At 44.6% G+C, this 72,089-nt stretch overlaps 1 protein-coding gene and 1 pseudogene across 1 annotated transcript; both read left to right on the top strand.

Moving 5' to 3' along the window:
• Nucleotides 1-37,114: 37,114 nt before the first annotated feature.
• Nucleotides 37,115-38,825, top strand: LOC147982909 (tyrosine N-monooxygenase-like). The gene is made up of 2 exons (XM_087539394.1): nt 37,115-38,083; nt 38,205-38,825. The coding sequence occupies exons 1-2, from the start codon at nt 37,115-37,117 to the stop codon at nt 38,823-38,825; spliced, it is 1,590 nt and encodes a 529-aa protein (XP_087395520.1).
• Nucleotides 38,826-48,419: 9,594 nt separating this feature from the next.
• On the top strand, nt 48,420-49,247 carry LOC147982908 (uncharacterized; annotated as a pseudogene).
• The last annotated feature ends 22,842 nt before the right edge of the window (nt 49,248-72,089 follow it).

Here is a 72,089-nt window from a genome sequence, read left to right as displayed (position 1 = left end):
TGTCAATGACAGGCTCTCCGTGTGAGTCTATGTCATCCTTGTACACGAATTCCTTCTTTTCATATGGACCGTTCTCGAACGAATCCACTTCTTGATCCACATCATTGTCCACGGATGGCACGGCAGCAGCCGGCGTGTACATGACACCTGATTTGTTCATCTTCTCCAACAACCTCTGCAATAGATATATAAAGTTAAGAATGCTTGCATGGTTTAAAACAGGGAACAAACTGTAAACTATTATGTTATGGTGTGACACCTCAGCAACTTGATCAGGGATTTGCCTCATCTGGGTGTGTATGAAGTCCATGCACCGCTTCATTAGAAGCTCCATCAAATCTTCCGACATTGGGGCTGTCGTTGACTTCTTTGCGTTTCCATTAGCAGGTTTGGTTTTTGGCTTCATGGCAGGCACATTACATGGGATTTTGGGCTCCTGCACCCTATACTCTTGGGTGATATTATTTTCGATCTGCATGCGATATTGAAGTACATGTGATGAATTAAAAATAAATATTATTTAGTTACAAAACATTTAAGAAAGACAGAACACAATGGCTTACCTTGACGTTACCACGGGCGCGCCCATTGTCATAGTCGAACCGATCTCTCCTAGTGGCTGCACCTTCGGTCCAGTTCCTCATAAGAGGTTGTATGGAGAAGTTGGGATTATAGGCGCAATCGCCTTCGACAGGTTGCACCTTCTCCCAGTACAAGTACTACAAAAATATATAAGGATTTAGAGTTAGTTCAATACATCACATAAAATTGCAATGATATAATAATTGACATTATGCAATAGGCCTCATTTGTGTACCTACAACAGAGCCAAATTGCCTTTCGGCCATTGGCGTAGGTGTTTGCCTTTCTTGACTATGCGAAGGCAATCGAGTAGAACACGCAGGGTGAAGGCATTCCAGTTAATCTTTGAAATATGTTTCACATCATGGACCAAAGCGTAGTACTGCTTTGGCACAATCTTGCTCGACATGGGAGCAATAATTGTTCCTAATAGGACAAGGACTAATTTCCGAAGAAAATCGTCGTCGGTGGCTTTACTTTTAATTATGTCCTCAATGAGATTATCTATCACTATGTTTTCTGATGTCTTACTGAGAAATTGTGGCGGCACCCGCTCCTTCATGTCCTCTCCTTCTTCAATCAGAATGTCCGAAGCGGAGAGTCCTTGGTTCTCGAGGTTCAAGATGCACCTCCCCGACGTCGACCGCACCGAGAGTCACCTCCCCAACCCGCTCTTGTATAATGAATCTGGACTTGCTAGCATCAAAATTCTCAATCATATACCTAATCAGAAGGGTACGCATCTTAATAGATGGTATCTGCAGCATGCTGCGCAATGTTGTATCAGCCACTGTAGCGTGTTGACCGCTCGATAGAGCGGCAACAAGCTTGCACCATTTTTCAACAGCGCACACTATTTCTCCATTCAGCTCGTCCATCCTATAGAAAGAAAATATAAAACTTCGTTACATTTGCCAACACAAATGCAAAAGTAACAATAGACATGCAAAATTATAAAACTTTCTGGCAGCATCAAACAAAAATGCAAAAATAACACTAATGCAAATATAAAACTAACAACATGTATACAGCAACATGCACCCAAGTGTGTGCTGATATGAGGCAATAAAAAAGTAACTACAACTGTTTTTTTTTGAAGTGAAAATTTTAACCACTACAATAAACTAGAGCTTGTGGCCTTAACACAAAATTATATTCATATTCCCTATATTGATTTCAAAGTACATATATACTACAAAAAAGAACTATACCAAAACTTTGATACATATACGGCTGAGCTTTCAAACCCCAACGAGTTACTACCAAACCATGGAGGTACTACTACTACAGATCAGCTTTTCATTCTCCTTTTTACTCCTAATTCAAGTAACTAGCTAAACAATTATGTGCTGCCAATCGTTTATGTGTTGCCAACAACAAGACAAATCCTTAATGCGACCGAGTGAATAGGAGTACTAATCAAACTCATACATACAGGGAACCAAAAGAAGTAGACGAGCAGTGGCCAGCCGGCCGGGCGTTCATGCAGACGCATGCAACAACATAGGCGGCAACGGACTAGTGGTGAAGACACGAAGCTCGGCCGTGTTCTCGTTCCTCCCCGCACGGCGCTGTCGCCGGCTACACATGTGGCCCAGAATGGGAGCACTTCGCGAGTCTGCGTCGAGCCTGTGCGGGATGAGATGCCATGGAGCAGCCGAGCTGTGCATGCGTAGAGATGATGGGCGTACTCATGCGTGCGAACATGGGAGAGAAGGCATACTACTGCTTCATAAAAAATAAATCTCGTTTGGGCTGGGGGGGCCACAGCCCCCTCAGACTTCCACATAGCTCCGCCGGTGAACCTAAGTCCATGAAAGCAACAAGACGGAGGAACTTACTTGATCGGTCGACGAAGATGAAAGAAGTCGGCGATGCATTGTCGACGTACTTCGTCGAGGGTGGCCAGCACGTGCGGACGATCTCGATCTTCTCGGGGTTTTTGTGGCATGTGGGATGCGGCGGACGGAGGTGTCGACGACTCGCCGGCAGGAGGCGATCTAGACGACGACATGTGCGAGGAGGTTGAGATTATATACGAGGTCACCTCGGTCTTCGTAACTTCCCTGTGGCCAATCTGGCGATCTATATTTTCCTCCATTGAATCGAGGCAGAACGTGGTCCTCAATCGTAGGGATTAGGAACATATGGATTAGCATGATCCCGGAATTGTGTAACAGAACGGCAACTACTCCCGTGATCGATGTGCATGTGATCGACGTGCATGAAAAGCGCAGCGTGGTGGGCCCCCACAATATGGATTCAACAGTTATTTGCGGTCTGGGCCGGCCCACCTACCTCTACATTGTTTTTTCCTGAAAATTAATAGCATTGTTTCTTCCCTCAATAAAAAAATATTTGTGACACCTATTAGTTATTGTAGACTTGTATATGTTTAACAATATTTATAGTATCTCTATCATTTCTGCAATATTATATATTATAATGTACTGTTCCTCTTTCCCTTTTAATTTGGTTTTCCTGTTATTTATGTTTTGTCCTTCTTATTCCTAATTGTTTTTTCATGTTTCATAATTCCATATCACTTCTTCTCATATTTTTCAAATTCATATCAAATATGTATGATTAAATGTTGTCCTATTTATGACTTGTTAATTGGTGGGGAAGGTAAACCACTTTCAGACCTGCCCTCCGGCAGACCCGAATGGTCCTGTTTGTACATGGTGCATGTGGAGGCATGCATGAGATGACCCCAACTTTTGTGACCATGTGGGCATGGCCAATGTGGTCCCTCAGGCAAGGTGTGCACAAATTCGGACACAAAACACACGTTGGGTCACGTGGGGGCAGTGTTGTAGGGTTTTGTCGCCGGATAAACCCTAGAAAATGCATTGAGTGTCGGAAATGAACGATATTTGTCATGCATGCATGCCATGATCATCCTAGGGTATGCATAAAGTTTGGGATCATTTGGTGGGACCGGGAAGGTAAACCACTTTCAGACCTGCCCTCCGGCAGACTCGAATGGTCCTGCTTGTACATGGTGCATGTGGAGGCATGCATGAGATGACCCCAACTTTTGGTACCATGTGGGCATGGCCAATGTGGTCCCCCAGGCAAGGTGTGCGCAAATTCGGACACAAAACGCACGTTGCGTCATGTGGGGGCAGTGTTGTAGGGTTTTATCGCCGGATAAACCCTAGAAAATGCATTGAATGTCGAAAATGAACGATATTTGTCATGCATGCATGCCATGATCATCCTAGGGTATGCATAAAGTTTGGGATCCTTTGGTGGGACCGGGAAGGTAAACCACTTTCAGACCTGCCCTCCGGCAGACCCGAATGGTCCTGCTTGTACATGGTGCATGTGGAGGCATGCATGAGATGACCCCAACTTTTGGGACCATGTGGGCATGGCCAATGTGGTCCCCCAGGCAGGGTGTGCACAAATTCGGACACAAAACGCACGTTGTGTCACGTGGGGCAGTGTTGTAGGGTTTTGTCGCTAGAAAAACCCTAGAAAATGCAACGGCTGTTAGCAATGAACGATACTTGTCATGCATGCATGCCATGATCATCCTTGGATATGCATAAAGTTTGTGATCATTCGGTTGGACCGGGAAGGTAAACCTGCTTCTAGTACATGGTGCATGTGGAGGCATGCATGCGATTGTCCCAACTACATTTGATTTAAATAATATTTCAAGTATGAAACAGAAAAGAAAATTTATAATTGAAAAAGACAACCATGAAAAGTGAAATAAAAGACAGCATTATATCATACATTGTTTAAATTTATAACCGTCAGAACAAAGAAAAGAGGATAATATAGAAAACAGAAGAAAAATTTGAATGAATAAGTGCAATAAAAGACAACATATTATCTTACATTTAAAAAATAATTCAAATATAAAAACGATAAGATCTATTAGAATGTAGAAGTGAAATAAAAGACAACATATTATCTTACATTTAGAAAATATTTCAAATATAAAGAAGAGAACAAAAATTAGAATGAAGAAGTGAAATAAAACAGAACATTTTATCTTACAAACTAAAAATATTTTAAATATAATAAAGATAAGAAATATTAGAATTGGGCCCAAGGCTGCCCTGGGCCAGATCAGTGCGCCGCGGGTAAGGCTTCCTTGGGCCAGCCCGCCCGAATTGGGCCCAAGGCAAAGCCGCGCAGGGCGCAGCGCAACGCACTGCCGTGGGGTGGTGGGAGTTTAGTCCCACCTCGCCAAGCGAGAGAGCGTCGCACCGTTTTATATACCCGACTGCGACTCCCCTCCCAAGCTCCTACCATATGCAGGCAGTACATTGCCTAACTCTAGTCACCTCTGCCCAGTGGGGCCTACTAGCAGCAGAATTATTCTGCACCACGGGCCTGCATCCTGGCCCATGAACCGCTGGGTTCCTAGTCGTATGCAGGCCGTGGTGTATGAATGATCCTGCTCTGGTTGGTGGGCACTTTTTTTTCGCATATTGCCAGGTGTTTTGGTCTTCAAATCACAAACTAAATTATACACATGCTCACTTGCATTGAATACACATTTTCTCTTTGCATATATGCCAAGTTAATGTTTTGACCTTCAAATCACATAATAAATTTTACACATGCACACTTACATGTAATACACATGGCTATTAATGAGATTTCAACAAAATTAGGCCGTGGTGTATGAATTCTCCTCCCAGATGCATGCCATGGTCATGGTAGGGTGTGCATAAAGTTTGGGATCATTTGGTGGGACCGGCAAGGAAAACCTCTTTCAAACATGCCCTCCGGCAAACCCGAATGGTCCGGCTTTTACATGGTTCATGTGGAGGCATGCATCAGATGACCGCAACCTTTTCAGAGCACGTGGGCATGGCCAATGTGGTCCCCCACTTCGGCTATGCACAAATTCGGACACAATACACACGTCGTGTCACGTCGGGGCACTGTTATAGGGTTTGATCGATGCAAAACACCTACAAATTACATCGAGTGACCGAAATGAACGATAGTTGCCATGCATGCTTGCTATGCTCATCGTAGGAAAACCTGCTTCTAGTACATGATTCAGGTGGAGGCACACATGCGATTGTCCCAACTAGATTTCATTTAATAATATTTCAAGTATGAAACAGAAAAAAAAATTATAATTAGGAAAGACAATCATGAAAAGTAAAATAAAAGACAACGTTATATCATACATTGTTTAAATTTATAACCGTCAGAACAAAGAAAATAGGAGAATATAGAAAACAGAAGAAAAATTTGAATGAATAAGTGCAATAAAAGACAACATATTATCTTACATTTAAAAAATAATTCAAATATAAAAAAGATAAGATCTATTAGAATGAAGAAGTGAAATAAAAGACAACATATTATCTTACATTTTGAAGATATTTCAAATATAAAGAAGAGAAAAAAATATTAGAATGAAGAAGTGAAATAAAACACACCATTTTTGTTTATATTTTGTAAATATTATCAATATAAAAAAGAGAACGAACAAATGAAATAAAACGCAATAAAATTTGGCTCACTTTTTAATTTTAGTAAACACTGTTAGAAATAATATAGAAAAAAAGAGATTTGATTTTAAATATAAGAAATATAAGCAAGAAAATAAATTTTGGAGTTAAGAATTATAAAAACAAATGAATTTATAAAACACAGATCAGCACGCCGCGGGTAAGGCTGCCCTGGGCCAGCCCGCCCGAATTGGGCCCAAGGCAGAGCCGTGCAGGGCGCAGCGCAACACACTGCCGTGGGGTGGTGGGAGTTTAGTCCCACCTCGCCAAGCAAGAGAGCGTCGCACCGGTTTATATACCTGGCTGCGACTCCCCTCCCAAGCTCCTATCATATGCAGGCAGTACATTGCCTAACTCTAGTCACCTCTGCCCAGTGGGGCCTACTAGCAGCAGAATTATTCTCCACCACGGGCCTGCATCCTGGCCCATGAACGGCTGGGTTCCTAGTCGTATGTAGGCCGTGGTGTTAGGAATTATCCTGCTCTGGTAGGTGGGCACTTTTTTTGGCATATTCTCCTGTTCTTCAAATCACACACTAAATTATACACATGCTCACTTGCATTCAATGCACATTTTTTTCTGGCCCGGCCAAGTTAATGTTTCTACCTTCAAAACAACTAGTATTTTTGGCATATTGCCATGTGTTTTTGGAATATTCTCCTGTTCTTCAAATCACACACTAAATTATACACATGCTCACTTGCATTCAATGCACATTTTTTTTGCATTGTAAAATATTCTTTTTCCAAATTTTCTTTGATAGCCATGTTTGGCACATGTGGGTCACCATTTACAAGAAAATTTGGGTGATTTGGAGGTGGTGGAAAAAACCACCTTTGTTCAAAAAGTGGCTTAAGTTAGACCAAATGGCCCCTCCGGAATGCGGTGATTTTTTCGACCACCTCCAAATCACCTTTGTTTTGGCACACATGACCTGTTGCACAAACAAAGCTAGGTTTCCAAGCTTTGTATTTTTTTGATTTTTTTTGAATTTATACTGCCCCCTAGACTGGCTGCTCAAAACATCGGTCTATAACTCAAGGGGGCATTGTAAAATATTCTTTTTCCAAATTTTCTTTGATAGCCATGTTTTGCACATGTGGGTCACCATTTACAAGAAAATTTGGGTGATTTGGAGGTGGTGGAAAAAACCACCTTTGTTCAAAAATTGGCTTAAGTTAGACCGAATGGCCCCTCCATAATGCGGTGATTTTTTCGACCACCTCCAAATCACCTCTATTTTGGAACACATGACCTATTGCACAAACAAAGCTAGGTTTTCAATTTTTTGTATTTTTTTTGAATTTTTTTGAATTTGTACTGCCCCTAGACTGGCTGCTCAAAACATCGGTGTATACCTCAAGGGGGCATTGTAAAATATTCTTTTTCAAAATTTTCTTTGATAGACATGTTTGGCACATGTGGGTAACCATTTACAAGAAAATTTGGGTGATTTGGAGGTGGTGGAAAAAATCACCTATGTTCAAAAAATGGCTTAAGTGACCGAATGGCCCCTCCGGAATGCGGTGATTTTTTCGACCACCTCCAAATCACCTCTATTTATGCACACATGAACTATTGCACAAACAAAGCTAGGTTTTCAAGATTTTTGTATTTTTTGATTTTTTTTTGAATTTATATTGCCCCCTAGACTAGCTGCTCAAAACATCGATCTATACCTCAAGGGGGCATTGTAAAATATTCTTTATCCAAATTTTCTTTGATAGCCATGTTTGGCACATGTGGGTCACCATTTAGAAGAAAATTTGGGTGATTTGGAGGTGGTGGAAAAAAACACCTTTGTTCAAAAACTGGCTTAAGTAGACCGAATGGCCCCTCCGGAATGCGGTGATTTTTTTGACCACCTCCAAATCACCTTTATTTTGGCACACATGACCTATTGCACAAACAAAGCTATGTTTTCAACTTTTTGTTTTTTTTGATTTTTTTGAATTTATATTGCCCCCTAGACTGGCTGCTCAAAACATCGGTCTATACCTCAAGGGGCCATTGTAAAATATTCTTTTTCCAAATTTTCTTTGATAGCCAACTTCGGCACATGTGGGTCACCATTTACAAGAAAATTTGGGTGATTTGGAGGTGGTGGAAAAAACCACCTATGTTCAAAAACTGGCTTAAGTAGACCGAATGGCCCCTCCATAATGCGGTGATTTTTTCGACCACCTCCAAATCACCTCTATTTTGGCACACATGACCTATTGCACAAACAAAGCTAGGTTTTCAAGTTTTTGTATTTTTTTTTGAATTTTTTTGAATTTATACTGCCCCTAGACTGGCTGCTCAAAACATCGGTGTATACCTCAAGGGGGCATTGTAAAATATTCTTTTTCCAAATTTTCTTTGATAGCCATGTTTGGCACATGTGGGTCACCATTTAGAAGAAAATTTGGGTGATTTGGAGGTGGTGGAAAAAACCACCTTTGTTCAAAAACTGGCTTAAGTTAGACCAAATGGCCCCTCCGGAATGCGGTGATTTTTTTGACCACCTCCAAATCACCTTTGTTTTGGCACACATGACCTATTGCACAAACAAAGCTAGGTTTTCAAGTTTTTGTTTTTTTGATTTTTTTTGAATTTATATAGCCCCCTAGACTGGCTGCTCAAAACATCGATCTATACCTCAAGGGGCCATTGTAAAATATTCTTTTTCCAAATTTTCTTTGATAGCCAACTTTGGCACATGTGGGTCACCATTTACAAGAAAATTTGGGTGATTTGGAGGTGGTGGAAAAAATCACCTATGTTCAACAACTGGCTTAAGTTAGACCGAATGGCCCCTCCGGAATGCGGTGATTTTTTCCACCACCTCCAAATCACCTCTATTTTGGCAAACATGACTTATTGCACAAACAAAGCTAGGTTTTCAAGTTTTTGTATTTTTTTTGAATTATTTTTGAATTTATACTGCCCCCTAGACTGGCTGCTCAAAACATCGGTCTATACCTCAAGGGGCCATTGTAAATTATTCTTTTTCCAAATTTTCTTTGATAGCCATGTTTGGCACATGTGGGTCACCATTTACAAGAAAATCTGGGTGATTTGGAGGTGGTGGAAAAAACCACATTTGTTCAAAAACTAGCTTAAGTTAGACCAAATGGCCCCTCCGGAATGCGGTGATTTTTTCGACCACCTCCAAATCACCTCTATGTTGGCACACATGACCTATTGCACAAACAAAGCTAGGTTTCCAAGGTTTTGTATTTTTTTTGATTTTTTTGAATTTATACTGCTCCCTAGACTGGCTGCTCAAAACATCTGTCTATAACTCAAGGGGGGCATTGTAGAATATTCTTTTTCCAAATTTTCTTTGATAGCCATGTTTGGCACATGTGGGTCACCATTTACAAGAAAATTTGGGTGATTTCGAGGTGGTGGAAAAAACCACCTTTGTTCAAAAACTGGCTTAAGTTAGACCAAATGGCCCCTTCGGAATGCGGTGATTTTTTTGACCACCTCCAAATCACCTCTATTTTGGAACACATAACCTATTGCACAAACAAAGCTAGGTTTTCAAGGTTTTGTATTTTTTTATTTTTTTTGAATTTATACTGCCCCCTACACTGGCTGCTCAAAACATCGGTCTATACCTCAAGGGGGCATTGTAAACTATTCTTTTTCCAAATTTTCTTTGATAGCCATGTTTGGCACATGTGGGTCACCATTTACAAGAAAATTTGGGTGATTTGGAGGTGGTGGAAAAAATCACCTATGTTCAACAACTGGCTTAAGTTAGACCGCATGGCCCCTCCGGAATGCGGTGATTTTTTCGACCACCTCCAAATTACCTCTATTTTGGCAAACATGACTTATTGCACAAACAAAGCTAGGTTTTCAAGTTTTTGTATTTTTTTGAATTATTTTTGAATTTATATTGCCCCCTAGACTGGCTGCTCAAAACATCGGTCTATACCTCAAGGGGCCATTGTAAATTATTCTTTTTCCAAATTTTCTTTGATAGCCATGTTTGGCACATGTGGGTCACCATTTAGAACAAAATTTGGGTCATTTGGAGGTGGTCGAAAAAATCACGTATGTTAAAAAACTGGCTTAAGTTAACCAAATGGCCCCTCCGAAATGCGATGATTTTTTCGACCACCTCGAAATCACCTCAATTTTGGCACACATGATATCTTGCACAAACATAGCTAGTTTTCCAAAGTTTTACATTTTTTAGAATTTTTTATTAATTTATAATGCTCTCTAGACTAACTGGTCAAAACATCGGTCTATACCTCAAGGGGCATTTCAAATAATCAACTTGCTCTTCATGAAAAAACTCCTTCATATTGCAAATAATCCTTACACCTTTATTAAAATGTTGTTTTTTCCACACACACACACACACCATCTTTAACTACTTTTTTATTAGTATTTCATGAAATGATGGAATATGTGCTCAGTTATTGGAATATTTGATCATATGGTGGAGTATTTGCTATTTTTGCTTCCTCAAATGAAGGAAAGATGTCATATGTGTGGATGAACAATTTCCACTTACTTCACTAAACAACATTAATTAACTTAACGCAAAGTTTTACATTTGGTCCGATTTGCTTATGGGCAGAGCTTGTTGCACATGGCCACATTATGGGAATTTATTGCACCATTGCCACAGCATGTTCCACATGACCGCAACATGGGAAGTGTTTGCAGCATGCCTCATCAGTGAAGCAACACTGATGCGGCATGTCTGATCATTGCAGCAGCTAAATTCAAGCAAATCATACATCTAAGGATCCATACATCTAAGGAACCATAATGGCAAATTTAAGGGACACAAATATAGCTAGCAATATATATTACTACCATAGATAGCAACATCCACACAGCACACTTGCTGATGCAGACCACTAGCATATTAGATATGTTTAGACCACACATCACAGTACTACACTTAGATAAAGTTCATACTAAATTACCACTAAAAGTTTCCACCATCAGAATACCACATAAAGTTCACCAAAAGGACTGAGCCTTCCTCCATCATAAGACAACCAGGGTCTAGGGCAACTACATGTGAGGGTTTTTCAGGACCTTGTGGAGGGCAGAATGCTGAGCCCTGATCTTGTACTCATCACTGCTGATGGATGTAGCCCGACAATGTTCCATCAGATGCTCCAGCAACCCAGACCTGGGCTTGGGCCTGCTGCAGTAGGGGCACCGGTACTTGTCCGTCTTCCAGTTGTAGTACATAGCAGATCCTTGGGCCCTGATCTTCTGCACCACCTTCTCTTCAAAGGACTCGACGTTCCCCTCGACCACATCATCTCCAGATTGATACTGCACACATTAATGACTGACATTAATACATTATGCATTCAAATACTATAAACATCTAACACTAAGCAATGCACAAATAACATTACAACTAGGCCTTACCTCGTACGGCTCATCCTCATCACTGTCATAAGGGTAGTAGCCAGATGAGTCCCACTTCCTCTTGTTGCCAACAAGAACCTCCTTCTGCTATATTGTCAACCAAGCAAGTCATTTACAAGGAATTGAATTGCAGTTCAAATAATGTCATTACAAACAAGTTGATTTTGCATAATGATGGAAAGCTCCTAACTATATTGAAAAGGTGCACAGGTTACACATGGTATGTACATTTCAACAACTAATTCATATACTATATATCAAGCTATATACATACTAAACAATTGGGTTATGAACATACAAGTTCATTCATATGGACATACAAATTCAGATTTTGCTTTTGAACATGCATATGAAGGTATAAATGAATATCATTCCTCTCTTATTAACCAATGAGATAGCAGTTTTTTACGGACAATGCAAATAGGACCTTTATATATAACTTCACAAACATGTCAGGTTTTCATTTCAATTGTAAACATTAATGAATATTTAGTTCAGAGCAGTTCTCAATGATCACTCATATGTCAGAATAAGTGAAATGGTGAAGCCTAACTCCTACATCTAATTAAAATACCCTAACTACAGCATCTAATTGAAAAACACTAACTCCTAGATCCACTGGAACATTGAATCACAAAATTTACTTACATATATCATTGGATATAAATGAATCTACTACAAATAACACTAACTCATACATCTAATTAAAATATCATAACTCTTACTTCTACTGCATCATTCAGTCACACCATTTAATTACATTTATCTCTGCCTATAAATGAATCCAATACAAAAGATACCTAACTAAACATCTAATTAAGAAACACTAATTAGTACATCTACTACTTCATTCAATCACAGAATCTATAGAACTGTCTATAAATGAATAATAGCAATAAACCTTAACTAATCAACTAATTAAAAAACCATAACTACTACATCTACTGGATGATTCAATCATAGATCATACATATAACTGGCTATAAATGAATCCAATAAAAGAAAACCCTAACTAAACATCTAATTAAAAAAACCTTTACTAATACATCTACTTGATGATTCATATGACATTCATGCATGGAGTTATGCAACAACAATTTAATATGAGTTAGTCATCTGGCATAGTTGCATGTCTAGCAAACCTACTTATGGTTCACTTTATAAGTACAGGAATCCTACAGATCAAAAATAAACCTACCTACAATTTGAAATTATAGATAATGAAGTGAAGCTCCTAACTATTTTGAAATTGTGCACTAGTTAAATGTACTGTGTTCATTTCAACAATTAATTGATAGACTTCAGATGAACAAAGTAGGATTTTAACCTCATTTGTACAATATCAACTTTAATAGATACACTGGGTGGCGGCTCAGCTCCTGCCGTGGCCCACTGAGGGAATATGCAAAACAAATCTAACAACATCTACATCACAAAACAAAATCTGAGCACATGAGGCAATCCAGATTCTAATATAAAGAACATAACTCTCATTATGATCTCTCTAGCATTCAACCACGAATCAACTACAAAAAAACCCTAACTCTCAAATGGGTTCTCCATTCAATCAAAAAACCCTAACAAGCAGAAGGGGGTGCCGCATTCAATCACAAATCTACAATAAAAAACCCTATCTACTAAATCTTGTGCTTAACAACTACAACTAAGAGAGGAGGGGAACGAGAAGGATTACCACATCCACCACCTGCTTGTCGCTCGCCTCCGCACCTGCATCCAGTGCGCCGCGAGACGCCGTCACCACCAGGTCCGGCACGACGGAGTCCGAGCCCAGCACCCCCTGCTCCACCAGATCCGCCGCGGCAGCGACCGATCCAGCGACTGCGGGTGCAGCATCTCCCGCACCGCCGCCGACGACCACTTCTTGGACGACGTCTGTCGCGATGTTCGCGGCCTCGACCGCAACTCCGTGCGCAGCGGCGGCACCGCCACCACCTTGCACCATCGAAGCCTATGAGAACCCACTGGAGAGAGGGAGGCGGTGGGGTTGAGCGAGTAGGTGCGGTGGCGGGGCGATGGAGACGAGGGGTAGACGATGCGGCAAGGAGAGAGAGGGAGTGAGCCGATTTGGGGGGAAATGGTGGGGGCGATGCGGCCGGTGGTGGTTCCCCTCCCTCTTTATAGGATGTGACGTTTTTGGAAGTTTTCGTGCGCCGCGTGGCTGCGTGGCTAGCCCACGACCACCGCCGCCCACGCCCACGACCGCCGCACGTGACAAGGGAAAACGAAACGCCCACGTAAAATACATGTATACCCTCACTGTACAAAGGTAATTGGGCCGGTGCGGGCTTGTGCAGGGCTGTACGCGCGCTCTCCGCGGGCATAAAAAAACGATCGTGCCCCTCTTCACGAATCGTTTTTGACAGATCTCACCCGTCCTTGTGTTTCTCCCCCTCGCGTTCAGCCCAAGGGGGGAGCACCGGAGCAGAAACGGTGGCGATGATGGTGAGCTCAAGCAAACTTTCCTTTGCTTCATGATACTGCTGGTCATTTATTTCTTCTCCCTAGCTGTTTATTTTTCTGATAGTCCATATATTGTTCTTTTCTACGGGGGGGAAAAATGTAGAATACAGTTTCTAGCGTGCACACCAGTCATGCTGAGCTTCCTCAGGACACTTCCTCACTTCCTAACGTGCGCACCAGTAATACTGAGTTTCCTCAAGGCACTTCCTCACTTCCAGGGGACATGTTGGTGAGTTTGAACATAATTTCCTTTGCTTTATGGTGCTTGTGGCCATTAATTTCATCTACTAGCTGTTTATTTTAGTTATAATTCGTTTTTTATTATTTTTCAGGGGACGGAAATGCAGAATCCAAATCTTACTAATGTTGCTCAGCTCATGTCCATGCGCCGAGAAGACATGCTGGTAACCATATGATGTTCTTTTGTTAACTATATGCTACTGTTTTTTTCCTAAACTATTTCTTGCTTCCAATGTATTCTTGTTCTTGTTTAGGAGGCACAACCTCAAAATGTGGGGTCTTGCTGACTTTCCTCAAGCCATTCATACGCCTCCAGGAGCCATACTGGTTACTTTATTCCTATTTGCTTTTGTTGTTCGGTGTTGTTGGATCTTTAGTTCTTCTAAATATTGTCTATCTTTCATATGCTGTGTTCTTCATGTCACCATATGATGGTATGCCTTTCTTTGAAAACTTTGTATAGATTGCGTTCCTGAGGCTTTTATTCGCTTTTTAGAAAATTAACACAGTCCCATAACGTATGCACTGCTGATGTGCCGGACAAGACTAAGGTGAAGGAGACCAAGAATAAAAAGTTTGGCTACTATTGCATATGATTTTCTTTTTGAGTGAGCATCCTGTAATACAGGTGATGTTATGGTATACGCGCAGGTCACGTTCAAAGTCGACTGCATCTAAAAACTTGTTCGTTGATGGGAGCGACACAGCTGGACATAGGTATGCTTCGGCATATGCTATCTTTTCTTACTATTTTCTTGTGAAATTCTTGTGAAAAGAGTGAACTTTAGAAAACACTACTTATGTAATGATTCACCTTTCACTATATTTGTAGGGTGGACGATAAGTGATGGGAGCAGGTGGTTTGCAAGGTGGACGACCAGTGATGGAAGCAGGCTGTTTTCTTAGGCACTTTGTCAGGATTTCGCGTTCCCTAGGCTAGGCGTGCTTATATGTGAGAATGGGATTTATGTAGTGGCGGTGCTTAGTGTCTTAGCCTCTGTAAACAGTTTCAGTTGCATCCGTGGTGGTGTGGTCTATGCGATGGTTAAAAAAGATTTCAGGTAAGCCTGGGTTTTGGAGTGTTGTTGTATGAGACGAGTAATCCAGTGTTTTGATGTGGTGTTGTATGAAAAACTGGCGCGGCGCAAGCGCGAGTATCCCTCTAGTGTGTATTGATGGCGTGTGAGTAGTTTACACACAAATGATATCAGAGCCGGCAAATCCATTATAAAAAACTATAAATTTACTAGTGGCATGCGTACTACTCCCTCCGTTCCTAAATATAGGTATTTTTAGACATTTCAAATGGACTATAATATATGGATGTATGTAGATATATTTTAGAGTGTAGATTTACTCATTTTGGTCCGTATGTAGTCATGTGTTGAAACCTCTTGAAAGACTTATTGATAACCTACATGTATTTGTGTGTATGAGCATTGTATGTAGTCTACTGTATAGGCTAGCATAGAGTACGTGTGTGCAGTTTTCCCCCAAGCACACACGACGCTCCACCTCTCTCGAGCATGGCCTCCAACGATCTCCATCATGGCCAAGTCACCCCCTGCTCCTGCTGTTCAATGGAACAAGTGTGTTCGATCTCTTCACTGAAACACTTATATTTGGGAACGGAGGGAGTAGAAGGCACGCTACCACGCCGACCCAAAACCAAGCCTGACCTAGCAAGCTGTCTTCCTCCTCCTTCATTGGTCTCGCGTCTGTCTCAACCGACTCTCTCACTAGTGGCAGTACTTCTTTCCCAAAGAAGACACACCTTTTTTGCAGGATCATTTTGTTTGATAACGTTTTTTCAAAGAGTAGAAATCCAGTCTCAAACCTTTAGCTATGTGACGCTCACTCTAGAAGGTGGAGGTCAGAATGATCAACAGTACTATAGGAGAAAGGGTAATTGGATTCCGATTCTTTGCCCTTCAATCACGGATCACACGAGCTATGCATTGATGACAACTAGCGAGCAATATGCATGTGTAATAACTAGTCAACCAATGGTTTGAGCGTCGATCGGTAACTCGTCAACATCTCCCGCATGCTCATGGAAGGACAGTACTGAGGCTAGCAGGAGCCGTTGCCTGCAGCTAGCGCGTATGTGGAAGAGAATGGATCCGGACACTCGTGCATCATGTGCTACTTGCAGCTAGTAGTGCGTGTGTGGATGAGAATAGATCCGGACAGTGAACGTACGGGTCGACGGACACCCACAGAAACCCGGCCAGCCTCAGTCCAAGATTCCAAAGCAAGACCGAACTGGCGTCGGTACCAAATTTTGGCATAGCCAAGATGGCAGCCAAGAGCCGTTTCCTCGCTTTGCTCCCATGAAAATGATGTGAAAATTCTTTTTCTTGGAATCAGTTTTCTATTTTTATATGTTTGATGAATTGTATTTGGCAAGAGATTCTATCTTTAGTCTAGTGGTTATTGTTTGGTAATGCTACGTGTAAGTTCTTGTTGTTTGTTTCTACTGTGAACTTTTTTGTAAGTTATTGCTGGCAGGTTTTTCATTTCTTTAATTTCTCTTCATTTCATCAGTGCAACAACAACAAAGATAGAAAGATAAATATATTGCTGAATTGCACAGGCAAAGGTTCTATAGTAATTACATTTGGCACAAACTGCAAATTAGTCTAAAGAACAGAATCATCGTTATCCATTATCATGCATTTTTTTATATTTTGTTGATTTAAAAAATGACTTTATGTGTTTTCCTTTGCAAGAATTTTTTTACTTATATATTTCTTTATGCCTGATGAGCTGCCAATAAGGTACACTATATACCATCATGCTATCCCGGACCCGTAGTTTTCCAATAAAGGGCACCTCTATTGACTCATAATATGGCATTTAGTAGATTCACTCACAATGAGTACACACCCAGTCTCTGCATGATTAAGATGCACATCGCAGTCGGTAGTGCCTTCTGGTCTACATCGACGACTTCCCGGCCATTGCTTTTAATTAAAAGCTCCTGGGTTTAACCAAGTTTGCTCCACTGAGAGGGGGCCAAGAGGCGGCAACGAGCTTTGCTGACCGTGCGCTGGCGGTGGATGCAAGAGGAAAAATACTTTAGTTATGGATTTTTTGAATTCTGGAAGGGCATTCGATAAGGGTATGTACTACTTAATATATGACTTTTTGGCCTTTTCAAAGAAAAAAGATGCACATGGCCAACACCCCGTTCCAAACAGACTTATTTATGTTCACTAGGACAATGCTAGTGCGTCGCAACGTGATATAAATATTCTAGTTCATTAGGTTGTGCTTTACTTACCCATATTAATGTTATTTTTAAAATAAATGTTTATCAAATCCTACCCGTGATTGACCTTATATTTTGATATGAAGTTTGGCAAGTAAAATAAAGTAGAATTTGTTCAAAAGGTAAGTAAATTAAGGTGATTGATACGGACATGAAATCACGATGCATGTTTTCAGATGATAGTGGTACGTCAGAAGAATCTGTTAAGCAGACTAGACAGCCACAATGACTACATAGAGATAGAGATGGAATAATACGTGAGTTATGTGGGCTTGGGATTAGTATCGCGCCAAAATATTCAATGTCTCTTACAAAACATATATATGAAGCTACACGACAACACAAAGCTATTTGGCGTGGCAAAAGATATACTGCAGCAGCATGTCCTGATTGTTTGGAATCAAGAATCCACGGAAGGTTCGGATCCAGCACGAAGGAACAATATCCTCTTGACTTATTTAAAAGGAAACAACCTTGCCAAGTAATGCATTGTAACGCCCGGATAATTAAGCTACAGTGATTCCCCGCTAATGATGCCACGTCACCACGGTTACTGTGGTAAACTCTCGATAGTTCAGAACCGAAACAAGTTCAAAATTTAAATAAAAGAAAACAATAAAAGTTTTCAAAAAAAAAATTAAAACAAAAATGTTCGGTGGTTGCCAAATATTACCAAGATAATTATGGTGTAAGGTTCACAATTTTATAAAATGCCTAAATAATTTAAAATGATTTAAAACAGAAGAGGAAATAAAGAAAAGGAAACTACAAAAACAGAAGACAAAACAAAAAAAAAACAAAAGGGGGGAGAAGCCCCCCCCCTCGCTGGGCCTCGGCCCAGATGGCCTCGGGGCCAATCAGGCCGGCCCAGCCGGCCCCTCCTCTCTCTCCTTATCCCCACCACGTAACCCTAACCCACCCCCCACTCGTCCCACTCCCTCCCCCGATCCCCCTGGATCGGGATCGATCCCCTCTCTCCCCTCGTCTCCCCCAGCGCGCACCCGTACCGCCGCTCAGTGCCGCCGCCGTTCACCATCGCCACCGCCACCGCGCTCCCCGTCCTCCTCTGGACGCCGTCGTGCCGCTACCATCGCCCCGCGCCACCCCGAGCCCCGACGACCGCGCCCCATCCGCTGCCGCTCGAGGGCCTCCTCGACTCGCCGGACCGCTCCGCCATCGCCGGAGCCCTACCCCGCGCGGACTGCATCCCCTGCGCCGCGTCGTCTCCGCCCGCCTCCTCGCCCCCCCTGTTGCCCTTGACCCTACGGATCCACGGTGAGGCCCCCGGCCTCTCTTCCTCCCGGCTCCTCGCGTCGTCCCGCAGCCGTGCACGCGCACCACCGCGTCGGCCACACCGTCGCCCCTTGCCGTTCTTGGCCGTGCCCCGCCACGAGGTGCAGCAGCAGCTGCTGTGCTGCGGCGGTGCGGCCACCACCACTGCAGCGCCCCGTCACCGGTGGCCTCGCCCCTATGCGCCGCCTCCCGTCACCGCCTGCCCCCCTGCTGCTCCGGCCGGCGCCCCATGGCCCCGTGCCTCGCCACGCCTAGTCTCCGCCCTCTCCTCCTCCCACGGCCGTGCCACCGCGCCACTGGCCGCACCAGCGCCACCCCTCGCCTCCGCCCGCCGTGGCCCCGGCTGGCCGCGCGGGCGTGCCCCGCCGTAGGTGCCCCGGCGGCCTCGTCCCGCCCTGCGGGCGAGCGCCCGCTCGGGTGCGCCCGCACCCGGCGCCCGACGCCTGTGAACCCACGCCCGCTATGGCCCCTCTAGGCCACTGGCATGGGGGCCCCGCCTCCAGAACAAATAAAAAAAACAAACAAAGGAATTAAAAAAATACCTAAATAAATAAATAATTAATGATAAAAGTAATTAATTAACTAATTAGTTAACTTATTTAATTCTGATTAAATCAACTAATTAAGGTTAATTAACCCAATGATTAATTAACCTAATTAACTACTGTTAATTAATCTAATCAATTAGTTAGGTTAATTAAACCCTAATTAACATAAACAGTGTATGACAGGTGGGTCCCACTGGACCCACTGGTCAGGTTGACCAAGTCAACAGAGTTGACTGCTGATGTCAGCATGACATCATGCTGATGTCATTAATCTGTTTTTTTGAATTAATTTAAATAATTAATTAAATTCCAGAAATTAATAAAATCTTTAGAAAATCATATCTTTTAATCCGTAACTCGGATTAAAATATTTTCAACATGAAAATTGCTCAGAACGACGAGACGAATTCGGATACGCAGCCCGTTCGTCCGCCACGCATCCCTAACCTATCAAACTCGCAACTTTCCCCTTCCGGTTCACCGGTCCGAAAACGCGAAACACCGGGGATACTTTCCCGGATGTTATCCCCCTTCACCGGTATCACCTACTACCGCGTTAGGGCACCTCTAACGCCGTAACTTGTCTTGTCATGCATCACTATGCATATGCTTGCATTATATTTATTGTTTCTTCCCCCTCTTCTCTCTCTAGACACCGAGACCGACGCCGCTGCTACCACGTACGACTACGGAGTTGACGACCCCTCTCTCTTGCCAGAGCAACCAGGCAAGCCCCCCCTTTGATCACCAGATATCGCCTACTCTTCTCTATACTGCTTGCATTAGAGTAGTGTAGCATGTTACTGCTTCCCGTTAATCCTATACTGATGCATAGCCTGTCCTTGCTACTACTGTTGTTACCTTACCTGCAATCCTAATGCTTAGTATAGGATGCTAGTTTTTCATCAGTGGCCCTACATCCTTGTCCGTCTGCCATGCTATACTATCGGGCCGTGATCACTCGGGAGTTGATCACGGGTATATACTATATACTTTATACATGATACATGTGGTGACTAAAGACGGGTCGGCTTGAGGAGCACCCGCGAGTGGATCTTTGAGGCGGAGCGACAGGGCAGGTTCCGACCACCTAGGAGAGAGGTGGGCCTGGCCCTGGTCGACGTTCGCGGATACTTAACACGCTTAACGAGATCTGGGTATTTGATCTGAGTTTGGCCATTTGGCCTATACGCACTAACCATCTACGCGGGAGTAGTTATGGGTATCCCGGCGTCGTGGTATCAGCCGAAGCCTTCGTGACGTCAGCGACTGAGTGGCGCGCGCCGGATTGGAACGTAAGCCTGCTCTTGTATTAAGGGGGCTAGTTCTGCTTCCGGCCGCGTACGCAACGTGCAGGTGTGCTAAGGGCGATGGGCCCAGACCCCTGTGCGCTTAGGTTTAGACCGGCGTGCTGACCTCTCTGTTGGTCTAGGTGGGGCTGCGACGTGTTGATCTTCCGAGGCCGGGCATGACCCAGGAAAGTGTGTCCGGCCAAATGGGATCGAGCGTGTTGGGGTATGTGGTGCACCCCTGCAGGGAAGTTAATCTATTCGAATAGCCGTGATCTTCGGTAACAGGACGACTTGGAGTTGTACTTTGACCTTATGACAACTAGAACCGGATACTTAATAAAACACACCCTTCCAAGTGCCAGATACAACCGGTGGTCGCTCTCTCACAGGGCGACGAGGGGAGGATCATCGGTTAGGATTATGCTATACGATGCTACTTGGAGGACTTCAGTCTACTCTCTTCTACATGCTGCAAGACGGAGGCTGCCAGAAGCGTAGTCTTCGAAAGGACTAGCTATCCCCCCTTATTCCGGCTTTCTGCAGTTCAGTCCACTTATGATACCCTTATTCCATTTGATACCAATGCATACATATGTAGTATAGCTCCTTGCTTGCGAGTACTTTGGATGAGTACTCACGGTTGCTTTCTCCCTCTTTTCCCCCTATCCTTTCTACCTGGTTGTCGCAACCAGATGTTGGAGCCCAGGAGCCAGACGCCACCTTCGACGACGACTCCTACTACACCGGAGGTGCCTACTATTACGTGATGCCCGCTGACGACGACCAGGAGTAGTTCAGGAGGATCCCAGGCAGGAGGCCTGCGCCTCTTTCGATCTGTATCCCAGTTTGTGCTAGCCTTCTTAAGGCAACCTTGTTTAACTTATGTCTGTACTCAGATATTGTTGCTTCCGCTGACTCGTCTATGATCGAGCTCTTGTATTCGAGCCTTCGAGGCCCCTGGCTTGTAATATGATGCTTGTATGACTTATTTTATTTGTAGAGTTGTGTTGTGATATCTTCCCGTGAGTCCCTGAACTTGATCGTACATGTTTGCGTGTATGATTAGTGTACGATTAAATCGGGGGCGTCACAAGTTGGTATCAGAGCCGACTGCCTGTAGGAACCCCCCTTCCACACTCCTTGGCCGAAGTCGAGTCTAGACATTACAAAACCCTTTTACTAACATGACGTTGTGCCTTACGGGCCCACGTCGCCATCTGGGTGGTATTAGGATCTTTTACTCCTCGATCCTTACTCTGGGACTCTGAACCCTCTTTTGCTCGGGTTAAACGATTTTACTAACTCTAACACTAGGATCCCGTGACCACGCTCACCCCAAAGTTGGATAAGCCCTAGTTATTCTTTAGAGTAGTACTTGAACATTATCCACATTGTCATTTGACTCCTGTGAAAACATCTTTGTTTTCAGATGGAACCCACGGGGCAGGTCGTGCGCCACACGACGGCCATTGGTGCCTCAGGATCACCTGCTGTGTTGGTTGAGATGATGACCTATCTGGGTTATCGCTGGCACCCTGAGTACACCGTCTATGAGGAGTATCAGGACTTCAACCAGGAGCAGTACCGTGCCATCGTCCACCTCTACTCTCGGGAGTATGACTCCACTACCGTGCTGCACACTGCTCATGGTGTTGGAGTGACTATCGATATGGCGGTCCACGATGCTGCTTATGCTGCTCTGACACGTCTCCGTGGAGAGTATCAGGAGTTGGATACCTCCCCCTTCAGGCACATTGCTATCGCATCCGATGTTGGTGCGGAGGGATACTACACTGCTGCCTACTCCACTGTCACCCGAGAGCCCTTCTACCATCAGAACCTGGTTCTGCATGCTGATGGGCTGGATCGAGCTAACCGAGCTCTTCGCCATGAGTTGTACACCACTCGTCAGCACCTCTACCGTGCTCTGACGATGTTGCACCCCTTCGTCGGATCTGGGGAGCTGTCGCGTTCTGCGATCTACCCTGCCCGGACCGTGATGCCCCAGGGCGTCGGCTGGCCAGATGTGGGAGGCTACTCTCCTGCATTGGGTCCTCTCCTGCCACCTGCGCATCGGGTTCCGCACCAGAGTATCCGTGGGCCCCAGGCTACTCGCGTGGAGGTCTTCCCTTCGCGTCACTACCAGCTGTCGGGCTACACCTACCTCCGCAGTACCGCATGGGACTGACGTAGACTTGCTTGTTAGTGTTAGCTGCATTCGCCGCGAGCCTGTGTGCCGCCTATGATGTCTTAGTCTATGTACCAGACTCTGTGTAACGAACTCCATGCATGATCTCTTTTGTAAGATATGCCGACTACTATGTAGTATCTATCGTGCTGCTTTCGTTGTGCATGTTTCATCATGAATGATTCTCGTCTTTGCACATTTCTCAATAATGAACTACCCCTGTTATATATTAGCAGGATGGTTAGACCAGGTGGTCGTGGTCGTGGTCGTGGTGGCAACGCCCCACCACCACCTGAGTACATGGCTGGGATGATGCAACAGTTTGAGCTGAATCGTCAGTTCATGGAGAATATTATGGCTCAGTTTCCTCGCCCCAATATGAACCAGCAGCCAGCCCCAGTAACTCTGCAGGATTTCATGCGCCTGAACCCAACGGTGTACCGCAGCTCAACTCAGCCTCTGGATGCTGATGACTGGCTCCGAGACATCACCTATGAGATGGAGTCTGCTGATGTAGCCCCTGCCAGCTATGTCACCTTTGCTTCCTTCTTCCTGAAGGGACCCGCAGCTCAATGGTGGGATAGCCACAGGCGTACTCTGCCAGCTGGAACAATCATCACCTGGCCAGACTTCCAAGCTGCCTTCCGTGCTCGCTTCATTCCTCAGGGAGTTATGGACCGGAAGAAGCGTGAGTTCCGCAACCTCACCCAAGGCAATAAAACTGTGGAAGCTTACCAGCGGGAGTTTCTTGACTTGTCCCGCTATGCTGAAGAAGACATCGCAACTGATGCACGCAGACAGGAGAAGTTCCGTGATGGCCTTCAAGCTGACATCAAGCTCGCACTTCTAGTGCACGACTTTGCTGATTTCGCCACTCTGGTGAACAAAGCCATCAACGTCGAAACTGGTCTGCAGGAATACCAGAGCTCTCACAAGCGCAGCCGTGACACGGGCTCATCTTCGGGCCCGTCCTCGCAGAAGCGCAAGATATGGATCCCCAACAGCATGTACCAGCCGGATGCACCTGCCCCAAGGCAGTCCTATGCTGCACCTCGTCTGCCTGCTCATCCAACTAGGCAGACAAGACTTCCAGCTCCACCACCACAAGCTCCTGTTCCCACTCCCAATAATGGCCTCTGCTACAAGTGTGGTCAGCCAGGTCACCGTGCTAGGGATTGCAATCAAAACCAGAATCAACTGGCCCTCCCAGCAACTGGCCGTGGAAGCAACCAGCCTCGCAACAACAGTGCCAAGTCTTATGGTCGTGTTCATGCCAACCATGTTGATCTCAATGAAGTTCTAGACCAGCCTGCTACCGTGATGGGTACACTCCTCGTAAACTCAGTACCTGCATCTGTTTTATTCGATTCAGGGGCATCGCATTCATTCATGTCAGAAGATTTTGCATACAAGCATGACGTTAAATGTGAGGAGATGAACGCTTCGGTATTGGTAAAAACCCCCGTGGGACAATGTCAAACCTCACTGGTTGGCATCGATGTCCCCGTGGAAATCGAAGGGCTGGAATTCTATGCCTCTCCCATTATCCTGAAGTCGTCTAACATCGACCTCATTCTGGGAATGGATTGGTTGAAAGCGCATACTGCTTCTATAGTTTGCGCCACTAAGGTCGTCCATCTGCTACACCCTTCTGACGAAATAATAGCTTACCAAGCTCATCTAGTTCAGAACGCCGAGGCACGTCTTTATGCCTTGAATGCGTTGAACGCTGCACCACTCGAGGGCATTGAAAACATTCCCGTCGTTCGTGAATTCCAAGATGTCTTCCCAGAAGAACTTCCAGGGATTCCCCCTGCTAGAGCTGTCGAATTCATCATCGACTTGAAACCCGGCACCACCCCTATAGCCAAACGACCCTATAAGATGCCGCCGCATGAACTCATTGAACTTAAGGAGGAAATCGACAAATCTCTTGTCAAAGGTTTCATTCGTCCTAGTTTCTCTCCTTGGGGAGCACCTTCTCTCTTTGTTAGGAAGAAGGATGGGACAAACCGATTGGTCCAAGACTACCGTCCTATAAACCAAGCTACCATTCAGAATAAATACCCTCTTCCTCGGATCAATGATCTTTATGATCAACTGGCTGGTTCATCAGTGTTCTCCAAACTCGACTTGAGGTTGGGTTACCACCAGATCCGTGTTCGTGAAGAGGACATCCCAAAAACTGCCTTCGTGACTCGGTATGGATCATACGAGTACACCGTCATGTCATTCGGTTTAACGAATGCTCCAGCCACCTTCTCTCGTCTGATGAATTATATATTCATGGAATACCTCGACAAGTTCGTCGTGGTTTATCTGGACGATATCCTTGTATTTTCCAAGAACGAGGAAGAACATGCTGGACATCTGCGTCTTGTGCTAGAGAGGCTTCGAGAACATCAGCTGTATGCTAAGTATTCCAAGTGTGAATTTTGGCTTCCCGAAGTAACCTATCTTGGGCATGTCATCTCCAAAGATGGTATTGCCGTCAACCCTGAACGAGTTCAGGCTATTCTCGATTGGACTCCTCCGAAGAATGTGAAGCAAGTCCGAAGTTTTCTCGGTCTCGCCAGCTATTGCCGTCGATTCGTCGAGAACTTCTCCAAGATTGCCAGGCCTCTGACTAATTTGTTGCATAAGGGTGTCAAGTTCGACTGGACAGACAAGTGTCAGGAAAGTTTCCAGGCGCTCAAAGACAAGTTGACTTCTGCCCCCGTACTTGTTCCACCTGATACTAAGAAGGACTTCGTCATTTACTGCGACGCTTCCCGTCAAGGATTAGGCTGTGTCCTAATGCAAGAGCGCAGAGTGATTGCTTATGCCTCTCGTCAACTGCGCCCTCACGAAGAAAACTACCCGGTTCATGACCTCGAGCTTGCTGCTGTCATTCATGCACTGAAGCAGTGGCGACATTACCTTCTCGGTAATCGTTGCGAGATCTTCACCGACCATCAAAGTCTGAAGTATCTGTTTACTCAGCCAGACCTGAACCTCCGTCAGCAAAGATGGATGGAGACTGTTGCAGACTTTGACGTGGATATATCATATACCCCCGGCAAGGCTAATGTAATGGCTGATGCCCTAAGCCGCAAGTCTTACTGCAACCACCTCCAGGTCCACAAAGTTCAGCCCTCGCTTACCGAAGAATTTAGAAGGCTGAACCTCCATATTGTTCCCCCGGGATCACTCGCTCCCCCTCCCGAAGGTTTTCCCAAACGGAACCTCCATGTTGTTTCCAAGGGTTCTCTCAATACCCTGGTTGCGAAACCAGATCTTGTGGACACCATCAAATGGATACAGAAATGTGACGATGAAGTCCTCAAGATTAAGCGCGACCTCAAAAGAGGAAAGCCCTCATTCTTCACGATCGCCGACGATGGCGCCTTGTATTTCAAAGGCCGCCTAGTGGTACCATGTTCGAAGAAAAACCTGGATAAGACTAAAAGGGTTATGCAAGAAGCCCATGATACGCCTCTGTCCATCCATCCTGGTAGTACAAAGATGTACCAGGATATTCGTCAAAGATTCTGGTGGTCTAATATGAAGTAGGACATTGCTCGTTATGTTGCTGAGTGTGACGTTTGACGCCGAATCAAAGCAGAGCATCAAAGGCCTGCTGGAACTCTGCAACCTATCTCTATTCCTGAATGGAAATGGGACCATGTTGAAATGGACTTCGTCACTGGATTTCCCAAATCGCAGAAAGGTAATGATGCTATTCTTGTCGTCATTGACCGGCTTTCCAAAGTTGCCCATTTCCTGGCGGTCAAAGAGACAATCACTGCTAGTCAGCTTGCTACTCTCTACATGGCTAGAATTGTTTCACTTCACGGTATCCCACTGGTTATCAGTTCAGACCGTGGCAGCTTATTCACTTCAAGGTTTTGGGCGAGTTTCCAAGAAGCTATGGGGACTCATCTGTCGTTCAGTACTGCGTTCCATCCTCAGTCGCAAGGACAGGTTGAACGTGTCAACCAAGTTCTCGAAGACATGCTTCGAGCTTGTGTAATCTCATTCGGCAAGAAATGGGAGGAATCTCTTCCATATGCCTAGTTCTCTTATAATAATAGCTATCAAGCTAGTCTAAAGATGTCCCCCTTCGAAGTGCTATATGGACGAAAGTGTCGAACCCCTCTGAACTGGTCAGAAACTGGGGAACGTCCACTCTTTGGTCCGGATATTATACAACAGGCCGAAGAACAAGTTCGCATTATTCGCGAGAATCTCAAGATTGCTCAGTCACGTCAGAAAAGTCAGTATGACCGTCATCACCAAGACATGGTCTATCAACCTGGCGAAAAGGCTTATCTTCGAGTTACACCAATGAAGGGTGCTCACCGCTTCGGGATCAAGGGAAAGCTAGCTCCCCGCTATATTGGTCCTTTCACTATTCTCGAAAGGCGTGGTAAAGTGGCATATCAACTGGAGCTTCCGCCGAACCTTTCTCAGGTTCACGATGTGTTCCATGTGTCACAACTCCGACGCTGCTTCAAGGACCCAATTCGAGCAGTGGATCATGAAGTGCTTGAATTGCAACAAGACCTCTCCTATAAAGAGCATCCGGTCCGCATTCTCGACCAAGCTGAACGCCGCACACGTCAGAAGGCGATCAAATTCCTCAAAGTCCAGTGGTCGAATCACTCTGAAGACGAAGCCACATGGGAACGCGAGGATCGCCTGCGTGATGAATACCTCGCGTTGTTTCCTTCTACCTCCTAAATCTCGGGACGAGATTTCTTGTAGTGGAGGAGTTTTGTAACGCCCGGATAATTAAGCTACAGTGATTCCCCGCTAATGATGCCACGTCACCACGGTTACTGTGGTAAACTCTCGATAGTTCAGAACCGAAACAAGTTCAAAATTTAAATAAAAGAAAACAATAAAAGTTTTCAAAAAAAAAACTAAAACAAAAATGTTCGGTGGTTGCCAAATATTACCAAGATAATTATGGTGTAAGGTTCACAATTTTATAAAATGCCTAAATAATTTAAAATGATTTAAAACAGAAGAGGAAATAAAGAAAAGGAAACTACAAAAACAGAAGACAAAACAAAAAAAAACAAACGGGGGGAGAAGCCCCCCCCCCCCTCGCTGGGCCTCGGCCCAGATGGCCTCGGGACCAATCAGGCCGGCCCAGCCGGCCCCTCCTCTCTCTCCTTATCCCCACCACGTAACCCTAACCCACCCCCCACTCGTCCCACTCCCTCCCCCGATCCCCCTGGATCGGGATCGATCCCCTCTCTCCCCTCGTCTCCCCCAGCGCGCACCCGCACCGCCGCTCAGTGCCGCCGCCGTTCACCATCGCCACCGCCACCGCGCTCCCCGTCCTCCTCTGGACGCCGCCGTGCCGCTGCCATCGCCCCGCGCCACCCCGAGCCCCGACGACCGCGCCCCATCCGCTGCCGCTCGAGGGCCTCCTCGACTCGCCGGACCGCTCCGCCATCGCCGGAGCCCTACCCCGCCGGACTGCATCCCCTGCGCCGCGTCGTCTCCGCCCGCCTCCTTGCCCCCCCTGTTGCCCTTGACCCTACGGATCCACGGTGAGGCCCCCGGCCTCTCTTCCTCCCGGCTCCTCGCGTCGTCCCGCAGCCGTGCACGCGCACCACCGCGTCGGCCACACCGTCGCCCCTTGCCGTTCTTGGCCGTGCCCCGCCACGAGGTGCAGCAGCAGCTGCTGTGCTGCAGCGGTGCGGCCACCACCACTGCAGCGCCCCGTCACCGGTGGCCTCGCCCCTATGCGCCGCCTCCCGTCACCGCCTGCCCCCCTGCTGCTCCGGCCGGCGCCCCATGGCCCCGTGCCTCGCCACGCCTAGTCTCCGCCCTCTCCTCCTCCCACGGCCGTGCCACCGCGCCACTGGCCGCACCAGCGCCACCCCTTGCCTCCGCCCGCCGTGGCCCCGGCTGGCCGCGCCGGCGTGCCCCGCCGTAGGTGCCCCGGCGGCCTCGTCCCGCCCTGCGGGCGAGCGCCCGCTCGGGTGCGCCCGCACCCGGCGCCCGACGCCTGTGAACCCACGCCCGCTATGGCCCCTCTAGGCCACTGGCATGGGGGCCCCGCCTCCAGAACAAATAAAAAAAACAAACAAAGGAATTAAAAAAAAATACCTAAATAAATAAATAATTAATGATAAAAGTAATTAATTAACTAATTAGTTAACTTATTTAATTCTGATTAAATCAACTAATTAAGGTTAATTAACCCAATGATTAATTAACCTAATTAACTACTGTTAATTAATCTAATCAATTAGTTAGGTTAATTAAACCCTAATTAACATAAACAGTGTATGACAGGTGGGTCCCACTGGACCCACTGGTCAGGTTGACCAAGTCAACAGAGTTGACTGCTGATGTCAGCATGACATCATGCTGATGTCATTAATCTGTTTTTTTGAATTAATTTAAATAATTAATTAAATTCCAGAAATTAATAAAATCTTTAGAAAATCATATCTTTTAATCCGTAACTCGGATTAAAATATTTTCAACATGAAAATTGCTCAGAACGACGAGACGAATTCGGATACGCAGCCCGTTCGTCCGCCACGCATCCCTAACCTATCAAACTCGCAACTTTCCCCCTCCGGTTCACCGGTCCGAAAACGCGAAACACCGGGGATACTTTCCCGGATGTTATCCCCCTTCACCGGTATCACCTACTACCGCGTTAGGGCACCTCTAACGCCGTAACTTGTCTTGTCATGCATCACTATGCATATGCTTGCATTATATTTATTGTTTCTTCCCCCTCTTCTCTCTCTAGACACCGAGACCGACGCCGCTGCTACCACGTACGACTACGGAGTTGACGACCCCTCTCTCTTGCCAGAGCAACCAGGCAAGCCCCCCCTTTGATCACCAGATATCGCCTACTCTTCTCTATACTGCTTGCATTAGAGTAGTGTAGCATGTTACTGCTTCCCGTTAATCCTATACTGATGCATAGCCTGTCCTTGCTACTACTGTTGTTACCTTACCTGCAATCCTAATGCTTAGTATAGGATGCTAGTTTTTCATCAGTGGCCCTACATCCTTGTCCGTCTGCCATGCTATACTATCGGGCCGTGATCACTCGGCAGTTGATCACGGGTATATACTATATACTTTATACATGATACATGTGGTGACTAAAGACGGGTCGGCTTGAGGAGCACCCGCGAGTGGATCTTTGAGGCGGAGCGACAGGGCAGGTTCCGACCACCTAGGAGAGAGGTGGGCCTGGCCCTGGTCGACGTTCGCGGATACTTAACACGCTTAACGAGATCTGGGTATTTGATCTGAGTTTGGCCATTTGGCCTATACGCACTAACCATCTACGCGGGAGTAGTTATGGGTATCCCGGCGTCGTGGTATCAGCCGAAGCCTTCGTGACGTCAGCGACTGAGTGGCGCGCGCCGGATTGGAACGTAAGCCTGCTCTTGTATTAAGGGGGCTAGTTCTGCTTCCGGCCGCGTACGCAACGTGCAGGTGTGCTAAGGGCGATGGGCCCAGACCCCTGTGCGCTTAGGTTTAGACCGGCGTGCTGACCTCTCTGTTGGTCTAGGTGGGGCTGCGACGTGTTGATCTTCCGAGGCCGGGCATGACCCAGGAAAGTGTGTCCGGCCAAATGGGATCGAGCGTGTTGGGGTATGTGGTGCACCCCTGCAGGGAAGTTAATCTATTCGAATAGCCGTGATCTTCGGTAACAGGACGACTTGGAGTTGTACTTTGACCTTATGACAACTAGAACCGGATACTTAATAAAACACACCCTTCCAAGTGCCAGATACAACCGGTGGTCGCTCTCTCACAGGGCGACGAGGGGAGGATCATCGGTTAGGATTATGCTATACGATGCTACTTGGAGGACTTCAGTCTACTCTCTTCTACATGCTGCAAGACGGAGGCTGCCAGAAGCGTAGTCTTCGAAAGGACTAGCTATCCCCCCTTATTTCGGCTTTCTGCAGTTCAGTCCACTTATGATACCCTTATTCCATTTGATACCAATGCATACATATGTAGTATAGCTCCTTGCTTGCGAGTACTTTGGATGAGTACTCACGGTTGCTTTCTCCCTCTTTTCCCCCTATCCTTTCTACCTGGTTGTCGCAACCAGATGTTGGAGCCCAGGAGCCAGACGCCACCTTCGACGACGACTCCTACTACACCGGAGGTGCCTACTATTACGTGATGCCCGCTGACGACGACCAGGAGTAGTTTAGGAGGATCCCAGGAAGGAGGCCTGCGCCTCTTTCGATCTGTATCCCAGTTTGTGCTAGCCTTCTTAAGGCAACCTTGTTTAACTTATGTTTGTACTCAGATATTGTTGCTTCCGCTGACTCGTCTATGATCGAGCTCTTGTATTCGAGCCTTCGAGGCCCCTGGCTTGTAATATGATGCTTGTATGACTTATTTTATTTGTAGAGTTGTGTTGTGATATCTTCCCGTGAGTCCCTGATCTTGATCGTACACGTTTGCGTGTATGATTAGTGTACGATTAAATCGGGGGCGTCACATGCATGTACGCTTTGGTAAGACAAAGGAGATCAAGAAAGATTATGCACCTGCCAAAGTGGAGCCAAAGTTCAGAACGCCACCTCGACAGATACGCACTGGAGATATACCACCAAATATTTGATTTAGTTTGCTAGTGACGAGTCAGTTTAGATTCCCTATTATTAGGTGGTCTGGTTTAACTTTTTGTTAATCCCAAGTTGTACTCACGTGAACTATCAACATGAGAAACAAGTTGTACTAGTATAGGTGTTGTGGGCCTTAGGCCAAGCGCGTGCGTGAGTCTGGCTATATAACAGCCAAGGGATTTGTACGTGATAGATCAGTTTTGATTTTTATTTGGAGTATGAGATATATAGAAAAATGTCCGAGTTACGGGCGGCCATATCTTGTGTATTATCTGTGATTTTCCCATCGTGGAAATTTACTAGCGACGGAGGGCTGATCATCGCATCGACGCCTACGTGCTGATCCGAGGGGGTCATTATTTTTGTTTGTGTATTTTCGTACACAGGTGAAAATTATCTTGAGGTTGCGAGGAGGAACCAGGGGACGAACTGTTGATCAAGCATCACCGTGAAAGATCGGGCTATCTACACGCGCGAATTAGCATCTCGCTAGTCCGTGCCTCATCAAGTGGTATTCAGAGCAAAGGTTAGTCACGGCGATTCAGTTTGTAATATCGTCTGCAGAGTCAAGCATCAACATGTTGAGCATGAACATATTGATGGAGGAGGAAGGCATTGGCGAGGTCACTCTTTTTCACACTCGTTGCGTCGTGAACGAACGACATGTCAATCTGACAATCGATGAGAGTACCGCAGTCAATATGGTGAGCATCGAGGTGGTGGAAAAATTGGGGCTGAAGATGGTACCTCTGGAAAGACCATACACGCTGAAGTGGTTTAAAGGTGAAAGCAAAATTACGCATCAGATTTTGCTAATTTTTTATCTAGGAAAATATTGTTGTGCGGAATTTTTTCATGTTTGTCCTGTGTCCATGGTGTCGTGCCATCTGCTACTTGGGAACCCATGGTGCAAGCGTGTTGGGGCTGTTCGGGATGTCAAGAAAAATAGTTATTCTTTATCACGGAAGGGCAAACAAATTTGTTTTATTCCCATGCCAATGGATGTGTTCGCCGCTGATTGGAAAGATCGTTTGCGAAAAAGAGAAGAAGAGGTAGAAGAAATAAAAGAAAAAGTTGATGCACCGATGAAGGGTCTAAATCTCTTAGTGAAGAAGGTGCAGGAGGATGGTGATCCTAAAGGGCAGTGATGGAGTGTTTTTAAAACACAGTGTAAGATCAACAATCGTGCTTGCAAGTTGATAATTGATGGTGGTAGCTTTACAAATGCCATTAGCAAAGATCTTGTGAAAGAATTGGGTTTGTCTATGTGGAAGCACCCTCAACTGCACCACGTGTTGTGGCTATACAACTCTGGTAAATTAAAGATTATGCACAAGGTACGTGTAACTTTTGCGGTTGGAGATTATATTGACAAGGTAGACTGTGATGTCATGCCGATGGATGCTTGTCAGTTGTTATTGGGAAGACCGTGGCAGTTCGATCATGATGCAGTGCATGCCGGAAGATCTAACACCTACACATTCATGCATCTTGGTAGGAAGCATGTGCTAAATCCCATGGCGGATAGTGCAACCACTAGAAAACAACAAGCTCCGGAGAAGAAGGTCGTGTTAAAAATAGACTTGAAACCGAGACGGTTTCGCTTCAAGGAAGGGAGGATGATACGGACATGAAATCACGACGCATGTTTTCAGATGATAGTGCTACGTCAGGTGAATCAATTAATCAGACTAGACGGCCACAATGACTACACAGAGATAGAGATGGAATAACACGTGAGTTATGTGGGCCTGGGATTAGTATCGCGCCCAAATATTCAATGTCTCTTACAAAACATATATATGAAGTTACACGACAACACAAAGTTATTTGGCGTCGCAAAAGATGTACTGGTGCAGCATGTCCTGATTGTTTGGATCAAGAATCCACGGAAGGTTCGGATCCAGCACGAAGGAACAATATCCTCTTGATTTATTTATATAAAAGGAAACAACCTTGCCAAGTAATGCATGTACGCTTTGGTAAGACAAAGGAGATCAACAAAGATTATGCACCTGCCAAAGTGGAGCCAAAGTTCAGAACGCCACCTCGACAGATACGCACTGGAGATATACCACCAAATATTTGATTTAGTTTGCTAGTGACGAGTCAGTTTAGATTCCCTATTATTAGGTGGTCTGGTTTAACTTTTTGTTAATCCCAAGTTGTACTCACGTGAACTATCAACGTGAGAAACAAGTTGTACTAGTATAGGTGTAGTTGTACTAGTATAGGTGTTGTGGGCCTTAGGCCAAGCGCGTGCGTGAGTCTGGCTATATAACAGCCAAGGGATTTGTACGTGATAGATCAGATTTGAGTTTTATTTGGAGTATAAGATATATAGAAAAACGTCCGAGTTACGGGCGACCATATCTTGTGTATTATCTGTGATTTTTTCATCGTGAAAATTTACTAGCGACGGAGGGTTGATCATCACATCGACGCCTACGTGCTGATCCGAGGGGGTCATTATTTTCGTTTGTGTATTTTCATACACAAGTAATTATCTTGAGGTTGCGAGGAGGAACCAGGGGACGAACTGTTGATCAAGCATCGCCGTGAAAGATCGGGCCATCTACACGCGCGAATTAGCATCTCGCTAGTCCGTGCCTCATCAGTGGTGGTGGAAAGAAAAGTGAAACATTTAGCTTTACATTCTTTTGAATTAGTAGATATAGAGATTACTTGGTTAAACATGGATTTGTCATTGTATTGGTGATGTTGCTTTATTTGAAAAGCTGGATGAAATCCTAGTTTCTGAAAATTATCGATCCCTTAAAATCAACAAGAAGTAATTCAAATTAAAACTGCATAGTTAATTCAAACATAAATATCATTCAGAGGATAAAGTTCAAATAGAAAACTAATGGTTTCCTACATGAATCCAAATATGCTTCACAAGATCATCGAGTAGTTGCACATGCGCTTATTAGTGTTGAAGTTATTGATGCATCTATGAAAGTTGACAACATGCTCTGGATCTTCTTTTAAGAGGCGAACATGTACCTTGGGCCTATAAAATATGAGAGGTAGGGCGAGCATTGTCAGCCTCATCCTTTACATTATGTTATGCATGATCATACAACAAGCCATCATCTTCCACAGTATCTCAAAATCCCATATATTTGCAGCTTCATGAACAATACCCAAACGAAGTAGGAGCATTCGAAATGCCCATCGCAAAGTCTCTTTACAAATGGAGATCGCTGAAGTATGTTGATATCATCGTGAGACCCTGGCATGCCAAAGCCGCAAGTCATGAGGCGTGGCTTCTAGTCCGCATGCCACTAGTACAATTTTCCCAAAGTATACATACATTATTTTTGCGGGATCAAATACCACAAACTTTAGCTATGTGACGCTCACTCTAGAAGGTGGAGGTCAGAATGATCGACAGTACTATAGGAGAAAGGGTAATTGGATTCTGATTCTTTGCCCTTCAATCACGGATCACATGGCTATGCATGGATGACAATTAGTGAACAATATGCATGTGTAATAACTAGTCAACCAATGGTTTGAGCGTCGATTGGTAACTCGTCAACATCTCCCGCATACTCATGGAAGCACAGTACTGAGGCTAGCATGAGCCGTTGCCTGCAGCTAGTGCGTATGTGGAACAGAATGCATCCGGACACTCGTGCATCATGTGCTGTGGATGAGAATAGATCCGGACAGTGAACGTACGGGTCGACAGACACCCACAGAAACGCGGACATCAAACGTACGGGCCGACGGACACCCATAGAAACCCGGCCAGCCTCAGTGCAAAATTCCAACGCAAGACCGAACTGGCGTCACGGTACCAAATTTTGGCATGGCCAAGAGATGGCAGCTAGGAGCCGTCGCCTCGGTTGGATCCCATGAATAACACATTTTAGTGATGATACTTCCAGGATTTTTCTTCTGTCGGGTTCTGCTAGCCCGTGTTCTTAATTTCTCTACTTCATAGTCTTGGTTCAAAGTTGTGACATTTATTTTGGATCCAAGGAAATAACATTTAGAGCATCTACAACCATATACAACAAATTTGATCCCTCAAACTACATAGACAGTGATCGGTCAGACATGAAATTGACGTTTCCACAACTAGATACCTCAATTAGCTAGTAATCCTCAAATCCATACAATTACATGCACATGAAACCTAAACATAAGCGGAGCTTGTCCGGCTCTGCCGTGCCCTAGTTCGGCGGCTGGCAGCGCCACTCGGACTATTGATGCAGTGGTCGGCAATGTAGAGTAGGACATGGGACTCGCACCGGCTCATGGGACTCGAGGCGTTGTCGTCTCCCATGTCCTACTCTTCGTCATCAGAGGCCGTCAGCTGCTGCACGTCGCTGGTCAAAGTGAGGTCAATGAAGGATTTGTCATGGTCGGAGGCCACCACGTGCATGGCGAGTATGAATCTGCCTCGCCGACGTCCGTCGCGAGGGCTGCCTCCACCTCCCGTGCCTTCTGCCTCACACTGCCGGCACGCCGAGCCATATTAGCCTCCGACGTGGACGGGCCATGGAAGGCCTCGTCATCGGCACACATACGTCTCTACGGTGTTCAAACGCCAGACGAAGCGGACCGCCTCAGGCGAGGGATTAGTGACGCGCCTCGCGCCGGATCCAAGCGCCATTTGGGAGGACGTTATGGATTCCCTCCGGATCGAGTATGACCGTTGTGAGGCGTTCTCCTCGCCGGCGCGGTGGAGTGGACCGACATGTCCTTCTCCAGCCCTACTTGGATGAGGTCACAGTTCACAGATCGGGTGACGAAGGACTCGGATCCGCTACCCGCCATGCCAAAGAAGGCCAGAGATAGCCGAAAGTGAGCTTGGGGCGGAGGGGAGTGGCTAGCATTTGGTTTGACAAACGAATGGGGATAAATATATGTGGGGTCGGGATGGGCCAGTGTGGGTCGGATCCGACGTGGCAGACGCGCCTAAGCGCGCCCAGACCTCCCCATCCCCGTCCTAGAATTGGACAGGATATGAGGGGTGTCGGTCAGCCCGGGTGTTTAGGGCCGGTATCAGGAGCCCTACCGAGTCACTTTTTCTTGACTAGTGAATGACCAGACTGTCTGTCCGAACGTTTAAGATGGATACAAGGCACTTAGTTGTAGATGCTCTTACTTCCGAGGTTGAAAATTTGCAATAATAGATCGTTGTGTGCATCAATCGATAGAGGCCGGAGAATCGTAAATCTTTATATGCCTATGACACTCTGAAATGAGAAGGATTTCCATAAAACATTTAAGGTTCCTTCTCACCGGCAAAGTCTGAATGAACGAAAGACTCCATGTGAGCTAGCATTCCCTGAATATGTCAATTGGAAGAGCTCATGGAGATGATCAAGTGAAGAACGTCTCCAAGTGAGTGGCCAGCATTCACTTAATTTGCTCTCTATCAATTTGTCCAACCAAAAGAATGTGGACCCTCCAGAATGCATTGAACTTGCATGAGGCGACATGAATAGTATATGTGGCCACGTGGGGCAATGAAAGGAGTCACTAACTGATTAAATAATTATTATGTACGTCAAGGATGCTGGCTGCCCGGCTGTCCTATAAATACCTGCAGAACTAACCAGCTAAGATGCACCAAGAGCAAGAGTGTCTTCAAACACAACTGTTAAAACATCTGTCCATTACGGATCAGTTCCACAAATTGCCTTCTATCCTACTTCATATAGCACCCCGACGAGCTCATGCAATATGGCTCTTGGTACTCTGGTTATCATGGCCACCATGCTGGTGTATTTTCTCTTGAAAAATAAAAGAGTGCTATTGTCCCAGCAACAATGGGGACGACGAGGCAGGCTGCCCCCAGGGCCTGCGGCGCTGCCCATCATCGGTAACATGCATCAGGTGATTCTGAGCAAGCCGGCGGTGTTCCGATGGATCCACGCCCTGCTCAAGGAGATGAACACAGACATCATGTGCCTCCGTCTCGGAGCTACTCATGTCATTGTTGTAGCATGTCCACAGATAGCCTCTGAGGTACTAAGAAAAAATGATGAAGTTTTTGCCTCCCGTCCCACCACCTTCGCCTCGGGCATATTCAGCTTCGGGTACAAGGGCTCCATCTTCTCACCGCACGGAGACCAGTGGAAGAAGATGAGGCGCGTCCTCACTGTTGAGATCCTCGCCTCGTCCATGGAGCGAAAGCTCCACCACCTCCGGAAAGAGGAGTACGACCACCTTGTGAGGTACATTAATAAAACTCATTGCAGCGACATGGCATGTCCAGGCAACATTGTCAACGTCCGTCATGTAACCCAACACTTCGTTGGCAACATGATAAGAAGGCTTGTGTTTGGTAAAAGATACTTCAGTGACCTACCAGCTTCATCCACTAGTGGGCCTGGACATGATGAGGTGGCACATGTTGCCGCTCTCTTCATGGCCCTCAACCATCTGTACAACTTTTGTGTGTCCGACTACTTCCCAGCGCTCATAGGCCTCGACCTGGATGGCCATGAAAAGGTTTCTAAGGATGCCATGCAAACAATCAACCGGTTGCATGATCCTATAATAGAGGAGCGGATCCGTGAAAGGTCATCCACTCTTGAGAAAGGGGGTGAAAAGAAAGAGGCCCGAGACTTTCTAGATGTCCTAGTTCATCTTAAAGATGAGGATGGACAACCAATGCTTTCCCTAGAAGACATTAGAGCACAAACAGCGGTTAGTATCTCATCTTAATAAAAAGTTCATTCATTGTTCTTCGATCCATTTTATCCGTGTATTGACCTTTTCTGTTGCGTTATATTGATTACTTTATTTATTCTCAAATCTATGGATGTAGGAAATGATGTTCGCAGCAGTCGATAACCCATCTAATGCGGTTGAGTGGGCACTCGCTGAGATGATGAACATGCCAGAGATCATGCAAAAAGCAACCGAGGAACTCGATGCTGTCATCGGTAAAGATAGACTGGTGCAGGAGTTTGACATTCCTCAGCTAAACTATCTCAAATCATGCATCCGGGAGGCCTTCCGCTTACACCCATACCATGCTCTTAACGTACCCCATGTCGCCATGGCGGACACAACTATTGCTGGCTACACCATCCCCAAGGATAGCCACATACTTTTAAGCCGGCTTGGACTTGGCCGCAATCCCAAGATCTGGACTGAACCACTGGAGTTTCAGCCTGAGAGGCATTTGAACACTGCGAATGTACTTCTCACTGATCCAGGCCTACGTTTCATTTCATTTAGCAGTGGGAGGAGGGGTTGTCCTGGGATTTCACTTGGTACCTCTATGACAATGATGTTGTTCGCAAGGATGTTGCAGGCATTCACTTGGACAAAGCTTCCCGGCGTTAAGAGTATCAGTCTCAAAGAACGCAATGCGGGCCTTGCACTAGCTGAACCCCTTGTTCTGCAAGCTACACCACGATTGGCTGCACATCTCTATATATGATCCAATTAAATAGATTTAATACGTGTTTTCTCATTTATGTATCAATAAAATGTATCTGGAACTAGTGTATGTTACATGTTTTTGGCGCTACGTTGGGTTCACTTGCATGTGTGCAGAAACAAAGAAGCAATCGATGGTTGCATCACTAATGTAATGTGTGTAGTTATCATTATGTAAAACAAAACCTCTGTATTTTCCATTATGGTGTACCATGCAAATAATCCTTGGAATTGCACAAAAGTTTTATGTTTATGTTGTATACATGCCTGGCTATACAATTGTGTGCCCAGCTTTGACCCCATCTTACCATTCTGTCATTCAAACATTAATATGTTCTGTATTGCCAACTTGTTGTTCTATGAACTAAGTTTTTTTATTCTATTACCTAGGGTTTGTTTTGTTGTGAGAAATCTTTTCTTCTGAAATAAAATTATACACAATGATTAACGAGCCGGGCAGGTTCACCATCACCGAAAAGGCGAAAAAAAGGAAAATGCTCATCCTAATCAGGCTCAAGGCCCGGTTCATTTCCCTTTGAAACAACCAAAATTCTGATGAACTAGACTGCGGCAGATTCTGCTTAATAATCAAGTGAAACAGGTTGTCCAAAGAGATGGCTTGGTGCTTGAAAACGATGCGAGAATTCTTATTTTGGAAGTAATTTTGTAGTTTTCATATGTTTAATGAATTGTATTTTGCAGGACAGTGTATTGTCAGGCTAGTGGTTATTGTTGATAATGCTACGAGTAAGTTCTTGTTGTTTGGTTTGTACTGTCAGCTTTTCGTTTATTGCTGCAGGTTCTTCATTTCAATAATTTCGCTTCATTTCATCAATGCAACAACAAAGACAGAAAGAAAAATTTATTGCTGAATTACACGGGCAAAGCTGCTATAGTAATTACAGTCTTCGGCATAAACTGCAAATTAGTCTAAAAAACAGAATCGTCGTTATCCACAGGTGTTTATGGAATAGACTATCTACCTGTGGCAAAGATCATATCATACATCGTACAAGTTGCATCCGTGGAATGAATTCTATATCTAGTATTGCAAAAGGAAAAAAAAGATCAGTTTTAAGTAGACTATCATAGGTGGGGATAGAGTTTCCAAGATTATATTGTACCAATCTGCTCATTTTTCTTTTAGGTAGCATGATATTCATTGCTTTACTAACTAGGGAATTAAAAACGTGATTGTTCCTAAAGTATTTTCAGTTTTTTCTTAATTTTCTTAGATTAATTGTGCATTTTGTTGAACTTTATTTTTCTTTTAATCATTAATTTCATATTATAAAAATGTGATAAGTTTTAATTTTGCTGGAAATTATAATCTAATATATTTTTATCGTTTTCTAAACACTTATAGCCTTTCAGTTTATGTCTGTCTCTTTCTGTTTATATTTTTGTCCGGTAGACAATCAGGCCTGCAAATCTGTTGGAATGCAATTTTTATCAGTTGTTGATTTATTTTATGTGTTTTCAAGAATTTTGTTATCTATATATTTCTTTATGTCCGGTGATCTGCCATGTGTTCTGCTGACGATCTAGTCGATGGTGAATTATGAATCCCTAATCCAATTGTGGAGCCATATTAACACCAAATACAAATAGTACATATGTCTCCGGGGAAAGGGCAGTTCTGAGACTGGGACTTGCAGCTACCTTATTTAAGAAATAACGCCAACTGGGTTTTGTGCTAGCCAAGCTCGAGTTTTATTTGTTTTACAACTTCTCTTTATTACTTTCATCAACTTTAAAAATATGCAGATACGATGTTTATAAATCATATGCATATATGTATCTCAAAAGGTACTTCTGAAACATGTAATTTTGTTGATAGGAGTTTGCTGGCTGATATAGTTGATGGTGGATTTTTTTTAATTCCTGTTTATAGCCTGCAGATGTGGAGAATGGATAGTCATGCACTTTTGCTAGATTTAATTTCCACAATACTCTTACGGGTTCCGTTAAGAAAAGTCCTCCTGTTCGATACTAACATCTCCTATGTTATATTACATACCATCATGCTATCCTGGAGTAGTTTTGCATAAAGGGCGCCTTTATTGACTCATAATATTGCATCTAGGAGATACGTACAATAAGTACACATCAGGTCTCTGCATGGTTAAGATGTACATCACGAAGATCGACGTCTTCTGGTTTATATCGATGACCTCCTGTTCATTGCTTTTACATGTTCCCTCGTTTAAACAAGTTTGATCCGCTGCGGCAACGAGCTTTGTTCAAAACGTGTGGCTGGTGGATACATGACGAAGAAGACTTTGGTGCCCTGAAGGGTTGGATGTAGTTTTTAATTTTACGAGTGATCTTGTAAGGGTTTGTGCTACTTAATATAGGTGGCCTTTTCGGAAAAGAAAAAGATGCACACGGTCTGCTTTTCCAAGAAAGCTGGACCAAACTCTAGTTTCCGAAAAATACCTATCCCTATTAACACCAAACAGAATACAAATTGTACATGTCTCCAGGTGACAGAGCAATTCCGAGACTGGGACTCACAACCAACCTTAGCTTGTCTTGTAACTGTGACATGTGATTATCACAATCACTGACACTAGCCGGTCCTCCCTGAGACGGTGTGTACGAGAAGAGAAGAGAGGAGTCAAGGCAACCACAGCCCGCATGATCGCACGGGTGAAACGCGCGGGGTTGAATTGTCATCGGGAGCACGTACCTACGTACTGTATGTCGGAGGTCGTCACATCTGCAGCAGTAGCAGCAGCAAGTTAATCATGTACTCCCTCCGTCCGAAAATACTTGTCATCAAAATGGATAAAAAGGGATGTATCTAGAACTAATATACATCTAGATACATCCCCTTTTATTCATTTTGATAACGAGTATTTTCGGACGGACGGAGTACCGTGTTAATAAGTGGCTCTGCGTTCGTGGATGAGAACGTCCACAAGATTATTCTCACAACTAACAAAGTGTCCCGCTCGTTGCGCTGGCTAGAATTTTGAAAGTTTAATAATGAGATCTTATTATTTGATATGTGTAAAGAAACACCGGAGCCATGGTATTCTATTTACATATAAAAGTATATATGTCGTCCATTTATCATTTAGCTTGTAGTTATGCATGACGTTGTCGTTGTATATTTTCTGATCGGTCGTGTTGTGCGTATTATATTTAGATATTTTTTACATCATTTTTACCAACGTTGCATTGTAATATAATTTCTTCAAGCGTTAATTGAATAGATCTCATTGCATCCATGTAGGCATAAGAATATTCGTAAATATTGTGTAAGATTTACATATTAATTACTATTTTTCTGTTTTTTACTGTAACTTTTTCTAATCTTGTATAAAAAAATAGAATGCATTTATATACTATATGTAGTGTCTTGTTATATATTTGTTTCCATGATCATTTGATTTAGGTAAGTTAAGGCTCGTGCACTAAGCGGGACAAATAATGGCTTATATTATGTCATAAGCGAAGTTTGCTACTATAACAGTGCCCACAATTTATAGGGAAAAAACATCCTCCAAGATAGTGTGGACACTACTTCCGGACAAAAGCATTGTCCGCACTATTACGTACATTACAACTTTGAAAGTTAATTTTAGCATTCCTAGTTCCAAGATAGTTAGAACCCATTTTAAAAATTATTATAGTATATTATTTGGGCGTGCCATGCTTAAGTTTGTCAGATTCTCCAGGATTTTTTTTATATTGAAATGAGTGTGATGAAAGGACTGACGTTTATAGATATATTTAACTTGAATTGCAGATTGTTTTTTTAAAGAAATGTAATCACGTTTGGCTAGTCAAACTTACATAACAAAGATGTAAACCATGTGTGCATGCATGGCGGCAAAATGCTCGTCAAATATGGATTACTTTCACTATGCTTGAATAGTCAATAGGAAGTAATTAACACACATCTTATCTGCATATATCCTACCTGACGGTTAGCATGGTACTTTGATTGGTCTTGTTTTCATATGTATTTTGTTATCGCTCTGACCCAGATCAAAGCGGTCATGCAACACTCCTGACTTGGTCCTGGTCCGTTGCCTGTAGGCTGAGAACCTCTTCAGGTAATTGGACTCACCGTGGTTGATGAACAGGGCGAGGTTGTTGGCCATGTTGCCAATGAGATGTACACTTGGGGCGACATCATGTTGGCAACTTGGCAACCATGGCCTGACATAAAAAGTGCACGGATAGAGTTTGAAGCATATGCGTTTAGAGATATATACGTGGATAGTTTTTTTAAGTTGATGTTCTCATAGTTTAGGTATAGCATGTGATGCATGCATATATCAATGGACATGTGTGCAGGTTTTCTTCTTCCAAAAAATCCATTAATGCATGTATATTGCAAGGTATGTACGCTAGCTTTTTTTTAAATGGACCGCTCATGTATGCGTATTGCATCCATGCACACGTAGATAGATTGTTTTTGTTAGATTAATCTCTCATGCATGCATATTGGTTGGCATGAGCCCATATCCCACCCACATTAATTTTTTCTGCCCATGTCCCATGTACGTTAGCTTGTTTTTTTGATTGATTTCTCATGCGTGCATATTGTTTGGTATGTGCCCATGTCCCACGTACGTTAATTTTTTCTGCCCACGTCCCATGCACGTTATGGTTTAATTTTTTAGATTAATCGCACATAGATCTAGTCTGTTGGTTAAACAATGGGTCCACCAAATTACGTTTTCTCTTTTTTTTTTAGATAAGCCGCTTTTAGATCTAGTCTGTTAGTTATATCTTTTAAGTGATGGGTCCACAAAATTAACGGCTAGATTTTTCTGATTTTTGTGGTAATTTCTTGCTTATTTGTCTTTTTTCTGGGTATCCCGTCAATTACTTTTAATGGTTTAATTTTTTAGATTAATCGCACATAGATCTAGTCTGTTGGTTAAACAATGGGTCCACCAAATTACGTTTTCTCTTTTTTTTTATATAAGCCGCTTTTAGATCTAGTCTGTTAGTTATATCTTTTAAGTGACGGGTCCACCAAATTAACGGCTAGATGTTTCTGATTTTTGTGGTAATTTCTTGCTTATTTGTCTTTTTTCTGGGTATCCCGTCAATTACTTTTAATATATAAATAGATGCGATTCGGTGTCCGTCGTACGTAACTTGTCCATCATTGGTTGTGTAGGCAATAGTCCTGTAGATTGGACCGGAGAGAAGAGAAGGCTTCAGGACCTTAACGTGCGATCTAGAACACGACAGTGAAGAGACAGACGACGGCGATGACAGTACGAGTCTGTGCACATTCGAACGGTCGACAAATGGAATTTCTCTTGGCTGTTCCAGATGCATGCACTTGCCAATTTCAAATCGTTAAGAAGTTTTTTTTTTCTATGACACGTGTTAGCTCGCATGTGCATTTTTAATGTAAAGGCGATGACACACAAGGGCGACATCACAAAAGGCAAGATGGTGATACATGCAGCAAACCATCCAGCCAAAGCAGGGCCGAGTACGATGCATGGACACGCACTGAAGGCGAGATGGATGAGACCACCACCGGGCTGGGCGAAACTGAACGTAGATGGATCCTGCATGCATGGAGAGAGCACAGGTGGAGCTGGAATGGTACTCAGGGATGAGCTGGTCTCCTTTACAGGCGGAGCTAGCTGCATGCCTAGAAGGAATACCCCTAGCACTTGCACACACTAACAACGACTTGATCATGGAAATGGATTGCAAGGAAGGGGTAGAGCAGCTTAATTGCTTGGGCACTAGTCGCTCGTCCGTTGCTGGACTGGTGGCGGAGATAAACAGCCTGGTGCATGGAGTCCGAAGGCACAGATTTGTGCATGTAGGGAGATCATGCAATGCTGCCGCACATTGCATGGCGCAGCTGGGGCGTGGTTTGCAGCGCACAGCTATTTGGTTTGGTTCAGGGCCAGATGATTTATGCAAGATTTGTGAAAACGAGTGTAGCCACATTCATTAATTAATATATACTCGTTTCACCCGCAAAAAAACGGCGATGAGTTGTTGCTCTCTCATGATTTCTAATTAAACTCCCCTCCCGGGCGCTCCGACGGCGGAAGGGTGGGGAGGGGTAACCTCGGATCTGGCTGTCCAGTGTGAAAATAGGGTGTGGGCTTGCGTCTAAGGCGGTGCCGTTGTTGGTGCAGCAGTCTCGACGCGTATGAAAATAATGTCCACCCAATCCTTGCTCCACCTCAACGACGGCACCGGGCTTCAGCGCTGAAGGACCAGTGGATTCTGGGCCTGGTGTTGCTGTGAAGGCAGCGGCCACAGCAGTACCGTTGGCTGTTTTGTCCTCGAGTTTCGTCCACGTCCTGACAGCGGCTTATGCAGCATCACCGGGAAGCTTCGAGAGTTTGTGCAAGCTTTGTGGTTGGCTTTTTTGTTTTCGTCGTATGGAGCAGTGACGGTGTGCCATCTTCTGGTGCTTCTACGTTGGCTTGGTCAGCCTCGAGGCTCTCAACTCTTGGACTTCGAATCGGGCGACTATGACTTCATCTCCGAAATGTTTGACAGTGTGCGTTAGACTAGAATGCTCGCCCGAATCTAGCAGTGGGGAGGCTATTGGAGCGGCTGCGGTGGCGCACCATCGGCCCATCCAGGAGATTGGAGGAGTGATGCACCCTAGGGACTTAGTTGTAATATCTATCTTTTTTTACGGGTGAGACCTCACTGCTTGATCTGTGGCTAATAGATCCGAGGGTCTTTTCGATTTTTCTTCAAAAATAAATCATACTATGTAACCTTATCTTTTATAAACATAACGTTTTCTAATAGTTTCTAGCATATATTAATTTCCCAAATTTTATGATCTTTTATGTTTGTCTCTTTTGTTTGCACCTAATTGGCTGTACGGCGTGCAATTCTTGTCAGGGTACCAAGAGGTAGCCGGGGAATTGATAGTCAGGTTGGAAAATCACTTGCTTGGCTGATCACACCACTTTGATGAAGATCAAGGACGATGATCAACTGTGCAAATAATTTCATGATGTTTTTTTATGTGTGAGAAACCATGCAACTAAGTCAAGTGTACCTGGCACTACAAAGAATACTAGAGGTAATACAAATTACAACAGACCCATGGACCACCAAGCACTTGCATGGTTTCTCACGAATAAAAAAACATCATGAAATTATTTGCACTGAGACAGGGGCCTAGAGGCGGCAATGAGCTTTGCTCACGGAGCGCTAGCAGTGGATGCAAGAGGAGAAAGACTTTGGTACCCTCAAATATTTGAATGGTTTTTTCAAATTCTGAAAGGGTGTTTCTATAAGCGTATGTGCTACTTAACTTTTTGGCCTTTTCGCAAAGAAATAAGATGCACACAGCCAACACCCGGTTCCAACGGACCTATTTATTTTCACTAGGACAATGCCCATGCGTTGCAACAGAATATAAATATTCTAGTTTGTGAGGTTGTGATTTAACTGCCCATATGAAGGTAATTGTGTAAATAAATGTTTACTAAGTCGCGACCGTGATTTACCTAGGCCTTATATTTTGATGAGAAATTTGAAAAGTAAATTAAAATGGAATTGGTTCAGAAAATAAGTAAATTAAGATGATTGATTATCATATGAGGATGGTTGAACGAAAGGGTAGTGAGAAGGAAAGTAAAACATGATACCTTACATTCTTTTTAACTAGTGTATATAGCGATAGAGATTACATGTTTTTTTTCTGGAAAACTTCCGATTTATTCATCTTCAATCACGGCAGTACGATGAACACCAGAAATAACTAAGCTTTTTACACAGAGATTACTTGGTTAAACTTGGATTCGTGGTTGTATCGGTGATGTTTCTTTATCTGGAAAGCTGGATGAAATCCTAGTTTCTGAAAATTAACAATCCCTTTTAAAACCAATAAAAAATACTTCATCAAATTTATACTACAACCACGACCTTTATTTTGGATCGGAGGGAGTAATACATGTCTCCATGGGAGAGGGCAATTCTGAGACTGGGACTCACAACCAACCTTAATTAGCTTGTCTTCTAGCTGTGGCCTGTGATTATCACAGTCACGAACACTGGCCTGTCCTCCATGTCTATGTACGCATCATCATGTGGTGCAGACAAACAGTGTGTGCGTACGAGAAGAGAAGAGAAGAGAAGAGAAGAGTCAAGGCAACGAAACCTGCACGATCCCACGCGCGTTGTCATCGGGACCATGTACGTACGTCCAAAAAACGAGCAAGTTAATCATGTAGCATGTCATGTGGCTCTGCGTTCGTCGATGAGAACGCCCACAAAATTGGTCTCACGGAGATTCGCTGTCCGTCGTATGTAACCTGTCTATCATCAGTTGTGTGGGCAAATAGTGCTGCAACCTGTCTATCATCAGTTGTGTGGTCAAATAGTGCTGCAGACAGCGTGTGGGTTCGGAGAAGGGCCTCAGGACCTTAACTTAGTACGATCTGGACTGCTGCTCTGGCTCCAGAGCACGACAGTGAAGAGACAGACGACGGCGACGACAGTACGAGAATGCAGTGCGCATTTGAACGGTCGCCAAATGGAATTTCTCTTGGCTGTCCGGGATGCATCTGCCCTTGCCAATTTCAAATCTTAAAGAAGAAGTATTTTTTTTCAGGCCACCTATTAGCTCGCCTGCGCACTTTCTAATGTGGAGCCCGGGAGTGTTGGTCTCTCTTCTTTGTCTACATAAACTTCAAAAATAAATCATACTACGCAGCCTTATCTTTTAGCTAGGATCATAATGTTTTCTAATAGTTTCTAGCTTATATCTATTTTTCAAAATTGATGATCTTCTTTTATGTATGTCTCTTTTTCTTTTCTGCATCAGAAGGGCCATAGGTTGTGTAATTCCTGTCGGGTTACCGAAGAGGTAGTAGGGGAATTGATAGTCAGGGTTAGAAAATCATCTGCTTGGCCGATCACATCACTTTGATGAAGCTCAAGGACGATGATCAATCTTCCAAATCATTTCACGACGTCTCACTTTGATTAATTTTAACTTTTCATTTATTGTGCAAGGTAGAGTAGTTAGACTTAATTGGACAAAGTACTAGTCTCCTATGTCGGGGAGGAGCCCTCTCTGCCTTCAGCGCTTCCTCCGGCGCAGCTGGGCTCTCAGAGCTCCAAGGAGGTGCTCGCTCCCGACGCTGTTGTGCGGGCCTCGCAGCCGCCGCTGGCCGTGTCGTGGGCTTCCCTCGCTGATGAAGTCTGCAGCATTGACGATGACGAGGAGCTCGCCCCGCTGACGCCATTGGCTGCCAGATGCTCCGGCGGGGTGAGCGATAAGGCTGCTGCTGTTGTTGCTACTGCCCCTGAGGTATCTTCGGAGCTAGGATGGGTGAAAGTGGAGGGCCGGCGTCGGTCGGCGTCGCCGGCCTTGGCTCTAGCTCCCCGGCCAATCCCCGCTTGGCTTCACGGTCGCTGCTGCAGATGCCTCATCCGTGGCCACCGTGCTGCGGTTTGCAGAGATCCCTTCCGATGCTCTCGTTGCTTGGAGAACGGTCATCGTGCGCGCAACTGCAGTAACCCATGGTGTCCTCTCAGTTCATTGGCATGTCATGTCGTCCCGCCCGTCTCTCGCCTTGCCACCCAACGTCGTCCACCTCCTCCTTCAAGAGAGGGCCAAATGAAATCCACGCTCCCCTTCACTGCGCTTCGCCGTGGGTCTTGGGCATCCGTGGTTTCTGCTTCTGCTAGCCCGAAAACCCCATCTTCTATGGTGCTCCAGACCGCCCTTGCTGATCAGACTGAGTTGCTTCAAGGCTGACAGGCACGAATTGAGATCTTCCTGGAGCGGGCAGAGGCTGCTTTGAGTAGGCTCTCCCTTGTGCCGGCTATGTTGCAGGCCACGCTACAACCTCTTGGTGTGACAGTTGTTGACTCCACGGAGGACCGGGGGACAGAGCCCTATGGTTGTTTCTCTCCTCGTGTTCGGGAAAATTCACCATCGGTGTCTGCTTCTTCCATTGTGTTGCCTCCCGCTGTGGGCGAGTCCATCGTCGGGCTTGCGGCTCCGGTGTTGCAACTCATGCCCGAGCTTCGGGATATATGTTCGAACCTTGCTTTGCCTTTGTCCTTGGAGCGATTGGAGGTGGACTCGTCGACGACGTTGTGTAAGTAACATGTTTCATCTCTATCATGTGAGCAACTAAAGGTGTCGAAGTCGATTGTGTCGCTGGTTCCTGTGGTGGAGGATGTTATGTCGGTGGTTCCTCGGGTCGATGTTGTTGATGCTGCCGGTTGGTTGGTGCCTGCTCCTACGAGCCCCTTGGTTGACGACAACGACACAAAGAAATTCAATGAGTTTTACGATTTTCTTGACAAATGGGTGGCTCAACAGCCGACATCTAGCAAGACAAGTGACCTTGCAAAGAAGATGCCAAGTAAGGAGAAACCAAAGAAGAAGAAAAACAAGAAGTGTGGCGCCATCCGAAAGGCGTCTGTGGTTTCATGATGGAGGGTGTTCAGTTTTCGTTAGTGTGCTTGTCAGGAGTTTCATTGTGTCCTTCAAGTGTTGAGGGTTGCGGTTGTTGTTTGTGATTAGTCCGCATTTGGGAGTCTGTATCGGTTTTCGCCCGGTTTTCCGTAAATTAACTCGGCAATTCTCTTCTTCTTAATTAATCGACGAGGCAAATATTTTTGCCTCCGTTTCAAAAAAAACTAAATGTGCTAATTAAGGCTTTTTCTAGATGAAAGAAAGCTAGGCATTAGCCTTGCTATCATTTTTATCTACATTAAATTTCCAGGTAAACAAGTGTGTGGGTGATCTTTCCATACCAGTTGTAAGTGAACCCTGCCGTCTTCAAATTTCAGGAGTAAACTTTTGTCCATTATGGATGTTTCTTGCTCATGCATGATTAACAGTTCAACTGGGAAGATTAGATAAGCGGATCCTACACCCTTAATTTCCGGAGTTGAATCTTCATATTCCCAAGAATGTTCTTGGATTATCCCTATAAGTTGTCTACAAATGAGTATTTTGCATGATATGCAAATCTCACTTGGGTACGTATTTCATCACCAGATTAGGATCTATAAGAAATGGCGATCACTTGTACTATGTATAATGCCGCAAGGCCTAATACACATTATTGAAGATCTATTTAAGGAGGAGAGGAGGCACTGGAAATGGATTTCGAGTCCCAACCACCGAGGCTTGTGAATTCTACCATTGCATAGTAGGCACTCTATCAAAGGCCTCCATAGTTATCTCCATCGCCATTAGCACATCCATTTAGATCAAGCCCTAGTACTCCACCAATTGGATTGGACTAGTACATAAGCGGACATTAGAAGTGATTGGCGGAGACGACTTCTAACAATAAAAATACTAGTCGTGTAACATCCCAAATTTCCAAATTAGGATGTTAATAGAAGCATATCACTTGCATATCATTCTTTCATGTATATTTGGATGTTGAAATGTTCAAAATGGTTTCCAACTGAGAGAAGAGTGAAGATAACATGATTTCTTCAAACCAATGATGGAAAACCTAGGATAGGGCCTGGGGATTCTGGATCTTGATGTGATGAACAAGATCTTACTATGAAAGTGGTATGGATATTGGAGAACTTTGAAGGCATATGGTAAGAAGTAATTTCAAATAAATACCTGAGTGAGCAGGTGCTATCTGAAGTGACAACTGACATGGGAGGATCACATTCCTTCAGGGTCTGGCTCATATCAATGAAATATTCCAAAAACGCATTCAAAGGATTGTTGGTGCTGGGGTAAAAACATTTTTCTAGGATGGTGATTAGCATGGAGGTAGACATGGCTGGACATTTTCTTAGGCTCTACAATATAGCCTTCACTAAGAACAGCCCCTTTAGTTCATAATGAAATTTTGGCTGAGGCTTCTTCTCAATGGAATTTGCTGAAATATGCTGTGGGTAACTTTATCTTGCCCAGTGATAAGGATAGGGTGAGGTCGAAGCTAATCTGAATTGTGATTTTTTTTCTGGCTTCGGGATTTTTCCCTTCATTTTTCCTTGGTTTTATCCTTTGTGTTAGTTTTTCGGCATACCTCCTTCTTCTAATCTTGCAAATGAAAGGAAAAAGGGTACATGAATTATGCCATAACGTATAAAAACATATATATAATTGAGCAATCTATATCAAGAAATAGTGAAGCAAAATGCACATATCAATTATCAGTCACGCAAGTGAAGTCATTTAAATTATGATTACAAGTAGTTAGTGACATTAAGATCTTTTATGCCATGGCTTAATTCAAATGCATCACTCATAACCCTGCCATGTTTTCTTTTTGTCACCATTTCCATGTACCCACATATTTGCAAATGTTTGCTGTAAGTTTGCTTGATTTTGCACCTCACTTGAGAAAAATTGCTCACGAATATCACTCTTTCTGGTGGTTATAGACTATGGTGAATCATCAAATCAACGTAGGACCTTCCAAGGCAAAATCCATATGTTCCAAATAGTGTTATTCCTACAAAATTAATGTAAACTTTTACTTTCCTGATGACCTCCTTAAAATAGATCGAGTTTTATTCATAGGGAGCATGGGTTGTTTTATTTTATTCAACTCAAGTTGCACACATTATTAATTTCAGTAAACCATGCCACATAAACGATTGGCGGAGTGAAACACATCAATTCAAAGAACCTATCATTGACCAAAAAGCAGTACAAGAGCGCTAAAGGGAAAATGTCACAACAAAGCACATGCGTACTTCTAGTACAAAACTACTCTAGCTAAAGTAGCAACACAAATTAAAACATTAAGTGTGTCTCAAAAACCAAAAGGTAGAATGAAGTTTATCTCTCTCTCTGACTGTAAAAAAGCCTAGAGTGGGAATACTGGGGAGCATGCCTCAGCGACATTCTACCCCATTTTCCAAAACCCAATTTTATTTCGGTGCCAAATTATTGAGGCAAACGTCTGAATGGTCTATATTACAAAGAATCCTTGAATGGGATAACTAGACATGCCTGATTAGATAGAGTGACTATTAGACTTGAACCGTCTGTGTGCCCTCCATGATGTGCTGGTAATCTTAGCATCAAGTCGTGGTTGCGTGACTCATGTGAGTCAACCCTAGACCTATGGTATAGTTACATGTTAATACTACAGATAGATCTTTACCAATTGTCGATTAGTATTTCTGTTAGATCTATTATAAATTATATACTAGTTAAATCGCGAACATGTTTTGGGCTAGGATGATGTGGCAAGAGAAGCAATATGAGGAGAAGTAACACTTGGTCAATTGGCATACAGACTTTGGGGGACTAGGGATTCTGACTCTCAGTGTGATGAACAATAGCTTACTATGCAAGTGGTCATGGAAATAGGAGAATTCTGAAGGCTTATGGCAGCAGATGATATAAAAGAAATACTTGAGTGTTTGAGGTCACGACTGGTGTAGGAGGATCACATTTCTTGCAGGGCATGGCTCATTTTAGTGAAATACTCCAAAAACACGTATTCAAATGATTGTTTTTTAGAAAAGCTGGAGGACCTCCGGCCTCTGCATCCGGGCATGCATGCAGCCACTTTATTAATTATTCACACAAGACCTTACAAAGTCATACAACAGTAAGACTAAAACCACCGTCTAGGCGACATATGTCGCTACTCCTATCCAGTTGATGTAGACATGCTGATAGTCTGGGCCTAATACCAAACAGACCTCACAACCAAACCTAACATGTAAGACCTGAGGTCCCAACCAGGACGCCTGCCGGGTATGGGGCACCCACCAGTACGGCACACTCCTCAACCAGGACGTCTGCCGGGTATGAGGCCGCCGCAGCCACCTGCCACCAATCCATCTTCAGTGTTGTACTGCTGCATCTACCTTGCCCGGTCTAGCTGCCGTCGACACCACTACGACGCCAGACAACACGACCATCCTGCGCTCGTCCATCCTCACACACCCACCGGCGAGACCCCGCTGATCCATGCCGCCGAGACCCGCCATCGTCGACGCGAGAGAAGGCACACCACACCACCTCACGCCTCTTCCATCCGGCGCCGCTCCACAAACGATGCCCCCAATAGGGAACACAACACCGCAGCACCGCCATCGTCCGATCCGGTGATCTTAGGATTTCTCCAGGAGCGGCACGGGCAGGTTGACGACAGTTGCTTGACGATGCCTTCATCAAGGTAACGACGTAGACGCCACCATCGCCCGCCATGACCGGAGTCGGCTCGGATTTCACCAACGACTATGTCTCCTCAACTCGCCACCGGTGCTAATAGTGGGATCCAAGATCCATCACCACCAGCCTAGCCAACCGCCTTTGGTGGAGAAGGCAGCCACCACCACCATGCCCGGCGTCCTCTATTGGAAATATGCCCTAGAGGCAATAATAAAATGGTTATTATTATATTTCCTTGTTCATGATAATTGTCTATTCATGCTATAATTGTATTAATTGGAAACCGTAATACATGTGTGAATACATAGACCACAACATGTCCCTAGTGAGCCTCTAGTTGACTAGCTCGTTGATCAATAGATGGTTATGGTTTCCTGACCATGGACATTCACTAGTAGAAAACAGGGCTATGGTCCAGGCCGGCTCAGCCCATTAGTCCCGGTTCAGTGTAGAACCGGGACCAATGTGGGCATTGGTCCCGGTTCGTGAGCCCAGGGGGCCGGCCGGGCCACGTGGGCCATTGGTCCCGGTTCATCTGGACCTTTTGGTCCCGGTTGGTGGGATGAACCGGGACCAATGGGCCTCGCTCCTGGCCCACCACCATTGGTCCCGGTTGTTAGCTTGAACCGGGACCAAAGGCTCCCCTTTAGTCCCGGTTCATGCCACCAACCGGGACCAATGAGGTGCCTATATATACCCCCTCGCGCAAGAGCAGAGCACAGTGCTCTGTTTTTTCTGGCCGAGGGGGAGAGGGCTTTGTGGTGCTCTAGCTCACCTCCTATGCACATGAGGTGTTCGATGGAATGCCCGAGCCACACTACTTAAGCTTTCTCCTCTCGAAGCTCGACCTCCAAGCTCCATTTTCCTCGAGATTTGTCTAGATTTAGCGGTCCTTCACGCCCCGTCCCCGTCTTCACCGCCGTCGATCACCCGCGCCGATCTCATCATCGACACCACCGTGGTGAGCCTCTTGTTCTTATCTTCTTTATGAAAGGAAAAATATTCTTACTTGTATGTTTAGATAGATACTTGTATCATTTTCTTACATTTATTATTGCATCTTATATAGTGCGATGGTTTTGGTATTCGCCCCCGTCGGCCCTCGTCCTGTCTATGATTCGGATTTGGTATGTATATTATCTTTATAACTATTGGTTCATTTATTGTTTATGAAAATTATGCCGACCAACGTGACATAGATTTTATTTATCTAGGATGTATGTGAATCAGAAATGCCAACCGACCCTATTGTCGAGAGGTTAAATTTAGTTGAAGAAGAAAACAATTTGTTGAAGGAAAAAATAAAAAAAATTGAGGAGGAGAAGATGATATTATTGGAGTTGCATGTTGCGGATGTCGTCGATGATCACAAGATCAAGATGGATGCAGTGCGCTTGAAGATTAGAAAGATTAGAAAATATGCCATTCATACCGAGGCTTGGTATCATTATTCCGTTGGATCAATTGTTACCTTGGTTGTGATTATGATCGCATTTGTTTTTGCATTGAAATGTTTTCCATAGTTTCAATGTATGGTTTAATTAATTAGATGCTCTGGAGAGCTATATGTTGTTAGATGAGAACTATGTATGCACTTTGGTTTTAATGTGATGATGAACATCTATTAATTTGGACACTTAATTATATATAATGCACGCAGATGAACCGGCAATGGATGTACGGTGACAGACACACCCGCGAGTACATTAAGGGCGTGCATGAGTTTCTCGATGCGGCTGAGGCAAACAAGCAGAATGGTTTGATGTGTTGTCCATGCACTGAATGTGGGAATACGAGGTCTTACTCTAACCGGAAAATCCTTCACTCCCACCTGCTTTACAAGGGTTTCATGCCACACTGTAATGTTTGGACGAGGCACGGAGAAATAGGGGTTATGATGGAAGACGACGAAGAAGAAGAGTACGATGACAACTATGTGCCCCCTGAATATGGTGATGCTGCAACGGGGGGAGCTGGTGAAGATCAAGAGGAACCAGATGATGTGCCCAATGATGCTGCCACGGGTGAAGCTGCTGAAGATCAAGAGGAACCAGACGATGTGCCCGATGATGATGATCTCCGCCGGGTCATTGTCGATGCAAGGACGCAATGCATTAGTCAAAAGGAGAAGCTGAAGTTCGATCGCATGTTAGAGGATCACAAAAAAGGGTTATACCCCAATTGCAAAGATGGCAACACAAAGCTCGGTACCGTACTGGAATTGCTGTAGTGGAAGGCAGAGAATGCTGTGGCTGACAAAGGATTTGAGAAGCTACTAAAAATATTGAAGAAGAAGCTTCCAAAGGATAATGAATTGCCCGACAGTACATACACAGCAAAGAAGGTCGTATGTCCTCTAGGATTGGAGGTGGAGAAGATACATGCATGCCCTAATTACTGCATCCTCTACCGCGGTGCATACAAGGATCTGAACGCATGCCCGGTATGCGGTGCGTTGCGGTATAAGATCAGACGAGATGACCCTGGTGATGTTGACGGCGAGCCCCTCAGGAAGAGGGTTCCTGCGAAGGTGATGTGGTATGCTCCTATAATACCACGGTTGAAATGTGTGTTCAGAAACGAAGAGCATGCCAAGTTGATGCGATGGCACAGTGAGAACCGAAAGAAAGATGGGAAGTTGAGAGCACCCGCTGACGGGTCGCAGTGGAGAAAAATCGAGAGAAAGTACTGGGATGAGTTTGCAAAGAACCCAAGGAATGTATGGTTTGCTTTAAGCGCGGATGGCATTAATCCTTTCGGGGAGCAGAGCAGCAATCACAGCACCTGGCCGTGACTCTATGTATGTATAACCTTCCTCCTTGGATGTGCATGAAGCGGAAGTTCATTATGATGCCAGTTCTCATCCAAGGCCCTAAGCAACCCGGCAACGAAATTGATGTGTACCTAAGGCCATTAGTTGAAGAACTTTTACAGCTGTGGAATGGAAACGGTGTACGTACGTGGGATGAGCACAGACAGGAGGAATTTAACCTTAAGGCGTTGCTGTTCGTGACCATCAACGATTGGCCCGCTCTCAGTAACCTTTCAGGACAGACAAACAAAGGATACCACGCATGCACGCATTGTTTAGATGACACTGAAAGTATATACCTGGACAAATGCAGGAAGAATGTGTACCTGGTCCATCGTCGATTTCTTCCGACCAACCATCAATGTCGAAAGAAAGGCAAGCATTTCAAAGGTGAGGCAGATCACCGGAAGAAGCCCGCCATGGGCACCGGTGATCACGTGCTTGCTATGGTCAATGATTTACACTACGTAATCTTTGGAAAGGGTCCTGGTTGACTAGTTGTTCCGAATGACACTGAGGGACACGCACCCATGTGGAAGAAGAAATCTATATTTTGGGACCTACCCTACTGGAAAGACCTAGAGGTCCGCTCCTCAATCGACGTGATGCACGTGACGAAGAACCTTTGCGTGAACCTGCTAGGCTTCTTGGGCGTGTATGGGAAGACAAAAGATACACCTGAGGCACGAGAGGACCTGCAACGTTTGCACGAAAAAGACGGCATGCCTCCGAAGCAGTATAAAGGTCCTGCCAGCAACGCTCTTACGAAAGAAGAGAAAGAAATCTTCTTTGAATGCATGCTCAGTATGAAGGTCACGACTGGCTTCTCGTCGAATATAAAGGGAATAATAAATATGCCAGAGAAAAAGTTTCAGAACCTAAAGTCTCATGACTGCCACGTGATTATGACGCAACTGCTTCCGGTTGCATTGAGGGGGCTTCTATCGGAAAACGTCCGATTAGCCATTGTGAAGCTATGTGCATTCCTCAATGCAATCTCTCAGAAGGTGATCGATCCAGAAATCGTACCAAGGCTAAGGAGTGATGTGGCGCAATGTCTTGTCAGTTTCGAGCTGGTGTTCCCACCATCCTTCTTCAATATCATGACGCACGTCCTAGTTCATCTAGTCGACGAGATTGTCATCCTGGGGCCCGTATTTCTACACAATATGTTCCCCTTTGAGAGGTTCATGGGAGTCCTAAAGAAATATGTCCGTAACCGCGCTAGGCCAGAAGGAAGCATCTCCATGGGCCATCAAACAGAGGATGTTATCGGGTTTTGTGTTGACTTCATTCCTGGCCTTAACAAGATAGGTCTCCCTAAATCGCGGTATGAGGGGACACTGACCGGAAAAGGCACCCTTGGAAGAGACTCAATAATATGCAGGGACGGATATTCTTGGCCTCAAGCACACTACACAGTTCTACAGAACTCTACCTTGGTGACCCCGTATGTCAATGAACACAAGAACAGTCTGCGCTCCAAACACCCGGAGCAGTGCGACGACTGGATTACATGTGAACACATCAGGACTTTCAGCAGTTGGTTGGAAACACGTCTCAGAGGTGACAACACTGTTTGTGATGAGTTGTACTTGTTGTCCAGGGGACCATCTTTGACTGTATTGACTTACAAAGGATACGAGATAAATGGGAATACATTTTACACGATCGCCCAAGATCAAAAGAGCACCAACCAAAATAGCGGTGTCCGCTTTGATGCAGCAACCGAGAGCGAAAAGGACACATATTATGGTTACATAGTGGACATATGGGAACTTGACTACGGACCTGATTTTAAGGTCCCTTTGTTTAAGTGCAAATGGGTCAATCTGTTAGGCGGCGGGGTACAGGTAGACCCACAGTACGGAATGATAACAGTGGATCTGAAAAATCTTGGGTACACCGACGAACCGTTCGTCCTAGCCAATGATGTGGCACAGGTTATCTATGTGAAGGACATGTCTACCAAACCGAGAAAAAGAAAGATAAGGAAGCGAATACATCATACGATGAGCCAAAGCGCCACATAGTTCTTTCAGGAAAAAGGGACATCCTGGGAGTGGACGGCAAGACAGACATGTCTGAAGATTATGAAAAGTTTCATGAAATTCCTCCCATCAATGTCAAGGCTGACCCAAGCATCCTGATAAACAATGAAGATTATCCATGGTTACGGCGCAATAAGCAAATGACACAAGCGAAGAAAAAGTGAAGACTTTCTCCCGCAATAAGCAAATGCTATGTGGGTGAAATTATGATACCATCCCAACTTTCAACTTTTTCAGAGTTCATTTGAAATGCTTTCATGTCTTATGGTTCGAAACTTTGATACTTCGAAAGTGATTGTCCATTTTGTACACGAAGTGTATCAAGTTTTTGTCGTAACCCTCTCTACTTTTTGGAACATGCTATGTGGGTGAAATGATGATATCATGCCAACTTTCAACCTTTTCAGAGTTCATTTTGAAATGCTTTCCAATTTCAGAGTCATTTAGCTCTAAGAATGAATTAATAGCAAACAGAATGAACTACAGAACTTTTATGAAAATAAAAACAATCAATTAAAATATTATGTTATGATCAACTAAAATAAAACTATAATATTCTTCAATAGCAAAAAGAATATAATTTTTGTGACCTAAAATCAAACTATAAGTATTTAATTGTAAGTATAAATAAAAAATAAATAGCAAAGAAGAAAAAAAAATCTATTTTTATACTAAAGTTATTCATAAACTAGTGATTCACGCAAATTTTATAAAATTCCAATTTAAACTATTCAAAATTTTAAAACTAATGGCACTAACAGAAAGTTTATAATTTTTGTGACCTAAAATCAAAAAGAAATCACTAAAAAACTATAAGTATTTAGTTGTAAGTATAAATAAAAAATAAATAGAAAAAAATTTCTATTTTTATAGTAAAGTTATTCATAAACTAGTGATTCACACAAATTTTATAAAATTCCAATTTAAACTATTCAAAATTTTAAAACTAATGGCACTAACAGAAAGTTTATAATTTTTGTGACCTAAAATCAAAAAGAAATCACTAAAAAACTATAAGTATTTAGTTGTAAGTATAAATAAAAAATAAATAGAAAAAAATTTCTATTTTTATAGTAAAGTTATTCATAAACTAGTGATTCACACAAATATTTAAAAATTCAAATTTAAACTATTCAAAATTTAAAACTAATGGCACTAACAGAAAGTTTATAATTTTTGTGACCTAAAAGCAAAAAGAAATCACTAAAAAACTGTAAGTATTTAGTTTTAAGTAGAAATAAAAAAATAAAAAACCAAAAAAATGTAGAAATAAAAAAGAAAAAACCAAAAAAAATGCCACCTACTGGGCCTCCACGGCCTGAATACGACTAGAAACCCTACATGGGCCAGGATTCAGGCTCGCAGAGGCCCAATAGGCCCACAGGCAGTAGCAAGTTTAGGCCCGAAAGCCTGCATTAGAGAGGAGCTCGAATGGAGAGGCACATCAGCGCTTATAAACCAGTGCCGGTGCCCTTCAGCTAGCGATGTGGGACTAAACTTTTGGGCGCGGGCAGCACAAGGGCATTGGTCCCGGTTGGTGGCACCAACCGGGACTAAAGGGGGCATTGGTCCCGGTTGGTGGCACCAACCGTGACCATTGCCCCCCTTTAGTCCCGGTTGGTGCCACCAACCGGGACCAAAGGCCGCCGCTTCCCGCCCTTTGGGCTGCCGAAAATTGGCCTTTAGTCCCGGTTGGTGGCACCAACCGGGACTAAAGGGGGGCATTGGTCCCGGTTTGTGCCACGAACCGGGACCAAAGCCTTTTCTATATAAGCAAAGACTTAGCGTTTTTTTAGATTTCATCGCCAGTTCCCCGCCCCGACGACGCCGCCAGGCTGCCCGAGCTCGCCCCGACGACGCCGTCAGGCTGCCCCGCCGTCGCCGTCGCCTCGCCTGTGCCCGTCGTCGCCCGCCGTCGCCCGCCGTCGCCCGCGCTCTCGCCGTCGCCCGGGCCCCTGCCCCGGCCCGCCCCTGCCCCGACGCGGCCGCCCCGGCCCGCCCCCGTCGCCGTCGCCCGCGCGCCGCCCCGGCCCGCCCTCGCCGTCGCCCGCGCCCCTGCCCCGACGCCATCCACGCCGCCAACCTCTCCTTAGCTTGGTCCGGCCGCCGGCGCCATCCCTTTGCAAATTTTTGTTCATAGATGATCGAGATCAAATGATGATTTTTTTGTTCATAGATGCATGATAGATGATCAAATGATGTTTTTTTTGTTCATAGATGATCATATGATTTTTTTAGGTTATTTTCATTTGTAGAATTTTTTTATGTATCTAGGAATATTTTTGTTTATAGATAATAGATGATCAAATGATGAATATTTTTGTTCATAGATGATAGATGATCAAATGATGATATTTTTGTTCATAGATGATAGATGATCAAATGATGTTTTTTTTGTTCATAGATGATCATATGATTTTTTTTAGGTTATTTTCATTTGTAGAAATTTTTTATGTATCTAGGAATATTTTTGTTCATAGATGATAGATGATATATATGATGATGATATATATGATGATGTTTTTTTTCATATATGCATTTTTTCATATATATGATGATGTTAGTGGAGAGGAAAAATTAAAATAAGGAAAAGGAAAATAAGTAGAGAAAGAAGGAGAAGAAGAAGGAGAAGACGAGGAGAGGAAGAAAAGGAAGAGGAGAAGAAGAAAGGAATAGAGGAGAAGAAGAGAAAATTAGAATATATATTCTATTTTCTCTTTTCTCCTCTATTCCTTTCTTCTTCTCTTCTTTTTTTTCTTCTTTTTTTTCTTCGACACATGGGGGGGGGTCGAGAACGTCGGACATTCATGAGAGAGGCGAGGAAGAAGGGGAAGAAGAGGGAGAAGAAGAGGAGAGGAAGAAGAGGAAGTCTTCTCCTCTATTCTTTCTTTTCTTCTTTTTTCTTCTTCTTCTTCCTCTTTATTTTATCGGGAACAAGGGTTGTCGAGAGGTCGAGGAGCGGTAGAGGAGAAACCCTAAATAGAAAGTATCGTCGGTGTGAGATACATGTACCGTCGGTGTCGGACACTACACCCACATCCCACAAGTGGCGCGGGCTTCGACGCCCACGTCACTTGTGGGACGTGGATGTAGTGTCCGACACCGAAGGCCACATGTATCTCACACCCACGATACTTGCTAGCTATTTAGGGTTTCCTCTACCGAAAAGAAGAGGAGAAATAAATAAGAAGAAGAAAAAAGAAGAAAAAGAAGAGGAGAAGAAGAAAGGAATAGTGGAGAAGAAGAGAAAATAGAATATATTCTATTTTCTCTTTTCTCCACTATTCATTTCTTCTTCTCCTCTTTTTTTTCTTCTTTTCTTCTTCTTCTTCTTCTTCTTCTTCTTCTTCTTCTTCTTCTTCTTATTCTTATTAGCCGGAAGTAGAGAGAGGTTTCCTAGTGTCAAAGTATTGAAGAAATCCATGCCTTCATCATTAGCCGGAAGTAACCAGGGCATGTTGGCACGAAGTTCTGCAAAGTTGTTTTGGAATGGAGTCCCGGATAGAATAATCCGCCTTTTGGTACGAATTCAGCAAAGGCCTTCCAAATAGCGATATTCGGAAGGCTCTTTCTGAACTTTGTACCAAAAAGCGAATTATCCTATCTGGGACTCCGTTCCAGAACAACTTTGAAGAGCTTCGTACCATCATGCACATGTTACTTTCGCCTAATGATGAAGACATGGTTTTGTTGAATCCTTTGACACTAGGCAACCTCCCGACCCCTCGGCGATCCTCTCGAACATGAGAGGAAGAAGAGGGTCGTCTAGGGGTCGAGGGTTCCAGGGTCGTCGAGGGTTCGAGGGGTCGAGGATCGCCGAGGGGTCGAGAGAGGTTTCCTAGTGTCAAAGTATTGAAGAAATCCATGCCTTCATCATTAGCCGGAAGTAACCAGGGCATGTTCGTACGAAGTTCTGCAAAGTTGTTCTAGAATGGAGTCCCGGATAGAATAATCCGCCTTTTGGTACGAATTCAGCAAAGGCCTTCCAAATAGCAATATTCGGTAGGCTCTTGCTGAACTTTGTACCAAAAAGCGAATTATCCTATCTGGGACTCCGTTCCAGAACAACTTTGAAGAGCTTCGTACCATCATGCACATGTTACTTTCACCTAATGATGAAGACATGGTTTTGTTGAATCCCTTGACACTAGGCAACCTCCCGACCCCTCGGCGATCCTATCGAACATGAGAGGAAGAAGAGGATAAAAAAAGAAGAGGAAGAAGAAAAAAAAGAGGAGAAGAAAGAATAGAGGAGATCTTCTCCTCTATTCTTTCTTCTCCTCTTATTTTTCGTATTCTTCCTCTTTTTTTTATCGGGAACGAGGGTCGTCGAGGGACATAGATGTAGTGTCGTCGTTGTCGATATATACCCCCTCCCGATAGCTTACTATGATTAGGTAGCTAGTTCTACGTTTGGCACTAATATATCCATCTGTCATGTTTGAATAATAATTTCCATGTTGTAAATATTTGTACAAACTATGGACACCGCCCTAGACGAAGCAACAAAAGAAGCGTTGTTGAGGGACATAATCGCAGAAGGAAGTGATGCCATCTCGTTGTTTCTCAACGAAACCGATGGTCTGGAAGGAGATGGTGAACAAGCTGGCTACGGTGACCTAATGCCGGTGCAAGAAGAAGAACATGAGGAAGGCTCCGGTGACCCAATGCCGGTGCAAGAAGGAGACCGTGATGACGGCTCCGGTGACCGAACCGAGTCCGGCTAGGTATATATATTAGTTAAGCCTATGCTGACTAGCTGATTGATGCATTCATTGTTTTGGTATGTACACATATTAATTAAGTCTTAGTTCTTTTTTCTAGCCCTCCGGATTGAGCACAACTTCGGTAAAGAGACGAGGCCCGAAGAAAAAGTTGAGCTCGGATGAAAAGTTTGAGATCATAGTAATCGCGCCCGACGGCCAATCTATTGAACCCATCCGGACAAAGAGCGCATTTGTTGCTCAGTGCGGGGTTCTGGTTAGGGACAAGATCCCGATAAGCATCCAGCAATGGTTTAAGCCGGCTACAGAAGACCCTGAGGTCTCTTATGTCAATGATATGCAGAAAAATGATCTTTGGACTGAGCTGAAGTCAAATTTCACCCTACCGCCTGAGGATAATCCAGAGAACCCAGTTAAAGAGAAATTAATCAAGTCTTTTGCTCTGAAGAGGATGGCAGAACTATTCAAGAGGTGGAAGAAAGAGCTGAATAAGTTTGTCGAAAATAATGAGACACCAGAATTCAAGGGCAGATATGAGAATATCAGAGATCACTGGCCCGCATTTGTGGCCCACAAGACATCGGAAAAGAGTAAGAAGATGTCGGCGACAAACAAGCAAAATGCTGCGAAGAAGAAGCTTCACCATCGCACGGGATCAGGTGGCTACCTCATAGCCCGGCCTAAGTGGTCCAAGACTGAGAATGATCTAGTTCATAAAGGGATCGAACCAGAGACAATTAACTGGCCAGACCGTTGCCGGACTGGGTTCTTCGGGGCTGGCGGAACACTGGACCCTGTAACAGGGAAGTGCATTTGGACGAACGATCAAATGGACATACCAGTCAGTAAGCTTAAGCAGTATATCGAAGCAGCGCAGGAAGGGACGTTCTTTCCAGACAGAGAGAACGACGAGCTCACAATGGCCCTCGGGAATCCTGAGCACCCTGGACGGACACGAGGCACGCCAGGCTCCATTCCGTGGAAGGTTGGGTTTCCGGACGCAGGCGGTTACAAATCCCATGAGAGGAGGAAAAAAGTGCAGCAGACCCAAATGCAGGCGCTGCAAGCAAGGGTAGATGCGATAGAGGAACGAGAAGCAAATCGCAGCAAACGTACTGCCGAAGCCTCCCCCGAAGCTACCCCGCCATCTCAGCGCAGAAGCAGCGTGGCTTCCACTGAGATGCTTCAGCCGGAGCATGCCTTGACGGCTCATGCCAGCTATCCCGTGGATGCTATAACGGAGTCTCAAAATTGCCACCTTATGACGCAATGGATGAATTTGAAGGTCAAGGCGGCTGTTGGCTCTGTTTTTCCTACTAAACCCGGCGCAACTTTTCGCTGCCGGCCGATTCCAGAAGGATATGCTAGGGTGATGGTGGATGAGATAACGGAGGGATTTGAGGACCTCCAGCTTGACCACCCTACCGGTGAAGGGGAGACTCGGCTGGGGTCTGCTCTGAAGACTCCATGCCTATGGCGGAAGGAGCTCATCAACCTTCCGAACCGGACGCCACCGCCTCCTCCTCCTCCTCCAGCGAGTCAGGGCACTCCACCTCCACCGCCTCCTCCTCCGGCGAGTGACGATCAGGGCCCTGGGCCGGCTCCTTCTCCGGCGCGCGGCGGCACTCCGCCTCATTCTCCGCCTGCGCCGACGCGCCCGAGCAGCCAGCCTCCTCCTTCTCCGCCTCGTCAGCAAGGGCGGAAGACACCTGCCGCCGCTCCAGCTGCTCCGGCGCGTCGTAGTACTTCTCCTCCGCCTCTTAAGCAAGTAAAGAAGACAACCGCTACGTCTGCTCGGTCGGCGTCTAGCAGTACAACCAGAGGCGGGAGGACATACAGATTCGGTCCTTCTCTGAAGACTCCAGAGAGGTTACCATACGAGAGGACCCAGGAGGAGAACGCCGAGATCGCGCGAGAAGAAGTGAAGAAATTCTTTGAAGGGGTGAAAGCAAAGAAACATCCACCTCCGGAGGAGAAGGTAGATCGGGTGAAAGTGAAGCGCACTCTGGCTGCCCTGACTAAACCACCGAAGTCTGATTCGCTGAAAAGGAAACTATGACCGCATTATTGGAAAGGAATTTGCCGAAGCGGAGCAGTCGGGAAGTACTGTCAGTGATCAAAGGCTGAAAGAACGACGAGCTAGAAAACAAATTGCCCAGCTCGGCGAACAAGCGAAGCAATCGTGCCCCCCACTCAAGGTGCCTAGCCACAACGTCGATAATGATCCGAGGATGGTGCCCGGTTATAGAAATCTTGCAGATTACCGGCCCGACGAAGTACATTATGAACCCATGGAGATGCAGATACAAAGATACGAGTACGGGAAGCCTCTCGTGAAAGATGAAAGATCTCTATCAACGATGATGCGAAGATTGCATGATTGGTACTTGGAAATCTGCAGAGACTCTGGGGGGAGGAGTACTTTGTATGTGAAAGTTAAAAAGGAGCATGACCTCGTTGGAATTGATCTGTTGCCTGTTCCATTTGAGGAGTTCTATCAGTTTTTCAATCAATTGGCCCTCGATAAAACAACGGTCGCCTGCTACTGTCTGTAAGTAGTACTACTTCTGTCATTAAGTTTCTCTATATAGCTTAGCTCTTTCATTGCATGTATTTATAATCATCCTCACTATATTATGCAGATTGAAGATCGTCGAATTGAAGAAAAGACAAGTCGGTGATATTGGGTTCATTAACAAATATCTCATAGATGCAACTCAGGTTAAATTTCATGCCGCAGAAACCGAGGCCAGCATGCTAGAATCGTTGATAATAAATCAAAACAAAGATATAATACTCTTTCCTTACAACTTCAAGTGAGTGTTACTGTCTTGTGCGTATTCGGTTTCCCTTATATATTATTCAAGGTTATAGTAATGTAATTGATGAGTTATGCATGCGTGTGCAGTTTCCACTATATTCTCCTACATATTAAGCTTGAGCAGGGACTAGTAACCGTCTTAGACTCAAGACGAAAAGATCCCAAGGACTATGCAGACATGACTCAAATACTCGAGAAGTAAGTAAATCGATCATTATCCACCATATCAGCAACTTTGTTCATTTTCTGATATATCAAGTAATTGTTTTCTTTGTCCGGCAGGGTTTGGAGAAAATTCACCAGAAAAGCTCCGGGACTGCCGAAGGAGCTGCAATTTAGACACCCGAAAGTAAGTACTAGCTATAGTAGCATTTTAAGCGCATCTACTAGTCATTCAAGCGCTAGTTTCATCAATACCATTTGGCATTCTTGCTTATCAGTTTGATTAACCTCTATTTCTTGTAAAGTGGTTGTGGCAGGAACAAGGGAATGATTTCTGTGGATACTATGTTTGCGAGTCCATCCGCCACACGACCTGTGAGCGGGGCTACACTGACGAACAATATGAAGTACGTAAATAACAACATTCACAATTTTATTTTATTACCATCATTTGTGTTGAGTTTCATTTATTCATATATATATATATATATGTATTGACCCCCTTCTTTAAATTAGATGTTTCAGAAGCGGGATGAACTCCTAGCACCATCTCGCATGCGAGGAATTCAAGAGGAATTGTCGGCATTCTTTCTTGACCACGTGATCCCTGAAGACGGAGAATTGTATGTGGACCCTGAGTCCGTATGATTATATTTGTAAGAGATAATTATTGTATATATGTAGCCGGTAGTGTCAGATAGATATACGAGAACTTGTTGTTCGACCAATCTCTCGGAGAAGGAGAGGTGGTCGATATTACTTCTCTCTGTATATATGCATATATGTTCATGACGATCTTCTGTTTCCTTCGCTTGCTTACTAGCTAGCTAGCGTGTCTAGTCCTCTCTATATACGTATGTATAGTACGTAGCGTCGACCAAGCACGGACATAACAGATGACACTTCTCTCTATTAATTATAACTAGCTAACACAATATATGAAACACCTAAATTAACCCCCCAAAACCTCCAACCCCCCCCCTTTCAAAAGAAAACAAAAACCCCAGCCATAGAAGTGCTGACGCGTGGATGCCTATTGGTCCCGGTTGGTGCCACCAACCGGGACCAAAGGGTCTCCTGACTGGGCTCTGCGCACTGCCCACGTGGAGGGCCTTTAGTCCCGGTTCTGGATTGAAATGGGACTAAAGGGGGGAGGTATTAGTATCGACACTTTAGTCCCAGTTCCTGAACCGGGACTAAAGGCCCTTACGAACCGGGACTATAGGCCCTTTTAATACCAGTGATTGGATGTCATTGATAACGGGATCACATCATTAGGAGAATGATGTGATGGACAAGACCCAATCCTAAGCATAGCACAACATCGTGTAGTTCGTTTGCTAAAGCTTTTCTAATGTCAAGTATCATTTCCTTAGACCATGAGATTGTGCAACTCCCGGATACTGTAGGAATGCTTTGGGTGTACCAAACGTCACAACGTAACTGGGTGGCTATAAAGGTGCACTACAGGTATTTCCGAAAGTGTCTGTTGGGTTGGCATGAATTGAGACTAGGATTTGTCACTCCGTATGATGGAGAGGTATCTTTGGGCCCACTCGGTAATGCATCATCATAATGAGCTCAATGTGAGTAAGTAGTCAGTCACGGGATCATGCATTATGGAACGAGTAAAGTGACTTGCCGGTAACGAGATTGAATGAGGTATTGGGATACCGACGATCGAATCTCGGGCAAGTAACATACCGATGGACAAAGGGAATTGTATACGGGATTGATTGAATCCTTGACATCGTGGTTCATCCGATGAGATCACCGTCGAACATGTGGGAGCCAACATGGGTATCCAGATCCTGCTGTTGGTTACTGGCAAGAGAACGTCTCGGTCATGTCGACATGGTTCCCAAACCCGTAGGGTCTACACACTTAAGGTTCGGTGACGCTAGAGTTGTTATGGGAAATAGTATGTGGTTACCGAAGGTAGTTCGGAATCCCGGATGTGATCCCGGATGTCATGAGGAGTTCCGGAATGGTCCGGCGGTGAAGATAGATATATTGTACGAAGGGTATTGGAGTCCGGAAGTGTTCCGGGGGTACCAGGCTATGGCCAGCATGACCGAAAGGTGTTTCGGGAGCCCCGGCAAGTGTTGGAGGGCCTCATGGGCCAAAGGGGAAGGGGCAAACCAGCCCACTAAGGGGTGGTGCGCCCCCCACACCCTTTCCCACGTTATTTGGGGAGGTGGGGCGCCTCCACTTGGCTTGGGAGGCAATCCTCCGCCTGCTTGGCTTGGGGGGCAAGTCTCCCTAGGATTTTCCCTAGGGAGATCCAATCTGCTTGGCCGCCGTCCCCTAGGGGAAACCCTAGGGCTCCTCCCCCTCTCTCCTTGCCCCTATATATAGTGGAGGGGTGGGAGGGCAGACGCACCTCTTCCCTCGCGCAGCCCTCTCCCTCCTCCAACACCTCCTCCTCCTCCTCCGTAGTGCTTGGCGAAGCCCTGCTGGAGAACCACGAGCTCCACCACCACCACGCCGTCGTGCTGTCGGAGTTCTCCCTCAACTTCTCCTCTCCCCTTGCTGGATCAAGAAGGAGGAGACGTCCCCGGGCTGTACGTGTGTTGAACGCGGAGGCACCGTCCGTTCGGGGCTAGATCCCATCTTCCGCGATTTGAATCGCCGCGAGTACGACTCCATGAACCGCGTTCTTGTAACGCTTCCGCTTAGCGATCTTAAAGGGTATGAAGATGCTCATCCTCTCCCTCTCTTGTTGCTAGAATCTCCATAGATTGATCTTGGTGATGCATAGAAAATTTTGAATTTCTGCTATGTTCTCCAACAGTGGAATCAAAGCCAGGTTTATGCGTAGTTTCTATGCATGAGTAGAACACAAGTTGTTGTGGGTGTCGATTTTGTCAATTTACTTGCCACTACTAGTCTTATCTTGATTCAGCGGCATCGTGGGATGAAGCGGCCCGGGCCGACCTTACACGTACGCTTACGTGAGACAGGTTCCACCGACTGACATGCACTAGTTGCATAAGGTGGCTAGCGGGTGTCTGTCTCTCCCACTTTAGTTGGATTGGATTCGATGAAAAGGGTCCTTATGAAGGGTAAATAGCAATTGGCATATCACGTTGTGGTTTTGGCGTAGGTAAGAAACGTTCTTGCTAGAAACCTATAGCAGCCACGTAAAAACTTGCAACAACAATTAGAGGACGTCTAACTTGTTCTTGCAGCATATGCCGTGTGATGTGATATGGCCAAAAGGATGTGATGAATGATATATATGTGATGTGTGAGATTGATCATGTTCTTGTAATAGGAATCGCGACTTGCATGTTGATGAGTATGACAACTGGCAGGTGCCATAGGAGTTGTCGTAATTCATTCTATGACCTGCGTGTCATTGAATAACTCCATGTAATTACTTTACTTTATTGCTAAACCGTTAGCCATAGTAGTAGAAGTAATAGTTGGCGAGACAACTTCATGAAGACACGATGATGGAGATCATGATGATGGAGATCATGGTGTCATGCCGATGACGAAGGTGATCATGCCGTGCCTCAAGATGGAGATCAAAGGCGCAAGATGATATTGGCCATATCATGTCACTTTATGATTTGCATGTGATGTTTGTCATGTCTACATCTTATTTGCTTAGAACGACGGTAGCATAAATAAGATGATCCCTCATTAAAATTTCAAGAAAGTGTTCCCCCTAACTATGCACCGTTGCGAAAGTTCGTTGTTTCGAAGCACCACGTGATGATCGGGTGTGATAGATTCTAACGTTCACATACAACGGGTGTAAGCCAGATTTACACACGCAAAACACTTAGGTTGACTTGATGAGCCTAGCATGTACAGACATGGCCTCGGAACACAAGAGACCGAAAGGTCGAACATGAGTCGTATAGCAGATGCGATCAACATGAAGATGTTCACCGATGATGACTAGTCCATCTCACGTGATGATCGGACGCGGCCTAGTTGACTCGGATCATGTATCACTTAGATGACTAGAGGGATGTCTATCTAAGTGGGAGTTCATTAAATAATCAGATGAACTTAATTATCATGAACATAGTCAAAAGGTCTTTGCAAATTATGTTGTAGCCTACGCTTTAGTTCTACTGTTTTAAGATATGTTCCTAGAGAAAATTTAGTTGAAAGTTGACAGTAGCAATTATGCGGACTGGGTCCGTATACTGAGGATTGCCGTCATTGCTGCACAGAAGGCTTATGTCCTTAATGCACCACTCGGTGTGCTGAACCTCGAGCGTCGTTTGTGGATGTTGCGAACATCTGACATACACGTTTTGATGACTGCATGATAGTTCATTGCGTAATATTAAACGGTTTAGAATTGAGGCACCGAAGGCATTTTTGAAATGTCGCAGAACATATGAGATGTTCCAAGAGCTGAAATTAGGATTTCAGGCTCGTGCCCACGTCAAGAGGTATGAGACCTCCGACAAGTTTCTTAACTTGCAAACTAAGGGAGAAAAGCTCAATCATTGAGCATGTGCTCAGATTGTCTGAGTACTACAATCACTTGAATCGAGTGGGAGTTAATCTTCTAGATGAGATAGTGATGGTTCTCCATAGTCACTGCCACCAAGCTATTAGAGCTTCGTGATGAACTATAACATATCAGGGATAGACATGATGATCCTTGAGCAATTCGTGATGTTTGACACCGCGAAAGTAGAAATCGAGTAGGAGCATCAATTGTTGATGGTTAGTAAAACCACTAGTTTCATGAAGGGCAAGGGAAAGAAGGGATACTTCATGATATGGCAAATCAGTTGATGCTCTAGTGAAGAAACCCAGGGTTGAACCCAAACCCGAGACTAAGTGCTTCTGTAATGAGGGAACGGTCACTGAAGCAGAACTACCCTAGATACTTGGTGGATGAGAAGGCTGGCAAGGTTGACAGAAGTATATTGGATATACATTGTATTAAATGTGTACTTTACTATTACTCCTAGTAGCACCAGGGTATTAAGATACCGGTTCGGTTGCTAAGTTTTAGTAAGTCGAAATAAAAGAGCTACGGAATAAACGGAGACTAGCTAAAGGTGAGATGACGATGTGTGTTGGAAGTGTTTCCAAGGTTGATGTGATCAAGCATCGCCTGCTCCCTCTACCATCAAGATTGGTGTTAAACCTAAATAATTGTTATTTGGTGTTTGCGTTGAGCATAGACATGATTGGATTATGTTTATCGCAATACGGTTATTCATTTAAGGAGAATAATGGTTACTCTGTTTATTTGAATAATACCTTCAACGGTCTTGCACCTAAAATGAATGGTTTATTGAATCTCGATCGTAGTGATACACATGTTCATACCAAAAGATATAAGATAATAATGATAGTACCACATACTTGTGGCACTGCCATTTGAGTCATACTGGTATAAAACGCATGAAGAAGCTCCATGTTGATGGATCTTTGGACTCACTCGTTTTTGAAAAGATTGAGACATGCGAACCATGTCTATAGGTATATATGCATGAAGAAACTCCATACAGATGGATCGTTTGGACTCACTTGATTTTGAATCACTTGAGACATGCAAATCATACCACATGGGCAAGATGACTGAAAGGCCTTGTTTTTCAGTAAGATGAAACAAGAGAGCAACTTGTTGGAAGTAATACATTTGATGTGTGCAATCCAATGAGTGCTGAGGCACGAAGTGAATATCGTTATGCTCTTACTTCACAGATGATTTGTGTAGATTCTATGTATATTTACCTGATGAAACACGAGTCTGAATTATTGAAAGGTTCAAGCAATTTCGGAGTGAAGTTGAAGATCATCGTGGCAAGAGGATAAAATGTCTATGATATGATCATATAGATGAATATCTGAGTTACGAGTTTGGTACAAAATTAAGACCTTGTGGAAATTGTTTCATAACTAAAACCGCCTGGAACACCATAGTGTGATGGTGTGTCCGAACATCATAAATGCACCCTATTGGATATGGTGCATACCATGATGTCTCTTATCGAATTACCACTATCGTTTATGGGTTAGGCATTAAAAACAACCACATTCACTTTAAATAGGACACCACGTAATTCTGTTGAGATGACACCGTATGAACTATGGTTTAGAGAAACCTAAGCTGTCATTTCGTAAAAATTTGGGGCTGTGACGCTTATGTGAAAAGTTTTGCCTGATAAGCTCGAACCCAAAGCGGATAAAATGCATCTTCATAGGACACCCAAAAACAGTTGGGTATACCTCCTAATTCACATCCGGAAGCAAAAGTGATTGTTTCCAGAAATGGGTCCTTTCTCGAGGAAAAGTTTGTCTTGAAAGAATTGAGTGGGAGGATGGTGGAGACTTGATGAGGTTATTGAACCATCACTTCAACTAGTGTGTAGCGGGGCACAGGAAGTTGTTCCTATGGAGCCTACACCAATTGAAGTGGAGGCTGATGATAGTGATCATGAAACTTCAGATCAAGTCACTACCAAACCTCGTAGGTCGACAAGGATGCGTACTACTTCAGAGTGGTACGTAATCCTGTCTTAGAGGTCATGTTGCTAGACAACAATGAACCTACGAGCTATGGAGAAGCGATGGTGGGCCCGGATTCCGACGAATGGCTCGAGG

Source organism: Triticum urartu, chromosome 2A (genome assembly GCF_056163025.1).
Source record: "Triticum urartu cultivar PI428250 chromosome 2A, HENAU_Tu73, whole genome shotgun sequence".
In the NCBI taxonomy this organism is placed as follows: Eukaryota; Viridiplantae; Streptophyta; class Magnoliopsida; order Poales; family Poaceae; genus Triticum; species Triticum urartu.
The sequence above is the reverse complement of the archived record's forward strand: the minus strand, read 5'-3'. Positions and strand labels throughout refer to the sequence as shown.

Coding starts and splice junctions, on each gene's coding strand:
- LOC147982909 (XM_087539394.1), top strand. CDS start 37,115: ATGGCTCTTGGTACTCTGGTTATCATGGCCACCATGCTGGTGTATTTT. Junction 38,084..38,204: donor ACATTAGAGCACAAACAGCG/GTTAGTATCTCA, acceptor CTATGGATGTAG/GAAATGATGTTCGCAGCAGT.